Here is a 72,089-nt window from a genome sequence, read left to right on the forward strand (position 1 = left end):
AATTCTAAATGCCTACTTTTTCATTGGACTATTCAATGCACCATTCACTCTCAATTATTTGTTGCTTCTAGTGTAACAATTCTTGTCTCTCTGAACTAATATTTCGTTATTCCATATATGTAAATAAAATAATAAAAGTTTAACATACACATCATATCACATTAGGAGCATTAAAAAATATAAAATTGGAACATATATATGGTTTTCTCCATTATTGAATAAATAATCCGAAATAATAATACATACATTTTTGCAAGGAAATTTTGAAAGAATAAGTAAAGAACGCAAATTATATTATAAATTATAAATATTATTATAAATATAATTAAGGTCCACTCCAGCCTTTTAAAAATGGCATGGTTGTGGACATGTGAATTCGATGGCTCTCCCTTTCCAGCTAGTGATAAGATTCAAGAGAACTGGTTTCTTGATGAAAACGTCTGTCCAAACCTCCAACTAGAAGGAACAACATTGAGGAACAGCAGTGTCTTCCCATCTGCCAATGTAAGCTTGAATGAGAGCCTCTGGTTCCGGAGATCCACACTGCTTTGCCAGTTGGCTCCCCAGTTGCGGTGCATGGGCAGCCAAGACGAGCGGCCTCTCGATCCTTTGATCGAGACGGCCTTCACGTCCCCGCTGCCTCCCACGTTGGATATCATCACCATGTTGAAATTGGATTGCCCCCTCAACGTGAATCTCACTCCACCTCTTCTTTTGCATGGCACCCTATTTTCATGTGATGTACGGACATGCATGAAATAGAGATTAACTATATAGCTCGTAGACATTAGGGCACTAATTAAGATCGTATTAGCTTAGTATTGCTCTAGATATATTATTATCAATGAAAAGGTCACTTTTCGAAATTAAAATAAAATATAATAAATGGAATTTATGAAATTTATTTAAATGTACATACTTTTTATTTTTAGTTAGATTTAAGTTTATGGAATATTAATTTTGTAATATAGTATTAGTACTTGACCAAAAAGTGTGAAATAACATATTAGATATATAATTTTTTATATATTTCTACTGAACAATTTAAATTTTTAAAATAAATTTTTAGATATATATGTTGTTAGACTATTATATTAAAAAAACTAAATTAAAAATATTAAATTGATAGCTAAATATAATAAAAAAAAAATACATTATAATGGTCCTTAATATTTCTCAAATTTTATATATCCACAACTAATGTTTCAAGTAAATCTACAAATGCCATTATTAGGCTCATTTTTTTTGATATGGCAGTAGCGTGTGTGTTGTGTATGGATGTGGAGAATATAAGTGCTAAATATGAATGTGGGATAATTTGTTTTGAAACAATAGAAAGAGAAATCGGACTATCCGATTTTTTTGTTAAAAAAATTGCCTTCTAATCGGACAGTCTGAATTGTGTGGGAGAAAAAATTTGAATTTTGGCTAAACTAATCGGACCGTCCGATTTGTACATTTTAAACTTTTTTAATTATTTAAACACAAATCGAACGGTCCAATTTTTATTCCTGATATTACAATTGCATAAAATACCATACACTTTATAACTGCGTCCTACATTATTTTTCTCTCCATATCTATAAAAAATGTGCCATTATTAAGCCCTGCCTCGTCCACCCTTTATCGTTTTTTTATTATTATTTTAATTTAATTATTGTTACCTTGTATAGAGAACGGGAACAATGCCTTCACTGCCTTGTCTTGCAATGCGAAAGAAAGACGGAGCGGACATATCAAAGTGATGGTGAGGTGGATCACACCACCCTCCCTGGTTGTTCGGAGGGCAAAAATTGGTGGCAGTTACGGTGACACTTCGTCGCCGGAGGCACCATTTTGGGTCGACCTGGTAGTCGCAAATCACTTGGTAGCATGCTCCACAAGCCTCACCACCTCTGAAGAGCATGGTGCTCACTGCCGCAGTGTTCACACCAAACCCAGCATGAAAGGTGTTGTCATAACCACAAGCTCCCCCTTCAAATGCAATAAATAAGCTTCAATGCTAATTGAATTCAATAAAATATCATGAACAACAATATTGCTTCTCAATTCTCATGGTAAAATATAATAATAAAGAAGGAAGAAAAGGCAGATATCTTTTGTTTTGGTATCTTAAATATTTACATCCCTTGTTAACTGTCAACAGTATTTTTCACTATACACTGAGCATACATCTTTTCTTTTTTGTTTTCATCCCCCCCATCCCCCTTTTCTTCATCTTTGGGTGATATTCTAGTGTAATTGGATTTATTTTTTCGGTTTAATTACTATTATATATGAAAACAACAAAAAGTTCGGTATGATAGATAATTACTTGTTTTCTAATAATTAACTTTGTTACTTAATTAAAAATCACCTAAAACTTAAATTGAATAAGCATAAAATAATTAGATCTCACTTTTTTTAATACAAAAGAGTGCTTATTCAAAAAAAAATTAAATTATTAGATAAAAATATATAAATACACATATACATATAAATAGATATATATCTTATACACTCATGCAATAAGGTCATTTTTTGTTTGCGTAAATTATATATATATATATATATATATATATATATATATATATTACTTGTATTATGTTAAAATCTTTATTTTACAAAATTAATAAGAATCGAATTCTAAAATTTTATGATATAAAAATTATTTGTTTTACAAGCTTAAGTTATTAGATAAAAACACAGTTATATTTAATATATATTTTTTATTTTCTAAAGTCATAATATTTGTAATAAAAAAGTAAATAAATGTTTTGATTAAAATAGAAAAATCAAAATTTTACATAAAATTTAAAAAATAAATTAAATTTGTAAAACATAAAATTTTAATAAAATTTAAATCGTCAAATCATTAGACTTAATATAAATTTCGTAAAATTAATTAATTCATTTAAAATCGTAATACTCAAAAATTTTAAAAGTTAAATAGAAATTCTATCTGCTATTGTTTATATCTTGTTTTGCTCACTTATCAGACTGCAAGAATAGGTTAGATCAACTCACAAGAATAACGTCTATAGAAGGATTTTTCTATATATTTGATGAGCACTACGCCCGAAATATTGCAACTCACAAGAATAACGTCTATACAAGGATTTTTCTATATTTGGTGAGCACTATGCCCGAAATATTTATCATGTAGGTATATATAACGAGAAATACTATATAATTAATTAACTGTTAATAAAAAATAATAAATTTTAATTATCCTCTAATATTCCATGTATATAATTTATGACACTATGTAGCGTGTGTTAAAAAGAAACATACCGAGGCTGATGGGACTTTGATTGGCCCCATAGAAAGTTGCATGAGCTTTAAGCCAAGATTTAGCTTCAACAGAGACACTAACACTTACTCCGATAAGAACCATACAGAGATTCCAAACGAAACATGATGAAATCATAATAAGAGGCGCCATTTTCATTTTCACTAGACAAACTGCTTTTCTTGCTGATTCGCTTTTTTTTTTTTTTTATTACCACCTCAAAACAGAAGATACTAAGTATGGTGTTATGGATATAATCCTTGGAGAAAGTGCCCCCGGTTTTATAAGATTTGAAAACGCGGTTGTCGGTGATTATATATAAAATTAATTGGATCTGATATTTAACTAAACTTTGATGGAATATCGAGGAATTATGATGAAGGAATTGAAAACGCGTTTTTCCTTTGTACATTCTGTGAAGTACGGAAGACATGTACGGCTGGCTGGACTGCTGAATTTCCGGACAAGATGATATGCAAGCACATGCAATGGCTTCTTGCCACCGCAAAGTTTTCAATACCCTCCTCTTCTAACTAAAATCAACGAACAAATTTATAGTAAAACTAATATTTTTATCCGTAACAATATTACGAGAATATAAATTTTTTAAATTATAGTCTATTTTATTTTAAGAGTATAGATTATGCATGGTATAAAAAATTTATAAAATTAAATTATTTTTACAAAAGAAAATCGTAAGTTGATAAAAGTCTCTGACTAAGAAGATCAAAATTTTTGTAAATAAAAAATTAAATAACAAAATTTTCGATTATTATTTTTATATAAAAAATTTAATTTTTTATTTGAATTATATTATTTTGTTAATTTATTTTCCGTAAAATAAAAAGGTAAAAAAAAGAAAATGAAAAAAAAGAGAGAGAAAGATAAAGATGAATAATGAGAATAAAAATGAGAGTTTGTTAATTTTGGAAGAAAAAATTTTATTTTGATTGTCATAAAAAAATATCGAAAGATATATTTTAATTTGTCAAATTAATAATATAAAATATAAATTATATATAGAGTGAAAATGGTCGAGAGAAATAGAAAAATGGAGAGAGGTAGATGAGAGAATTTAGGAATGAAGTTTATTAATTTTGGAGAAAAATATTTTTTTTCAATTTTAATAAGAGAGTGTTATGTGACACATTTGATTATTAAATTAGATAGTAATATATGATACATAATATAGGTATATTTCAATTTTAACTTTAATTTTAATGCAATTAAAGAATGTCATGTTACACATTTTAATTGTCAAATTAATAATTAGTCATCGATATTGATAATGATATATAAAATAGATAGAGTAGTTGAAGGAATGAGAGAGATAGAGAAAGGAAGAAGGAGGAGGGGAGAACTCTTTAATTTTGGAGGGAAAGATTTGATTTCAATTGCAATCAGAGAGTGACATGTGACACATTTTGGTTGTAAAATTAGTATGGAAGAGGAAAGAATTCTCCTTAATTTTGGAGGAAAAGACTTAATTTCAATTACAATGAGGAAATGACATGTTGTATATTTTGGTTGTAAAATTAGTAAGTAGAGGAGAATTCTTTAATTTTGGAGGAAAAAATTTGATTCCAATTGTAACGAAAAAATGACATGTGATACATTTTGTTTATAAAATCAGAAATATATAATAAATAAAGATTTACGTCTAATTATCTTTATATAAAATTAATAGTTAAAAATTATTATATAATAATTTAATTAAACGTATTAAATTATTCTAATGATTCTCAAATATTAACTTCACATGATGACATACAAATTTTCGCTTTATCATAAGATAACTAGTGAACATAGCATTATTATATTATTATATTTGAATTTGTAAACGAAAAAAGGTAGAAAAATAATATTTATAAATAATAATTAAATTTTTATAATATATAAAATTTATATTTTTAAATATAATAAATCTTTTAAAATATATAGCTTTTTTTAATATATATCACTTATCAAAAATAACAAATTCACTTGATTAAGTATTAAAATTACTGATTTTATTTTCAGTCAATTAGTAAAGTAATAATAATAAAAACAATTCAAACTAACTTATCATCTGAATAAATTATGTTCAACACTTTTAAGGAGAGAAAAAAGAGATTTTAGATGTTAGATATACTGATGATAAATTTATAAAACTCATATTTCAACTAAAATAAAAATATAGACATATATTTCTAAAAGTATAGTTAATTTTAAGTTAAAAATATGTTATACGTTCTTGAAAATTTCGCAATAAATTATATTCATAGTGTATCCCTTTTTCAAAATCAGTCAAGATTTTTCAATATATTCTCAAAGAAAAAATACATTAATAATGAAGGATATATATATATATATATATATATATATATATATATATATATATATGAGAATGAATTATCAATTCGATTTTTGTCTATTTTTAAAAATAATAACGTGATTCAGTAAAATAAAAATGATCCATTTTGATTTCTGTCCTCTAATTCAGTCACACAACATGATTTTTGTGCATTATTTTTCAGTAAGAATTGATGAAAAACGCTGAGCTATCACGTTTAAAGCGTGGCCTATTACATGAGCTGGTTGATGTGTTCATTTAGTGTCTAATTGGACAAGTTCAAATTAACAGGGACTAAATTGTCCAACTCCTTTACCTTAAAAATGACGTCGTTCACGCGGAAAGTAACGTCTCAGTTGCTTCTCAAACGTCGTGTTTTCATAAAATCCCATCAACAAACCTTCACATTTACAAGAAAACGTAATAAAGACATGAGCAGTACTAAGGAGCATGTTTCGAGTTCCATTGGTGGAAGTGGAAGAAAAGCTTTTAAAGAAGAAGGAAGAAGTGCTATAGGCGTATCTATAGGAAGTGTTGATGGGACGAAGAAGAAGAAGATGTTCATTGCTCCACGATGCCATTGTGAGGCACATGCAATACTATTTCTCTCTTCAACAAAACTAAACCCTAACAGGTTATTTTATGGATGTCTATATTTAAGATAATTTCAAATTTAATTTAAGAAGATGTCACAAGGAGTTAAAATCAAAGAAACTTAAATTAAATTTGAAATTACCCCCCTCTCTCTCTCTCAGCGTGTTTCCCTTTCTTCTGGGGAAAGGCTGATCCTTGGATTATATACTTGGACCTTGGGCCCAATATGGGTCTGGTCCAACCGATTTGGTCCGTTCGACTTAATCTGGGTCAAATTCTTTAAAATTAGTGTCAAAATTTCTATTTTAATTTTCTCTACTCCATTAAACTATACAATTTAATTTTTTAATTTCTTTAATTAATAATTAATTTATTAGTTAATTATTTAGTAATTACTCGAAATTTACATGGGAGAGGCTTTAAAACAGGACAAATTAAACCCATAGATCGATATGTCCAGATTTTGAAAAAGTTAGGGACTTAAATGTATTTTCAAATATTCAAAAATATAAATGTCCGCGAGCTAAAAAGTCAAGGACGTATTTGTCTTTTTCTCTAGTATTAAATATATTTTTTAATTTAAGTTATTTAAATATGAATTTAAATATATACTTAAATTTTAATTCAAATATATTTTGAATTTAAATATAATTTGAATTTAAATATATATTAAACATATTTTGAATTTAAATATATATAATTTTGAATTTAAATATATTTTAATTTAAATATATATATTTAAATCTGAAAATATTTTTAGTTGTGAATTTAAATATATTTTAAATTTAAATATATATTTAAAATTCAAATATTTTTTAATTTAAAAATATATTTAAATCTGAACTTAAATATATTTAAATTTTATTTAAATATATTTTTAACTTAAATATATATTTAAACATGAAATATTTTTAATTGTGAATTTAAATATGTTTTGAATTTAGATATATATTTAATTCTGAATTTAAATATAGTTTATATAATATACATTTATGTAATATATTAAATGTGTTTTATAGAAAATATTATGTAGTAAGTACGTCGTAGAGGTTACAGAAATAATTTTTTAAATATGTTTTGAATATATTAAATTTTAATAACTAGGCAATAGGGAATTGAAAAATTTAATCTATAAAATAGTTTAAATATATTTTTTAATGTTAGGAATATATTAAATAAAAGTTATATAATATAAATTTTTTTTAGAAAAAAATAAAGAAGATGATTCATGACATTATGCGTCTTAAAAATTACATTATTAAATACTTTGAGTATCACCGTATGTAATTATTTTTTTATATTTGTTCATTTATTATTATTATTAGGGTTCTCCATCTAATTTTCGATTTAGAATCGTTCTAAACGTTTTTCGTATTAAAATCGTTTTTTTATTTAAATTTTTAATTTTATTCCTAAACTACCCCTACTTTAAAAAAAATTATAAAATTTAAAAAAATAAAAAATAAAACAACGCGTTTGGGGGGGAGGGAAAGCGGAGACGGGGCGGGGGTGGGGGGAAAGCGGAGACGGGGCGGGGGTGGGGGGAAGGGGGAGACGGGGTGGAGGTGGGGGAAAGGGGAAAGGGGAGGGTATTTTTGTCCAAAAAAATAAAAAAATGATTTTAATAAGAAAAAAAAACGTTAAGAACGATTCTAAATCGAAAATTAGATGAGGGACGGTTTCGATTTTTCAACCTCAATTTTAGGGACTTACCCCCTTATTATTATTATTATTATTATTATTATTATTATTATTATTATTATTATTATTATTATTATTAAATTTGTTTTAGAGTTTAAGAAATTTGGAATCAAGATATCCTCAAGATGCGTACGTTTCCCGAGTTGAAATCTGAGTTATAGGATAGTGGATTCTATCACGTATCTTAAATTGGGAGATTTACTTTACACAACGCGCTTATGAATGTCTTGATTGAACGGTGGCATCCAGAAATCCATATGTTTCACCTTTCACAGGTGAATGCATGATTACCTTGGAAGATGTTATAATGATATTTGGACTCGCAAAATATAGTATACCGATATCAGAATTTACAGATAACAGTACTACTAGCCTCAAAAATAAATTTATGGTACAATATTTGACGCTATACCTACTGCAATTGATCACAAAGGAAGTGGTGTCAACTTGCAGGGCCCTACACCTTAAAGCGGCGCATGCAGTTGGATACTGCACTTGGCAGATAGGTGTATGTAAAAATTCATATATTGTTGTTGTTTGGGACAATTTTTTTTGTGTCAAGTTAGAATTGACAATCTACTGGAAGTTATTGTCTCTGCTGCGAAATTTTGCTGAGATTTAGGACTTTTAGTTGGGATTTCACTTGCTTGGCACATTTGTATAGGATATTATATCGAGTATCACGTTATGATTGTAAAGATGTGAATGGTCCATTGACACTATTTTGTGTATGGGCTTAGGAACGGTTACCGTTCCTAGCACCAATACAGTCGCAGCAAAACTTTCCGCTTGCGTGCAGGTAAAATTACTTAATATAGTATGTTATATATATATATATATATAATTTAATATGTATTGTTTAAAGATATTATTTAAATATATTAGTTCGAAATAATAGGGTTTTATTTTATTTCAACTAGATTGATTGGCGCTCGCAATTTCATAGATACAAAAAATAGACTATCTCTCAATTTATTTTATTATTGTGTATTGTTTTGTATTTATATTTATACATTTGTTTTGTTATGTTTTTATAGTTTGTATGAAACTCATACAGCCAATGATTGTATAAAAAATATTGTAGTTCCAAATGACTTCTTGCAGCATCGTTTAATATAGAGAACAACCATGCTACTGATATCATTTGAGTGCATTAAATAACATGCATTAGATAAGATGAAGAGGCAGTTCAGTTTGCAGCAGAAGTTCTTGGAAAAGTTGCTAGTCTTGCAGAAGCTTACAACGTGGTCTTGACTAGACGAAAGAACAAAGATTGGAGACTTGAGCATTCTGTATTCATTATGAGATGGACAAATTGTTTGACCTCCGTTCTGGTTGGTAATCCTATATTGCACTACCAAGCATCTGAAGGGTATATGCAATGACATAATGAGGCATATGAGGCTCACTTGCGATTGATTGGTTATATTCCATAGCCACAGCCATAACCATAGCCACAACTACAAACACAGTCCATCATGCACCCATATCAGTACCATTACACACAACCATACACTGAGCCTGGAGCCTCATTCTTCAGTCAGTTATTCCACGACTCACATTCATTACACGTGCTGCCCTACTAAGCATATTATCAACTCTCTATGTCATAGTAGGGGAACATAGCTGAGCAATCTTCAAATCATCAATTGTATCGGTGGGTACCTGAAACAAACACGTTGCAATGGGTAAATGAGTTATTGTTGGACCCTCACTTGCAAGTGCAGCAATCCGAGCTGCAACCTCCTGAATTTAACGAGAAGGTGCCACAGTCTAGTCGGCGATTGCCTTAAATTGCTCAGAGTCGGTCGTCTGTGGATTCGAGACCATAACGTCATAGTCCCTTTTCACACTCTGGAGCTAGAAGATCTATTGACTCAATACAGAGTGATTTGATCCTAAGTGTCGCTAGAGGTATTGGTCGTAGTGATGTTGTTGCTTTCCCTCAAGTGCAAGCGCTAACGACTGAGGCTGATAATGATGGCAAGTACGATAGTGACGATGATAGCGATGGTGATGACGATGCAGGTAATAATGTATTTACTATTGTGGTTGTTGATGTCATATAGGTGGTGCGAAAGGTGCAGAAAATGCGAAAGGTGCGGATAGGGCGAAAGGTGCAGAAAGTTCACATACTCCTGATATTCATGGAAAGGGATATAACTTGAATATTGTAGAAGCTCAAGTAGATATACCCTTTCCACAATAAAGAAGACCGTTAAAACATGTATTAAATTTGTGAAAAAGACATTTAGCAAGTAGTTTTTATAATTATTGTTCATCTATTATTATAAGATTGCTATTGTATTTTTTTTATAAATTTTCATCATTTCATATCAAAATCGAGTACTCAAGTAATTCATATAGTAGTATTTAATTCAATTCATGAAGTAATATTTAATTCAATTCATAATGTAGTACATAATCCAATACAACTAATAAGTAAACACCAAATTTACTAAGAATTAGGTGTAGAGGCACTAGCACTTGACTCGGCACAATGAGGGCATATCCATTTTATTCAAGATGCGAGTTATTTTGGGACACCCTTTGGACACCTGCTTTAAGTGCGAATTAGGTATGTCCGTATATATCTTGGTCCTTGATACATCAGCCATGTTGCTAGATTTTTTAATGGCTTAAACCATGCTCTATACACCATTTTATCTCATCCATCCTATATATCTCGTGAACATATTGTTGTCAATCAAGTCGTTTGTTCGGACAACACGCAAAGATATGGCGACAAGGAACTTGATCTGTCTAACTCACCATAATCACAATGCCGTTGACCAAGATTCACCGCATATTCCATACCACTGAGCATCTTGCACACCTCAAAGACCTCATTCTGCCTATCAAATAAATTAACTTGAATGTTTTCCACTGCTTACAGATTTAATTAAAGTTTGTTGGTGGCATATTCAGAGAATACATGTCCTGCATTCCTATGAGCCTTAGCCACAACCCTTTTCCTAGTGAATAACTTATTTAGTCTGTACAAAGTTGCGTTGACAAGTGATGTGATAAGAAAATTTTGCACTCCCTTCAATACTCCATTGATATACTCTACTAGGTTTGTGGTTATATGAACTCAGTGACATCCATTATCAAATGCCAAAGCATATTGCTGTCGCAGGATTCAATCGAGTCACTGAGTGTAAATCTCGTCACGCTCACTCTCCAAAATACCCAGGTTAATATCCTAATATCCTAGACCACCTCATCCCCTTAGTATGCTGGTGCAATTTTAATCTCGACTACTGTTGATGGATCTTTTTGTACCATTGTTTCAAACCATGACAACAAAGCTTCATAAAAAGCTTCCCAACCAAAAAAAATTTTTGCAATTGCCTTTCACTTAGCGAGCCATGCTTTGCGATAACTTGTCGTATAATTGAATTTTGACTGCACTTCAGCAATAACAGATTTCACCTTCAAAGACATATCAATTTCAACCAATGACTTTATCACCTCTACAATCATGTATGAGTTTAGCTTGACATGATCATGATAAATTATAGTTATGGTGCATGTGTGATTACCATTGTACTGTCTTATAGCCCAATAAAACTTTTTCTTAATAAGACTATCCCTGATAAGCTAATCGCAACTTGTTCCGTATTGTACATACTTAGCATAAAACATGGCAGGCTCAGATTCACACATCCGGTAATCCACACCCTAACGATGGTATAGTCTTTAATTGTTGCAATAAGAGTCTCTCTAGAATTGAACTCTATGTCGACGACAAATTCACCTCCATAACAACAACAGGATTTACACCAATAATAATAAGAAATAATTCTGACTATTACTATATGATTCAATAATAATAAAAAAAAGACTACTTACTTGAATTGACATACTCAACTATTATATCATCTTCACCAACTTCTTCAGTTGGACCAACAATATGATAAGTGCTCTCAAATTCCTCTTCGCTTTTAGTGTTATAAACTGTCCAATCGATGTTAGGCTCCGGTAAATCAACCTCAACTAATTCTTCAAACTCAACATATAACTTGATAACGGACACTTGTGCCCATGTTTGTTGGTAGATAAAAAATATTCCTTGCATATTTGCTTCGTCTACCACATACATTATTTAAAATTGAACGAAACTACCAAATACTAACATAGGCTATCTATAAGAATATAATATTTGTAACTCTGATATCTTTAATAATTGATTATCAACACATTGACAAAATATACTCTTAAATTTCTCATATGTTATTGCAAAAGAAATAACATCACATAAATAAAACATACAAAATTCACATCCTCATATGTTTGGAAAAATATTTAACCATTATAATATATTTTTAAACTAATACCTTTCTCTATTTTTATACTTACACTCAAAAAAATAAAATATTCTCACACTCCCAATCAATCTAAGAGATCCATTTCTCCTTTTATAATATTCTAGTTATATCTTTTTAATAAAAAATTACAATATATTTCTGTGTATTATTAATACTCCTTTCGTATATTGTAACTTTAATATTAAAATAATACAATACATCCTTCGCATATTATATTTATAAATATTTAAAAAAATAATCCGTCTTCCTGACACAACAAAAAATATCGTTAAAATCGACGGCTAGCCGTCGATAATATTAAAATTTGACGGCAAAATGGACGGTGATGGTGGTCGCTATTAAACTTGTCAATTTTTTAAAATTCTAATAAAATCGATGGCTTGCCTAACCGTCGATAATAATTTAATAAAAGCGACAATATTTCCGTCTATAATATGAGTTTGAGAATTTTCCCTTCTTACTAAAATCGACAACTTTGCCGTCGATATTATTATATAAAATCGACAACTTTTCTGTCGATATTTGTTTTAATAAAATCGACAATATTTCCGTTTATAATATGAGTTTGTGAATTTTACTTGATTAATAAAATCAACAACATTACCGTCGATTTAATTGGGCTATTTTAAATTTAAAAAGCGACAACAGTACCGTCGATTTTAATAGCTATATTTTTTTAATTTTTTTTATTTAAAAAATAGTAAACAATGCAAATAAACTTTTAAATATAGAAATAAAATGTATACAAAATATTAGATAACAACACAAATAAACTTTTAAATATAAAAATAAATAAATAAACTTTCATCCTAACTTGATTTAAGAAAGAATAATGATAAATCTCTGTCACTCTATTTCCTTTTAATAATCACCGTCCTATTTTGTGCAATGTGTTAATCCTTGTATAGCAATATCACAATGCTCTTTAACTTACGTTTTCTAAATTCTCTAACATAGTACAGGAATGTATGATTTGTTCATACTTCATAATTCATAAATTGTCATTCCAATCCAATCTATTATATGCTAAATAGTAGCTAAAGCGAGAAAAAAAAAAAGAAGCCCATACCGCAGGTGAAGGACCAGCTTCCACAGGATAGTGCAAATGTCACTAATGGCTCACACCATTACAGGCCAAATATGCTTCGTGCTTTTACCTCATTGTTTTTTCCCACTTTCGGGCATGTCTGTAACAAGCCAAGGTGAGAAAGTTATGGATTTAATTTCTATAGCATTGTCCTTTATATATCACATCAAAAAGCAGAAGAGAAGATATTAGATTAGTGCACTTACAAACTTCAGATGATATGGCAATCTCAATATAAAGTGTTCTATTTAGGCCTTGTTGATTTCTGAGAATGGCACTTCATGTATGATAAACTTCTCCAGTTCAAATACACATTATTTTAATCAGAAAATGTTTACATGGTAAATCAGAAGATAAAAACAAATTCCATATATATGAAATTAATATGGTGAACATTATATAGATTAATTCTCAACACTCCGATCGACACCACCATTAGTCATTTTAGCAATCACCTGAATTGAAAATTAATGGATTCAATTAAGTACAAGTAAGAGCAATGTGAAATTCCAATACATGTTATAGTTCATATGTAAGGTCACAAACCATTACAAAATAATGACATAAATTCAGATGAGTGTTCAATGCTCATACGAAAACACCATTCAAATCAGGCTTGCAAGTTGACTTGCACTAGTTCGCGAGCAAATACAATTTACTCATAATTTTTTAAACGAAAAAAAAGTGTTTGAATCGTTTCAACAAGTGAACAACAATCAATCCAGAGGTGTGCTTCAATTAGGGAAGAATGCGAAGAGCAGGATGAGTTAAACGATTTGTAATTATGTATGCACAGAGAAATGACAATTTCAACCAATGTCCTTACCCTTTGGCATTTCATATTGGAATACTTCCGCAACTTTTCATCCTGATCCATCGCATATTCTACTGAATATTATAAAATGTCAACATGCATCAGTTTTATCTTCTAACTCATTCATATTCAAAGAAAAATAAATGTTTGTAGAAAACAAAAGCTAGCATTCGCCCTTAACATTACTACAATGTATACAGATATAATCAATTTGACTTGACTGCCCTTTTATCATTGTTTTTCTATCAGCATATCAACACAAAAATAAATACCATTGTAATTCAAAATCAGAGATTTCTTCAAAACTCAGAACAAACGGGAAGATAGAAGTGCTCCAAGCAAGTGAAAAAGAAAAAAAAAAGCGCCTGCAAAAGTGCCACCAACACAGATTCCATTGATATCGGGGAAAAATCATTGGAAAACCAAAATGATTGCTCATGCATAACACACACAAGCCTCTAACTCAATTATACACAAATCAATCAAAAGCACAACATTATGCAGCTAAAAAAAGACACAATTTCAGCTACCATTTCCTATGCTCATTCTTTTATACTCAGTAAAATTGAGCTAATTCACAAAAATCGAAGTAGTGAAAATTACAAGAAAAAAAATCCACAATCTCTAATTTTTTCAGCAAGCAAAGCAATCAACAGAGAAATAACCAATCTTAAAAGCTCATGCATAGAAACAAAAAATTAGCACCAGAATCAAATTGAGGTAGAAATCAAGATCTTACCAATGAATAGCAGAAAGTAGAGAAGAGTAGTAACAAGGATGAAGATCTAACCTCAGGATAGGAAAAAAAACTAATACTAATATGAAGATCTAACAGCAAATCAGAATTTCATGATGAAAATAGTAGATACAAAAATTACAAAAATAAATATAATAATCAGAGAGAGACAGAGACAAACTTACAAGAAGCTGCGATGGTGACGGGCTCACAGCGACGGAGACCGGCAAAGATGTTGCAATGAGGAGTCTGTGGAAGAAGAAGAAGAAGCATTGTGTACAAACGCGGGGGACTTACATGCAGATTCACAAATCACAAGAAGAAGCAGCTCTGCTCTAAGGCGGAGGACGGCGGGTTTTCTCAGGAGTCGGAGAAGAAGAAGCTTTGCTCTCTGCGTTTCTCCATGACCGTGACTACTCTTAGGCGTTGGAGGAGAAGAAGAAGAGTCACTCTAGACTCTTATTTTCTGAAGTTTTGGAGTTAAATTTTGGGAAGATGAGTGAAACGTGCAAGGACGCGGGAAACAAACACGGGGAGGTTTTTGTTGATAAAAATTAACGGCTATTCTGTCGATTTTAATTAAAATAAAAATTAACATTTTATCATTCTATTTTATATAATAAATTTATACCATTCATTTAATTTAGAAAAAAAATTTCTATCATTTAAATTTATGGACGGCAAAAACTGTCGATATTTTAATTATTAATATAGACAATTAATTCGTCAATTTTTTTAAAAAAAATTTTTCACTCCTATTTCGTCGGTAATGTGACGGTAGAAAGAGTGTGTTAAAAATTGTTAAAATAATAGACGACATTGTCGTCGATTTTAATTTTTTTTTAGTCATTCCTTTTTCATTTTATCGACGATAATCCATCGAAAAATATCGACAAAAACTTAATCGTCGATTTTTGGTGTCGATAATTACACTATTTCTTGTAGTGTGATAAATTAAAAAAAAACTGTTATCGCAATCTGTTCGAGCAAATTCTACCGTTCTAAAATTTTGCAAAACAACGTAGCATCCAATATTAGAACACTACACCAATTTCTGCTCAGTATTTAAAATAGTGTTTAGAAGAGAGACAAAAACTGAAAGATTGAGATTGAGAGACAGAGATTGAGAGATTGAGATTGAAATAAGTCTCTGTATTAAATTTGGTGTAAAGTAAAAAATAGAAATTGAAATAAAAATAAAACTCTAATCTAATATGTTCAAAAAATAAAGTTAAAATTAATGAATTTTTTTTTTGTGACTGAAATAAATTAAATAAAGAAAAACAAAATAAAAAAAAACAAGAAACTGCCTAAATAGAAGGGCGGTCCTGTTTAAAACTACTCTTGAACTCCTCCCAAGGTGAAAGAAGCTCCACATGCGAAAGTTGTAACTTCATCGCCATCTTTGTCATAGTATCAGCCACCGTGTTTGCATCTCTCATAATCAAACGAAAGTCAACACGCCAATTCCAATGCATGATATCTCTTGTTTTGAGCACCAATGGATCAATAAACCCAAAACCATTTTGAGTAACAAGATTAAATACTTCCGCACAATCCGTCTCAATATTATAAGTATAAAATATTATTAAAATTTTAGTTTTTATTCTAAAAAATTTTAACTCCCTATTTTTTTTCTATTTTTTTAAAATACCAAAATATTAAAATTTTAAAAATAAAACCTAAGATTTTAAGACTAATCTTTTAGGGTGTGTTTGGGAAACCCGTTTGAAAGGAAGAATCACGTTTACATTTCTTGAAAGCTTCAACTTTTGGTTTGGCAAATTTTTTTCTCATGAACGCAGAAGTGATTTTGCTACCAAAACCACGTTTACAAGAAGCAACTATTTGTAGCTTCTGCGTTTTCTTAACTGACTTTTAGCCATAGATACTAACAATTTATTTATTTTTTACCAACTTTATCCTTTGTATATGTTATTGTATTAATTATAAAATTATTTATTTCCATTTATATGAATATATTTTCTATTATTATTATTTATTTTTTTCAACTATTATTTGACATTATACACTTTATAACTGTGATTTTTGTGTATTATGTTTGTTATTATTTTTTATAATATAATTTATTAATTCTATTAGATAAAGTAAATTAAACAAAAAATTAATTGTAATAATAATAATAATAAAAAATTATAACATACTAAAAAATGAGTACCAAAAATACTAAAAATATATTATATAAAAAGATTATCAAGAACTTTTAGATTGTTTCAATCACTATAAAGTAAATATTTTTTTTTTTATATTTTTAGTATTCTCTTTATAACTGTAATTCTCGTATACTATGTTTTAGTGTAATTTTTTATAATATAGATTATGATTTCATTAAAAAAGATAAATTAAATAAAAAATTAATAATAGATAATAATAAATCGGATTCCAAATTAATAATAATAAGATTATTGAGAGTTCTAAAACAAGAATACGATGTAAAAATACTAAAGTAACATTTAATACTTAGAAAAGTAACATATTGACTAATATTCTTTATATATATATATAATTTATATATTTTTATTTTATTAAAAATATTTTATCTATTTTTTATGTTATTTTTTTAGTAAGTAAATATTAATTTTATTATAAATTAACTAATAAGATGTATTTAAATATCTAAATAAAATAATAAGATAATATAAAAAAAATTTTAAGTTGATGTCTATTTTAGTAATTTTTTAGCTAAAAGTGATTTTGAATGGTACAAGCCAAACAACATTTATTTTACTATAATCCATTTTGATACAAAAATTACCAAACATAAATTACTTTAACACAAACTTACTTTTGATCAAAATCAAGTTTGCAAAATCAATTTTATACAAACTCCCGTTTACAAACTGTAATCCAAACACACACTTAACCAACAAACATAATAAAAGTATCCAATCTTCGTCCCAATATCTCAAAACCATCCCTTCCTAAAAAAATGAGCCGACGGTGGCATTGTTAAATTAATTTCTGAAATATTTATCGTTGAAATATTTTAATAAACCACTAAACGTTGCTCCCCAAAAGATCGGTCTTAGTCCGCCCTGGTAACGAAGCTCCAGTTCTCTAACCATTCCTCCTTCATCTGTGTGTGCGTAATTGTTGTGTCTCCAAATTGGTTTGTACAAACTGCACAGCAATCTTTCGGTTCAAGTTTAAAATAATTTCTCTTCTTCACTCACAACGAAACCGCTTCTCGTCCCCGGTGAGGCTTCTAGGATAGCCTGCGGCAGCACCACCGGGACCCCCGGCGCCACCTTGTCGTTCTCTGCCGGCAGTGACTCCGGTACAGGAAGACCGCCTGCCGTATCGGCACCCCACTCAGTCGTCATCTCATAGCCGGTAACTCCTCTCTTCTCCTCCTTCATTGATATCTCCGTTCTCTGATTTTCTTCTAGAAGTTGTTCTAAGTTTGATTCATTCTAAAGTGTCAATGCAGAAAATAGTCTGACATTCTTGAAATTTGAATTTATTACTTTATTGTATACTTTGTGCCTCTTGTCCTATGGTGCACTCAACGCAAAATTTTGTGTAAATGTCGTTCCAATTCATAAATTAGGGTTTAACGTTTTATTGTGTTTTTCCTTTTCGTTTTACTTTCGTTCGAAAATATGGATTGGTGTGTCTAACAGAATAGAATAAATATACTAGCAGGAGGAAGAAAATACGCAGAAACACCAAAATCAAGATTATAATCCAATTAGTTACAGCATTTGCGACACAATTAGCTTTATCCAACCCTGGCTTCATTTTGTTCTTGATCGCTGTTTGCCATGTCTTAAAATCATTGCCCTTTTTTGTTGCTTCTAAGAAGTAAAATTGTCATTTTGTCTTACTGCTAATGATGAAATTTTTCTGTAGCTATCTGTTGGTAACATAATTTACTGTTTTTCTTTTGAAGCTCTAGATTTAAATAACACATTTTTTCTGCTACTTTCATCTTGTGATAAATTTTATTTCCCTTTTTGAATTTTATTGTCATATAGGTATAGCCTTATTTTCTTTGCTTATAAAATGTCAATTCAATTCTTGTAAAACCAAAACTTGCATACCAGGATGGACGGCGTTGTTATCCACAAACTGATTTTTCACAAACTCTATGTAAGTTGATATATGGTGATGTTTGTTGTTTGGACTTACCTGCCAAATTACTATCAGAAGTGAAACATGAAACCAGAACTACTCTAATCTTTCTTGCTATTGGGATAAGATGTTATGTTTAACATAATACTGTAAGTAGTTATTATAATGTTATTTAGATTGAGATTGCCATATTTATGAATCATGTTTTCACATTCAGTTGCCATGGCTTTCATGTATTCACAATAAAGTGCTTTCTTCCTTTTGCTTACATTTGTCTGCATGAACTTGTAGTTATGGATGTTGAAGATGCACAGAGTGAGGTATCAATTTCTTCTGGTGTTTTCAATTCTGCATATTCACAACAGAATGAAGTTGTTTCTCCAGAAGATCTTGCTTGGATTGATTCCTGCCTAACTGAAGATCTTAATTTTCCCGAAAGTAGTTGGATCCATGTGAAAAATGCTTTATTAGAAATGATCAGTTCCCAACCTCAATCTTTTTACACTGGTATAGAAGACACTGAAATTCCCCCCTCTGCTGTTGAAATCAATCAGAAATCTTCAACTTATCATGTGAAGCATTCATTGGAGCCTTCTTCGACTTCTGATGTTAACCCACTTACTCTAGCTGCAGAAAGTAGTGCCAATGAGAATCTAGATAGTGAAGAGAGAGTGACTTCGCAATCTTTAAGTCTTTACGGAAATCCCTTTCGGCCAACTTATAATGAAGACTCAAAGGAGAATGAAACCTTTGATTTCAGAATTAATCTGGATTCTTCTGCTTATGATGTGGAGGACATGTCTGAGAATATTTTCAAGATATGGGATTTGGATGTCCAATCCGAAGAAGGTGAACTTGTTAAACAGTTGGAAAAAGCCCTTTCAGAGAGTCCCTTGCAAATGGTTCCATCATCTTCCGAAAATTCAGGGAAGTGGAAGGATTTCTCACTTGACGATCTTATTGGTGGTATGACTGATTTGTCTATAGATAATTAAGTATGATGTTAGATGATTTATGTTCGTGACAATTCTTCTGTGAAGTTATATTTATCCTACTCTTAATTACCAAAGTTAAAAGTTTAAAACGTCTCTTGCTTCTAATGTTGTTATTGTTGGTAACCGTGATCATGCCTTGAATTTTTCTTGAATCTAATGAAAACTTCATCTGATTGCAGTAGTATATAATGGAACCATTGAACTGTGAAGGCATAGTATGGTTGTTTTCGGAATTTTCAATTTGTTTGTGATATCACGACATGAAGTTGGACAACTTGAGCTTATTATTCATTCTTGACAAAAGCACACTGATTGAAAAACGTTAACTCGAGAGTAGTTAAAATGTTTAGGCTAATTTAAGTATTTAACTTGAGAGTTATTAAATGCTTAGTGCATAAGTTAGTATACTATAATCAAAGAATACGGGTATAAGTTAAGCAAGATTTAAACATTCCCAAACTAATTTTGCATGGTTAGACAAAGTGTTGAATACAAAACGACATATATTATTGGACCATAAGTGTATAATGGAGCTGTATTTGAATAAAAGGTACTAAGTTAATGTTAAAATTGATTCAATTATGTTATGATTTGAATTTTGATGTTTGTAATGAATTAGTTTCTTTTTCCCTTTTTCTTTCTTAATGTGGTTGTACTTTGTAGTTATAGACTTGAAATCAATTGCATAGCTTGGAATGAGTATAAAAATAAGTAAATACGTTTACAACTGATAACTACGATCTAGAAGCACAATAATTAAATAGAGAAACTGGTACAGAGAATGCGCAAGAGTAAAAAAGTCTATTTTACCCGTACAAATCACTTCCTAACCAATTTTGGATGCTTAATTTCAGTTTGTCAAACTTTTACTACAAAGGGTACATAATGTTCCAAAAATCCAAAGAAAGGATTTACTCAATCTCAGAATTTTGGGCGTGCTAGCTAATACACGTACAGTGACTTGTTGCACAAGTAATCTCACCGGCACGTCTGAATTCTGAATACCTTAATTAAGCACTTGAATCTCATCTGATCTCATCCTAGTTAGCTAATGAGCAGTAAATTTCAAGCTAATTCAAACCCTAACTTGGTTTTGAACCTCAATCCCTCAATTTACCAAAGATAAGCTTAAATAGCATCAAGCTCCACCAAAATCAGCAACAACAATATCCGATTCTTTATATATCATTAAGGATTAGCCACATGCAATATGTTCATATTATGACCCAAAGGTTTTAAGCCATGTCCCAAAAAAGATTGACCTCCTTGTTGGACCTACCAATATCAACCCAAAACCAAAGAAGATTGATCCAAGAAAACCACGAGTTAGTCTATCCGACCTACTCGGGGCATGGGTACCAAGCCCTGAACCTGACCTGACTTGTAGGAGCAAGTCATATCTCCCTTTCCACTACTTCGGCTATTATCTACATGGGAATATCTATGCAACGTGGTTTAACATCCCATGTAGTAAGGGAATAAACCACTAATTAACTCCAAAATTGATCTCTATAAATAATAACCAAGTCATCACATCCTTTATAAATACCCATCAAATTTAAGTATTTCTCAACTCATTCTAAACACAACCTATTTAAACCTTGCTGACTTTGACATTGGAGTCTTTTATAAGTATCTCCACCTATTGTGTTAGAGTTGACATAAAATCATCCCAAACAAATTCACCACCATCTCTAACCTCTTTCACAAAGATTAATTACTTACAATCCATTTCAGGTACGTCTTAGAACATTGGTGTCATTGCCAAGGACTTGGAGCTTAACCCTTAATAATGGTGGATGATAAACATCAAGATGGATGCACCGCGTCCGACTCTAGATAAAGAAGTGACCACTGCAATGACGATTAGGCGCAATCTGTTCCCCATAATTCCTCAAGAAATAAAAGGAATGAGGTGGATACAGAGTGAATTCCCAAGTGCACATCCCAGAAGGAGTAGGGAATCAAAATTCTACCGAGAGCTATGTAGAAGAGACATAGAGGACAAAATAAGAAGATTAAAAGTCGAGCTGAAAGGAAGAGGAGCTCGGGATGATGGACACATGACCTACTTTGGATGTGATGACCTATTTTTCGTGGAGATCATGTGTGCAAAGGTCCTCATGAACTTCAATAGACTGGACATGGATCTCTATAACGCATTGACAGACCCACGGAATCATTTTAGTAATTTTAGAAGTTATATGTACTTGGTCGAGGCTTTTGACGCGACTCAATGCAAGGCCTTCCCTAGAACCCTAACTAGGGCAATGGCAAGGTGGTTTGACAACCTTCTCCCAAGGTCGATAACTTGTTTCGATGACTTAGCTAAATCTTTTTACTCGCTTTTCAATCCAAAAAGACGAGACAAAGCATGCCCCGAATTTACTTTAGGTAAAGCAAGAAACATGAGAATATTTGAGGGCATACATGAAAAGATTTAACAAAGCACGCCTAGAAATTTAGAGTCTGCTAATGGATGCAGGCATCATGTGGTTAGTCAATGACTTTAGAAATGACCTATTCTCATAGTCAATCTCAAAGAGGAACCCAACTTCTTTAGCTGAGATATAGGAAAAAAGTTAAGAAGTATATCAATATAGAAAAGATTGCTTAAAACAGGAGGCCCAAACAAGGTCGGGAGAATATTATCAATTCAGAGACAAAGATAAAGACCAAAACAAAAAGGACAAAATTTCGATCAACCTCAAAGGTATCACTCTCACACACCACTACGTGTATCCCTGGTAGATGTCTACAGAAAAATATACAACATCGAAAAGATACCACCGCCTTGGTCAATTAGAAATAAGAAGGGAGGAAGTCAGATAGAGTATTACAAATACTATTGGATTTATGACTATTCTACCAATGAGTGCTATGATATGAAGAATGTGATTAAAAATTGGCTAGAGAAGGCAAGTTAGAAAAGTACCTTGCTATAAAATTGTCAAACATTAAGAGGAAAGGAGAGCCTGAGGCAAAGAAAGATCGACTGATCACATAAGGACCCTAGAATGACATGTTCGCATCATTGCAGGAAGATTTATTGGAGGTGGCACAACTAAGTTGTCTAAAAATATTTTTCAAAGAAGTATACCAAATTGGGAAAACTAGTACAAAACAAAATCTCTCCATTATAACTTTCACCTGAAAAGATGTCAAAGGAGTACCTTGTAGTGATGACAATAGTCCTGGCCAACGTCAACCTCCACAAGACATTAGTTGAACAAGGGTGATTTGTAGACATCCTCTTCAAACCTACCTTTGACAAGTTTAGGTTAGAAGAAAAAGACTTAAAAGCGTACCCAGACATCCTATTTAGACTAGGAAAAACTCCTATTGAACCTCTTAGGTACATAATCCTTTGTACCACCTTCAAAAAAAGTCCCAAATCTTACACAATCAACGTTGACCACATCATGGTAGAAACACTATCTCCCTACATTGCATTAATAGGTCGAACAACATTGAATCAAGTAGCTGCAGTGGTATCTGATGAAGAAGAAATTGTCGTTAGTTATAGAATTTCACAAATAAAATCTTGTTGCAAGTATAGTTCTAAACCAACAAACAATTCTCGCAATAAAAAATTTGGTTGTCACAAGTAACAAATCCCAAATGAAAATTTACCGAAGTATTCAAACCTCAGGTCGTCTCACAAGGAATTGCAATGAAGTGCTCAATTATTGACTATGAAGATCAAAGGGGGTTTGATTTATAATTGGCAAGGAAATATAAAAGCAAGAAAGTAAACAACAAGAACTAATAAAATAAAGGACGGAACTATTGGCTAGACATAGGTAATTGAGATCACCATCATTGTCTACGAACTATATATTGACAATTATGAGGAACCAAACTCATTTAATCTACCTCCAAAAGCTTTAAGTACATAATATCTACTCCTAAGCTTGAGGTACGACAAATGGCTTGATCAACATCAATCCATAAGTCCTACCCTAGCTACTAATTGACTTAGTAGTAGGCTAGTGTCAATAGTTATCAAATTGACCACATAGAGTTCTCAAATCGCCAATTCAATGAGACCCAATGACTCAAGGTCACTCAATTTCCTTAGCCTAGGCCAAGAGTAAAGGAAGCTACTCAAAAACTAGAAAAAATATTTCATCAAACACCTAGAGTGCAATAGAAGTAAACATCACAAAATGCAAGAATTAACAAGATTCATAACCATCATGAGAAAGAAATCAGCAATAGCAATGAAGATAAACATAAAAAAAGACATAGAAATATAAAATTGCATTAGAAGAAATCAAGACCAACAATGGTTCATCAACATAAAAGAGAGCAAAATGAGAAATTAACAAGTAAAACTAGAAGATCAAAGATGTAATAACAAGAAATTAAAAGGGAAAGCTAAATTAAAACAAGACTCAAAAGTTGGATCCAAGAGAATTTGACCTAAACTACCCTAAATTCTAGAGAGAAAGGATAGCTTCTCTCTCTAGAATTCTACCTACAACATGATGCAAAACTAAATTATGGCTACTTGGTTCATTCCCCTTCAATCCTTGGGTTTAATTGCATCAGAAATGAGTTGGATTGGGCCCAAAATGCTTCAAAAATCACTGGCCACAAGTTGTCTTTAATGAGTCATGCTGATCCACCCACACGTGCGCATGGAGGACGCATACGCCTCTCTGAACGCCAGGAAACTATGATAAATTTTATAACATTTTGAATCCCCGGATGTTAGCTTTCCAACACAACTGAAATTGCCTCATTTGGACCTCTGTAGCTCAAGTTATGATCGATTGAGTAGGAAGATGTCAGGCTTGACAGCTTTGCGATTCCTTCATTTCTTCATGAGTTCTCCCACTTTGCATGCTTTTCTTCATTCCTTCAACCCAATCTTTGCCTTCTAATCCTGAAATCACTTAACAAATATATCAAGGCATCAAATGGAATTAAAGTGAATTAAATTTAGCTATTTTAAAGCCTAAAAAGTATGTTTTCATACTTAAGCACAAATTAAGGGAGAATCACAAAACCATGCTATTTCATTGAATAAATGTGGGGAAAGTTGATAAAATCTCCTAAATTACGCACAAGATAAACCACAAAATTGGGGTTTATCAAACCTCCCCACACTTAAACTAACCATGTCCTTATGCTAAGAATAAAGAAGGACAAGAAAAGGGGTATGAACATTTATTCAATGCAATGAAACTATATGCACCTATCTATATGAATGCAACTAAATGCAAAGTGATTCTACCTACTTGGTTAAAAATGAATCAATCTCCAAGAACATATATAAGCAAGAAGGGCAAAGATAGTATGATGATTCATGAATCCCACCAATTCAAATATCAAAATGAAGTTCAAATAGACTTGTAAGAAGAAAGCTCATGAAAGCCGAGAACAAGGAATTGAGCATCGAACCTTCACCGGAAGTGTATCCGCTCTAGTCGCTCTAGCGTATAGGGTCGATCACTCAATTCTCTTCTAATCATGCTTTCCATGATTTGTTTTTCATCTAACAATCAACAATTATTCAATGCATGCATACATTTATCATGAGGACTTATTCATAGGTTGTAATGGGGTTAGGGTAAAAGTAAGAATGTATATGGTCAAGTGAGCTTGAAATTTGAATCTTTGATTAACCTAAGATCTCACCAAACACATATAACAACCTATATAATTCTAATACAATTCCTAGGTACCCATGATTCCCACTTTTTCACATACTCATGCATTCCCTTTAATTCACATTCCATATGCATTGTTATTGTTACTTTACTTTGGGGCATTTTTGTCCCCTTTTTATTACATTTTTTTATATATAGTTTTGTTTCTTTTATTTTTCTATTTTTTTCTACATTTTTTTTCACATTTTTTTTTTTCACAACGAAGTACATACAAGCGTATCAATGCATATGGTTTACACATTTAATGCATGAATATGTACCCAATTTCCAAAATCTTCAACAAAATAAAAAATTACACTTTTACCTCAACCAATGTCCCAAGTTTCCCATATTCAAATGATAAACACTCTCATTAGTCTAAGATAATCAAAGATCCAAATTAAAGATATTTATTATTTTTCACTTAGGGGTAGTGATGTGCTATAATTAAGAACAAAAGGGATTCAATAGGCTCAAAATTGGCTAACAATGGTTGATGAAATATAGGTTATTTGGGTAAGTGAGCTAAATAAAATGATAGCCTCAATCATATAAATGAATGTATTCATGGAATAATAGACATATGGAATGAAACAAATCAAAGATTACAATTACAGAAGGAGAATAATGCACACAAGAATGGAAATAAGTGGTTATAAGATGTAATCACACAATTAGGCTCAAAACTTACAAGCTTGTGTTCTTAGCTCGAAAACCATATTCCAGAATAAATTCTTCAAGCAAGTCCAACAAAAAAAATTTCAAATTGGTAGGGTGCCCTATAGATAGTTTCTTGGAAAAGAAGTCATCACCCTAACCAAGTAGTCCTAACATAAAAAGAAGTGGTAAAATATGTACAAATTCTAACTAACATGTAACCTATCATGCAATGCAACAACTAACTAACAAAGAAAATTAAGAATTGGTGTTGAAAGAAAGAAATTGTTACCCATGGAAATCAGTCGGATGACCTCTCCACACTTAAAAATTTGCACCGTCCTCGGTGCGTGAAAAGAAGAGAAATGTGGACGGGTTGCTACAACTGTTGAGCTTCCACAAAGGATTGTGTGTATGAACTTATTTGTTGCCCCATTTAGAAGCCTTTCCATTCCTTTCCTTCTTGGTGGCCAACCTAAAAGGAAAGAAAAAGACAGAAAATTAAGCCTACAACAAAGATATCAAAGCAATAAAACATAGGCGGGAGCAATGCCAAATAAGAGTAAGATTCTCACTACATGTTAGCTACGCATGTCGGTGAGAAAACAATATGAGCAAAGGCATATTAACTAGTACTTGATGCAAGAACAAAGTTAAAGCATGAAGAACACTTAGGAGCATCAAGTTTAAATAGGAACTGACACAAACAAGATTAGTCGTAAGCATGAGAGCATTTGATCCTATCCTAACTCAATGATAATGAAACGTAAAAATAAAGAATAATGAGTTAGGAAGGACTAAAGCACTAAAACAAAGAAGAAATTATCATTGGTTATAGAATTTCACAAATAAAACCTCGTTGCAAGTATAGTTCTAAACCAACAAATAATCCTCCCAATAAAAAATTTGGTTGTCACAAGTAACAAACCCCAAATGAAAATTTACCAAAGTATTCAAACCTCGGGACCTCTTACAAGGAATTGCAATGAAATGCTCAATTGTTGGCTATGAAGATCAAAGGGGGTTTAATTTATAATTGGCAAGGAAATATAAAAGCAAGAAAGTAAACAATAAGAACTAATAAAATAAAGGACGGAACTCTTGGCTAGACATATGTAATTGAAATCACCATCCTTGTCTACGAACTATATATTGACAATTATGAGGAACCAAACTCATTCAGTCTACCTCCAAAAGCTTTAAGTACGTAATATCTACTCCTAAGCTTGAGGTACGTTAAATGGCTTGATCAACATCAATCTATAAGTCCTAACCTAGCTACTAATTGACTTAGTAGTAGGCTAGTGTTAATGGTTATCAAATTGACCACATAGGATTCTCAAATCACCAATTCAATGAGACCTAATAACTCAAGGTCACTCAATTCCCTTAGCCTAGGCCAAGAGTAAAGGAAACTACTAAAAAACTAGAGAAAATATTTCATCAAACACCTAGAGTGCAATAGAAGTAAACATCACAAAATTCAAGAATTAACAAGATCCATAACCATCATGAGCAAGAAATCAACAATAGCAATGAAGATAAATATAAAAGAAGACATGGATACATAAAATTGCATTAGAAGAAATCAAGATCCAACAATGGTTCATCAACATAAAAGAGAGCAAAATGAGAAATTAACAAGTAAAACTAGAAGATCAAAGATGTAATAATAATAAATTAAAAGGGAAAGCAAAATTAAAACAAGACTCAAAAGTTGGATTCAAGAAAATTTGACCTAAACTACCCTAAATTCTAGAGAGAAGGGATAGCTTTTCTCTCTAGAATTCTACCTACAAAATGATGCAAAACTAAACTATGGCTACTTGGTTCATTCCCCTTCAATCCTTGGGTTCAATAGCATCAGGAATGAGTTGGATTGGGCCCAAAATGCTTCAGAAATCGCTGGCCACGAGTTGTCTTTAATGAGTCACGCTGATCCACCCACGCGTGCGCGTGGAGGACGCGTACGCCTCTCTGAATGCCAGGGAACTATGGCAAATTTTATATCATTTTGAAGCCCCAGATGTTAGCTTTCCAACACAACTGAAATAGCCTCATTTAGACCCTTGTAGCCCAAGTTATGATCGATTGAGTAGGAAGAGGCCAGACTTGACAACTTTGCGATTCCTTCATTTCTTCATGAGTTCTCCCACTTTGCATGCTTTTTTTCATTCATTTAACCCAATCTTTGCCTTCTAATTCTGAAATCACTTAACAAATATATCAAGGCATCGAATGGAATTAAGGTGAATTAAATTTAGTTATTTTAAAGTCTAAAAAGCATATTTTCACACTTAAGCACAAATTAAGGGAGAATCACAAAACCATGCTATTTCATTGAATAAATGTGAAAAAAGTTGATAAAATTTCCTAAATTACGCACATGATAAATCACAAAATTGGGGTTTATCAGTATCCACTCTCCACCTATGCATGAAGTTTCTGATGAAGGTAGGATAGCCACCATTTATGGATACTAGAAGCTGGGATGTAAATGCTATAATGAAAGTTTTAACTTAAAAAGCAGTCCTGCAAGTAAAAAAGTCAACACCATAGAACTTTAAAGTCTCTGAGTTAAGGAAGAGTAGGAGCCACAACCAGAAGGAAAATTGAAAGAAGTTCAGATAGGCAATGGAGTTGGAAAAATAACCAACATTAGAGAAAAAATTGAGGAAAAATTGAATAAGGATCTCATCAGCCTACTAAAAAAGGACACCTGCCTTTTTTTCCTAGAAGACATTCAATATGCAAGGTATTTAGCCCAACCTCATGAGCCATAAATTAGATGTGTATTCAAGATCTTGACTAATACAACAAATATGACAAAAGTTCAATCTAGAAAGAGCCCAAGTCATGTAAGAGTGAGTCCAAAAATTATTAGAGGATGGGTTCATCAAGGAAGTCAAGTACCTATTATGGTTGGCCAACATGGTACTAGTAAAGAAGGAGAATGGTAAGTGGAGGATGTGTATCGACTATACTAACTTCAATAAAACTTTTCATAAAGATCCCTACCCGTTACCAAACATTAATGCCTTGGTGGATTTAGTGCCAGGATACTAATTTCTATCTTTTATAGATGCTTACCCGAGATACAATCAAATTTTAATGTATGATTTTGAGCAAGATAAGACTTCGTTCATCACCCCAAGTGAAAACTATTATTACATATTATACCCTTTGGATTAAAGAATGTGGTAGCCACCTACCAATAACTAATGCCTCATCTCAGAAATCTCAAGAAACTTTCTGTAGATGACATGTCAGTAAAAAAGAAGGGATGAATGACCTCTAATGTCCAACCTTAATGAAGGTTTTCAAACCATATAATAGCATGGGATGAGACTCAACCCAGCCAAATGCACCTTCATAGTGAAAGTTGAAAAATTTCTCAAATTCATGCTAACCCACGAGGAATCGAGGCTAATCCCAACAAGTGTCATGCAATCAAAACGCGAAGAGTGTGACCTACTTGAAGGAGGTCCAACGATTAAATATAAGATTGACAATACTTTCATTCTTTTTTGTTGGATCAATACTGAAGTTGTTACCCCTATTTTCAATTCTTAGAAAGGAACATGACTTTGCATGGACGGAAGAATGTTAACGAGTTTTCCAGTAGTTTAAGAAATTTCTCTCTCAAACACCTATCCTTACCCGACTTGAGGTCGATGAGGAACTCGTCCTATACCTAGACATAGTAGAAAAGGTTGTAGCATCAGTCTTAATTTGTGAAGATGAAACATGTTAGCAACTAGTGTATTTCACAAGCAAAACACTTTATGGAGCTGAGTTAAACTATTAAAGAATTGAGAAGTTTGATTAATGCACTAGTTTTAGCTTCTAAAAAGCTGCAACTTACGTCCAAGCTCACACAATAAAGTTCAGAACTAACTAACCCATGAAAAATACCATGTAGAAGACAGATGTAGCATGAAGCATTCTACAATGGGTTGTAGTACTTTTTGAGTTTAACTTAAAGTATGATTCAGGGACTACAATCAAATCCCAATAACTGACCAACTTTTTAGCAGAGTACAGAAGAGACCACGGTAGTGAAAGTCTAACCACTTAGAGCATTTGCGTCAAAGAATCATCTAACAATGTCGACAATAATATAGGGATAATATTGTAGAATGAGGAGAAAATTGGTTGGAACTGTCATTCAAGTCAACTTCAAAGTCTTGAATAACCAAGAAGAGTACGAGGCCATGCTCATCGGACTCTGGCTTGCAGGAGAAACAGGAACTTTGAAAGTAATAGCTTTTAGTAACTCGCAGGTAGTGACTTCACAAATAAATAGTGATTACTAGGCCAAGGATCCCAAAATATAGCACTACCTAGAGAAGACTCTAGCTATGTTTGCCAAATTTCAAGAAGTCTTTGACATATGACCTGGGAAGAGAACAATCAAGTTAATACACTGTCAAAACTTGCAAGCATCAAAGTAGGTGACAACAATAAAAATCTAATTCAAGAGACTTTATAGGCTCCCTCAGTAATAAAGGAATCTAACAACTAGGAAGTGCTTCCTGCATCCAGGATAAACCCTGGATGAATGAATCCCTACATTGAATATCTCAAATTTGACATACTTTCCAAAGAGGAGAAAGAGGCAAGAAGATTAATAAAGGAGTTCCGACACTATACTTTAATTCGAGGCATTCTGCACAAAAGAGGGATATCAACTCCTCTACTCAAATGTGTCCCAACTTCCAAGATAGATAAGATACTAGATAAAATTCAAAATGGTACCTGAGGAAGTCATCTAGGAGCAAGGTCACTTGCGGAGAAGGTGCTTCGAGTTGGTTTTTGTTAGCCGACCTTACAAAAAGCAAAAATATGCCACCAACTTTGTCAGGAGATGTCCGCCTTACCAGATGCACGCAAATTTTCACGTCGCACCACCCAAGGAGCTCATTATTGTCATCTCGCCTCAGCCCTTTGAAAAGAGAGGTTGATCCTACTCAGACCATTTTCATAAGCATAAAATGAGGGAGAGGGAAAGAGGCAGTGCTGCTGCGTGAATTAGAGTTAGGGGAATAGGGAATGGGGAATAAGGGTTTTGTTATTTTTGGCTAAAGAGCATAACTTAAATTTACCATTACTGCATCCTCACTCTCAGTCACAAAAGTATTTTGAAGAAAAATGGTAGAAAATTTAAATTTTTTAGTAAAAATTTTATGGCCACACTTTTTAAGAGTACTGAAAGAGTTAAAAGAAATGGGCACGCTTTAAAAATGTAACGATAACAAAAATATTTTGTTATACTTTAAAAATGTACATGTTTTTATCTATGACCACGCTTTTAAAGCGTGACAAGAAAAAATGTACCCAAATCTTTAATCAATCTTCACCTTCATAAAAGTGTGGCCATTGACCTATTTCGACCACGTTTTTAAAACGTGGCAAGAAAAAATGTGGTAACGGAAATTTTTTTCTTGTAGTGAGTTTACTTAAAAATTATAACATTAGATGCTTATCTCATTAATGACTTGAAAGTATTAAGCCATTGGTATTTAAAATTAAATAGACCAAATAGATAACATGAAAATATAAAGATGCTTTATTATAAAGGGGTTCACTTAAAAGTAAGGCATTAGATAGAAGGAGACTTTCCTTTTAGTTTTATAGAAAAGACTCATTTAGGATCATAATAATACTGATGATATATTTTGATCTTGAGTTACTGTAGATGAATATGAGGAATTATTTCTTAGTAATAATGTTGATGAGATTGGTATGCAAAAAATTGTGTCACATGATTCAAATAAGAATTATATCTATAGACTCAAGAAAATTTTTTGTCATTAGTACTTTATATTTCGTCAAATTATTATCTTATATGATTTTGGATAAATGTAATTGGAGATTGTGTACTATTTCAATAGGAATAAGTATATTTTCACTAATGTTGTGTGTCAGTGACATGCAAAATTACAAATAAATTTATATGTCTTTAATTTTAAAGGAGACAAGTATAATCTCATTAGATGACTCAAAAAAATTATAAATTTCAAAATACATAAGCTTTTCTTTGCTTCAGTAGTAATTTGATGGATATCAAATTTGTACACTTCCTACTATTGTGTATATTTTGGAATATTTGAACAAGTTAAGAATGGATTATTAAATAGTATTCAAACAAATTTTGTTAGAATAAAACATTATATATTCACATATATGAAGTCAAAAATAAAATTAAAGATCATTTGGTATTTAGGTTGCGATGACTTTGTTGGATGTCAAGGCAATTTAAATCCATTTCATGTATATTCATGAGCTAATTTAAAGAGCTCTCTTAAATAGATGTTAAGAAGACACTTATTATTCCTTTCACTGAAGCATTTGAATATAAACAACCTTTTGATAGCATCTAATTAGGTAACTACAAACACTTGTCACTAATTATGAAAACAGATTTAAAAGACCACTTGATTTATTTTGTACTAGTGTGTCAAATTATAATATTTTAAATTGTTAAATAAAAGAGTTCAAAATGTTTAAGTGTCTATTGATCATATTAGTACAAACTTAATAGTCAATAGATACATGTATATTTGTTTAGTAAGGAACAAATATCTAAGATCTTTCATGTGAATACTATTCAAGTGGGTGTGATATCATTTTGTGATATATTATTTCAATAAGAGTGTGCATTCGGATATGCTTATATGGTTTAGTTATGAACATAATTGTTTCTACAGAAATAAAGTATTTGGTTTAATTTTATTTTCACTTTAATTTATGACCTCATAAAATTTATTAAAGTTGGACCATTTAAAAGTTAAACAAGTATGCATGAGATTAATTTTGCATGTAATTTTTAAATTTTCTCATTCAAACTTGATCTATGTCATTAAATATATTGATATGGTGACTAGGGGTGTAAGTTACCAAATCGGACCGAGAATTATCACAAAATTGAACTGAAATTTACAACAACCGAATGAAAAACCGAAAAAATCGATTTTTTAATTAAACCGATCAGTTCGGTTTGGTTTTTGGTTGACTTGGTAGAAATCAAATCGAACCAAGGGAGCTGTTCAGTAGTTGCTTCTTTTTACATGTTTACCCTTTAACCTAGTAATAAAAGAGTCTATCAGTCCAAATCCCTAACTTTCTTTCCCTTTCACGCGCAGTCACCCACTCACCTACAACTCACTTTCATCTTCCATTCTTCCTCCTCTGACCTCCATGGTTGAGAGAATGAGAGCCTGACAGAGCTAGAGAGCGTCGTCTACCATCAAGAAAGTTGTCCATCGTCACTCAAAGTCGTCGCAAGTTGTCTATTCATCTCCGTCGTAGGCGTAGCAAAGAGCTGGAGAGCGAGCACCATCGTCTAGCCCGCAGCGTCGTCCAGTTTGCGCTGTCATCCAGTCCGTGTCGTCGTCTAGTCCGTGCCATCACAACAAACCCTAAGCCAAGCAATCTAGTTCAGTCTGTCGCCGAGCAGTCCAATCTGAGCCCTCTCTTACAAGCTGCAAGTCAACATTCAACAATGTCTTCTTCGGAGGTTAGAATTTGAATTTTAATTTTTTTATGGTTGATTAAAGGCACATATATTGTTGAGTGTCGACAAACGCTTTCTGTATTCTGTACATTGAAAGTGTCTCTTACATTTTTAAAATAAATCAACTTTAAATAAATTAACTAATTTAATTTGTTATCAAGTTATCAATTGTCAAAGTTTATCAAATTCGGCAGCCTAAACAAGTATATTATCCTGCAGAACTTGCATCCTAAGCAATTAGTTACATTGAATAAAATTTTTGAATAAAATGATTATTCCTAATTTTTGTTGCTAGTCTCTCCTTAATTAGAAAAATGAGTTTGACTAAATTTATTGTTCCTAATTATTGTTACTGGTATGTTCTTAATTAGGAAGATGAGTTTGACTAAAATTATTATCCCTGAATGTTGTTGCTAGTCTGTTCTTGATTACGTTGATGATTTTGAATATAATTGTTCAATAAATTGCTGTATTTTGTTGTTAATTGTTATGTTTATATGCAGCCAACAAGTAATGAACAACCCAATGAACCAACGCCTAAATTTGGAGGTAAAAATATTGAGTCTGTGGCACGTTCTTCAACGGACAGCAGTGTGCTTACCAAAATCCCACCTCATTCTAGATCAAAGGAGAGGAAGGTTGATTCAACTAACGTGGCTGCAACTCCGAAAGCGACTCCTACAAATCCAGCTCCAAGCACTGTAGAAACCGATGAAGAGGATGACAAGGATGATCCTAATGAAGGTAACCAAAAACCTTCTAGACCTAGGTCTTGGACTTGGAAACACTTTACAAAGGATCCTAAGTTCAAGCCATCACATCCTAGGGCTAAATGTAATTGGTGTGGTGCATCATATGCATGTGACTCTCATAGAAATGGTACAACTAATATGCGATATCATTTGTTGAACCAATATAAAAAATTTCCTAGGGACTCAGGTGACCCTAGTCAAACAATCCTTACCTTTTAACAAAAAAAAAAACGGGGATGGGGTATTTACTTCAGTTATCTTTGATGCTGAAATGTGTAAAAAAGTCTTTGCTAGGATGATAATTGTTGATGAGCTACCGTTCAAGTTTGTTGAGGGAGAAGGATTCAGATTCTATGAGTATTGTACAACCTAGGTTTTCACTTTCGAGAAGGATCACTGTTGCTAAGGATTGTTGGAATCTTTATATTAGTGAGAAGAATAGGTTCAAAATTGTGTTCAAACAACCAAATTAATCTGTTTATGTAACTATTAATTGTTGGACTTCTATGTAAAATTTGAATTATATGTGTCTCACTGCTCATTATTATAATTGAAAATTGCAAAAGAGGATTATTAACTTTTATCTTATTAAAAACCACAAAGAAGAAACAATTGGTAGAAAAATTGAGATGTTTTTTGGATGGGAGATATCTAGAGTGTTTATAATTACTGTTGATAATGCTAGTTCTAATGATACTACAATATCTTATCTAAGAACTAGAATAGAAGATTGGAATTGACATCCTTTGAAAGGAGAGCATTTACATGTTAGGTGTTTTGCACATATTTTTAATCTTGTTGTTGATGATAGATTGAAAGAGATGCATGAATCTATTAGCAAGATGAGAAATGTTATTAGATATGTCTGTGCTTCACCTAGTCGTATGAATAGGTTTAAAAATTTTATTAAGGAAGTTAGGATACAAGACAAGTATACTGATCAACTCGATATTCCCACTAGATGAAACTCTACATACACTATGCTTGAAAGTGGTTTGAAGTTTCAAAATGCGTTCAAGAAATTAGGGGGGAGAGATACAGAATATGCTCTAATACAAGGTGGTATTCTGAGGAATCCTGTTTGGGATAATGCAAAATACTTTATGAAATTCTTGAAAACTTTTCATGATGTTACAAAGAGTGTGTCTGGTAGTTTGTTTGTGACTTTTTCTCAATATTTTCATGAGTTTTGTAAGATCTTGCGAGTGTTCAAGGCTTCTTGTAATAGTCGAGATCCATTACTTGAGAGTATGGCTGAGAGGATGAAGTTTAAGTATGACAGGTAACATAAAAAATATCAATATGATAATTTTTGTTGTGGTGGTTCTTGATCCTAGATACAAGTTGAAGTTTGTGAACTTTAGCTTTGAAAAGCTTTATGATAAAGAGGATGCTGATTTTTTGGGTGCAAAAGTGAAAGAGACTTTCTCCAAGATGTTTGAGTGCTATATGTGGATGTAAATAATGTAAGACCCAGAATTTTCAAATAAATATTGTTATGAATTAATTTCAATTCATTTAATTTATTAGAAATTTTATCTTTAGAAATTATTTTATTAAAGCTAATTAAATCAAAAATTAAATCAAAGTTTTGATAATTAATTAGAATTTTACCTAATATCATCATTTTTGAATTAGTATCTATATTTAAATTATAAAATTAGTAGTTACGAAATGACAAGAATATTTATGTGACTTAAATCAAATAATTGATATTTTTATGATTTAATACCTCAAATTTTAAGAATAAAGAAAATTAATTTTATTATCTTATAAATTCAATTAGAGATTTTGATTTTAAACCAATTAGTATTTTAATACAACAAATAATATTTTAAAATAATTTTAAAGATTAAATTAGATTCCAAATTAACACTCTATACCCTAATTTGATTAAAAATAACCAAAATTTCCAAACTCACTCTCCTAACCCTTATGTTATTACATTTTTCCCCTTCCTCCTTATCTCAGCGCCGCCATACCCTTTCCTCAGCTTCACAAAATCAGGAAAAAGAAAGAAAGGGAAAGAGAGATGGGATCGGAGGAAGAGAAGAGAGAAAGGGAGAAGGGAGAGAGAGGGAGACAGCGTCGTCGCTGTGCCGAGGAGAAGGAGAGGAAGAGGAAGGGAAGCTGGCCGCGCCGCCGTCGAGCCCACTGAGCAGAAGCCCATCGCCGCGCACCACCGCCACGTCGCCGACGAAGAGGAGAGAGCGAGCAGCGCCGAGGAGGCTTCGAAGATCCGCTGCTGTCCAGCCCGTGCCGTCCTCACCGTCGCGGTCGCGGGTCAGATCTGAGGCGAGAGAGCAGGTCACGAAGGAGGAGGGAAACGGCGCCGTCGTCGCCGGAGAACCACCGTTGAAGCCGTTACTGTTCTGGTGAGCCTTACCCTTGTTTCTGATCTCCTTTTGTACGTTTAAGTTGTTCTGTTGCTGCTGTGAGGGAGTGTTTATGTTGAATGAAATTGTTATTGAGTTATTCAGCTGCCACCGCCACTAGAGGTAGCTACTGGGGCTGCCGCCGAAACCCGTCTTCTTGGTAAGCACTTTGTTTTCGAAACTTCTTAAAATTAGTGTTCTATTGTAATCTGTTGGAGATTCTGGGATGTTGGTACTGTAGGTTTGGGTTCCGGTATTTGCGCGTTAAAATTAAGGTTGCTACAGAACCATCAGAGCTTCTGGCCGCTATTAGAGCTACTGTCCGGTCAATTTGGAAGCTGCTACTGTGTCGTTTTATTCTGTTTATCGTGGTGAGATTATTCGGTTCCGTTCTTGTTTATCGCAATAATCTATTATCAATTATGTTCTAATATCGCTCGATATCCATTCCATGTTAATGCTAAATTATGACAGACATGTGGTTGTTGGAATTTCTGCGGTTGCTGCCGATTAACATGAGAATAAGGATTCAATGGGTTTAATTATGCAACTTGTGACTAATTGAGGTAGGGGTTTTTCTTAAAATCTAATTTACATTACAGAGTTGTGATAAATAGATATTGATGCAAAAAGATATATTTCTGTGATTATATTTGTCTTGTGGATGTAATGGATTGTTGGACTGGATTATTGGGTGCCTGATTGCTTGAGTGAAGTACGGTTGTTGATAACAAATGGATTTGGAAAGTTATTTACTTGATTATTATGAAAAGTGGTTTTTCTTGGTTTGAAGTTAAACCGGTTTGATTTTGAGTTGGTCTGATTTTATAAATAATTTAATACTCGAGCTGGTTTGACTTTACAAAGAGTTTCATTATTGGGATTGGTCTGATTTGAAAATACTTTGATAATGGAATTGGTTGAATTTTGGAAAGTGTTGAGATTTGGAAATGGTTGAGAAAGGATTTGAGAAATGTTTGGATAGGACCCGAAAAGGGTGGCAGTGTCCGAGTTTTAAAGGAAATGCTGCCGAAATTTTATAAAATTGGAAGCTTTATTTGAAGTAGTTAATTAAAAAGATTTGTTTTTTAAACGTTCTATGCTTCAAGATTGATTTATTTATCAAAGAAAGAATTATGTTTTGAATTAGGACTGTTAATGAAGAGGATGGAAAGAAGGGTGATGAGGATTGATGAGGATTTTCCTTGAAATATGGTTTTTGAATGAAGTTGGAAATGAGATTTGGATTGATGAATGATTATGATGTTAAGAATGTTGAGATATGATCTTTGAATTATTTATATGACTTATGAATTTAAAATATCTGAGATACGAGGTTCCCTGGATTAAGTACCGTGGCTTGCCACCACGTGTACCAGGTTGAAAACTCGATACTCTGTTGACCCTACGATGTAAGTGTGTGACCGGGCACTATATAAATTCCCGGGAATGTTACCCCCATTGAGTAATATTGATTATTTGAGAAAAAGCTATGCATAGACTCTTGGGGATGCACGTCGGGGGACAGTCTAAGTACAATTCAGACTTGTCGGGTTGGCTGGATAATCGACAGATGAGCCTCATCAGCCATAGGACAGGCATGCATCATATGCATTTGTATGCTTTGCTTGAGTTTGAACTTGTTTTGGTTTGCCTAATTGCTAAACTGTTCATAACTGCTACTTGGACTATTTGCTGTAACTGCTGCCTACTTGTGCTTTCCTTGTCTGCCTTGCCCGTGTTTGTCCTGGCGTGCTACATTCGAGATTGAACTTTGGTGCTATATTAATGATTGTGTTGTTTGATTGCGTGGTTGGTTTCTTATTGAAAGTTTCTTATAAGAAAGGAAAGGTTTCGGATTTCTGAAAGATTAAACATTGTTTCTTTGAAAAGGTTTTGGACAATTACTTATTGGTTTTAAAAGGTTCATAAGGCAATGATAATCACTGAGCTTGAAAACAGTTTTTCTTATAAAATATCTTCTTATGACAACTTTAAAACTCCGTGGTGAGACCGTGTGGTTAGGTTCTCACCCCCCTACAGCTTTACCTTTTCAGGAACCAGATGAAGAGGCATTAAGGAGTGTTATACTGCGTTTGGTTTATATATTGTTGTATTAATTAGATTATTTTTTTTCCCTCGTCTTTGTTATTATAAATTTATAAGAGGGATAGGAGTTGTATGTTTTATATGTATATTATATTAAGAGTTATTATGTAAGGAGTTTTGTATATGAATCTATGCCTGCTTGTATTTTTTTGCTAAGATAAAGTATTTATTTCCGGTTTTCGAAGAAATCAGCGATACAGTGTCGAGTCACAGGCTCCTATTTTAATATTTAGTATGTAAAGTAGTCGTAATACTTCTTGCTATCAGAGTGGCGCAGCCGGAAGTGTGACTTCTGATAGTGAGGGTGTTACATTATGGTATCAGAGCAGTCTTTCCTGTAGAGCCTTGGGAATGGACTGATTATGCTTCAATTGCATACTCTGAGAGTATGTCATGTAGTAGGTCTTGTTTGAATAATGAGAATTAGAGCTTTATGCACATGACGGTCTATTGATTAATGCCATTAGTCTTGCATTGCATAATTCCTGGTATTAAGTTTGGCCGGCTTAACACTAGTGAATTATGTATATGGAAGTACCAATGGGTTATCATAGACAATATGCGAGTCATAAGTAATGCGAATTGCGGGTTTTGGGAACGTTAAGAGTTAATTCTTGAGGTTACTCGGTTAGGTGTCTTGAACTCTGCGAATATCATGTATCTTATTCCTGTTTGGTATGCTCTAAGCTTCTTGTCTACGATACTTTTCTTGGAAAGTGAACATATTATCTTTCAATCCTACTCTCTTGTTCACGTACGCTTTTGTTTGATCCTAACTACATATGCTTGTTTAAAACCCTTGGTGTATTTACCTTCTTTATTTAGGCACTTCTTTTTGAATCATGTATTTTTCTGTTATACATTTGAATCTGTTTTGATGTTGGAAACCTTTTTAAGTTCATATTTTGAGTCCTTTGTAAATAAATTGTAATTTAGTTTTCCTCTTATTTGATAATAATTACAGCCATTCTTTAAATCTTAACAAAACCGTTTCTGATTTGAAATATACAACCGCTTTTAATTTGATATGTACTTCTCTATATAAATGTTGAAAGTTTCTTATACAGTTTAAAACTAGTTGTTTCTAATACCTCGCCTGTCTCTTCATTGATTTATGGAAATGTATACATACTTCAAATACAATTTGATTTTCTAACAATTTTATTACAGTTTTTACGAATATCCTTATTTGACTATATATTTAGATATTTTTCAAAGAAAGGTTTTTGTCTCTTTTCAGTTGGTTTTGTTTGGTAAGCTTCACCTAATTTATTTTTATTGGAATTTGGTTTAGCATACTATATTATTTATGCAATTGTTGTTCTTACAAAAAAAAAATGTTGGACTCATGTCTTTATTCTTATGAATGGACCAATTTCTTTCTTAAACTTTTTATTTTTGTGGATGTAATATTTAACTCTGTTTTTAACTACTCTTTTATTTTTTTTAACGTTACCATTAGTCTTAGTTCTCCATTTCTTGTGAAACTCATTCTCATCCGAATCAACTTTAATTTGTTTCAATCTAATGCACCATTCGTCCTTTTATTTGTCTTTCTTTAGTCAAAGGTTCTTTCTTGAGAATTTTCTATTGATTGAGTTGTCCTCCTGGCGCGTTTTGTATTCCTTTAGACCAATTGGAAATTCATTTGATAATTCATACTCAGTGAGTTCTTGTTTGAATTCCCTTAATTTAAAGATCCTTTCTTTCATGGGCTGATTTCGTTTTAAGCACATCGTGATCTTCTTAAATGATACTTGCGAGGGGGTTATTTCAAGTATACTTTCAGAATTTTGTTTTGAACCATTTTTGAAAAGGTTTTGAATTCTTTTGAAGAAATTTAAGTTTTGAATTAACTTTTTAAGTTATTAAGTTTCTTCTTAAGCTTTTCGTTTCTATGAGTGACATGCTTTATGAATCCTAATTGAAATCCTTCAATTTAAGTTTCTTTCTTAAAATGAGTTAGTTTCCTTTTTAGCACATCTTAATATTATTGAACATCCTTGTAAAATTGTGACTTCAAGTATATTATTGAAGTTTTGATTTAAACCTTTTTAAACAAGTTTCGATTTATTTTTATGCAAAGTTGTCCCTGACTAGAATTGCTTTACTTGAGCAGTGCCTCTCTTTGGTGTGATTTGAACTTGTTTTGGGGCGATACATTTATTGAAATTTTAATAAAATCACTTTCAATTTAGTTTATAGTCCTTTACCTTATATTCTGAAAATTTCTATGTGATTTAAATCTGTTTGATTGCAATGCATCATCTTTTCTTTTATGAGTAAAATTTTATCTCAGATTTTCTTCCAACAAGATTATAGTTTTCATACATGCTTAAAAAAGAAGAGAAAATACAATTTTGCTCTTAGCCAAATTAATCTTTCCATTTACAAAGTTTGTGTAATCTATTTCCACTTAAATTTATATTAAAATAATGCCACATTTACATTTTTATTACTTTTTTGAAGGATGTTTGTTAACCATTTTCTCTTTTAGAACATGAAATGATTTCCCCTTAAGTTTTCATTCTTTACGAACAATGCATTTGAAAATATTTTTAACCATACTCTTGAGTTCTATAAACTTTGTCTTTGGTTTGGATATACTTCTTCTGCAAACCTCATATTTACTTGACTCAACTTGAATTCGTTTCAAAATGCTGCATTGTTTTTCATCTTATTGGTCTTATCAAATTCCTTCGATTCAAGAGTTACCCTTAAAGATATTAGTTGACTCTCTTTCCAGCACTCTTTATTACTTGATCATCCTTCTCTACTTGTGATTTCAACACTTCTTTCAAATTTTCGCGAACACAATCCTTGTCGCTTTTCTTCCTTTTCTATGGTCTACTATCCTTCTGAGTATACTCGAGATTAGTTTTGGCATTTTGTGCGACCATTAGACTTAATAAACGATACATTAGTCCTTTAGGACACGTTTGGTGAATGCAAAAGGTGAAACTCATAAGTGTACGACATCACAGGGAGTTGTGAAACCTTGTTTTACGTGAAAGAGTTTTGTTGATGTGGGACTTATAACCAGTAGTAAGGATTGGAAAGTGTTTAATGTAACACCCTACTACACAGTGTTTTACGCTTAAGTCATAGAACAGAGGTAGTGTGGTATTACAGACCTCTAATAGTAATGATATACGTATAATACTGAAAGAAATAATATACTAGGAGCCTTGAAACAAAGTGGGTAAACAAGAATCGCAAAATAAAAAAAAAACGCAACGCTCAAGGAATAGGATTATTTGCGTGCTAAGAAACCTAATCGGAATATGATAGAACAATAGACGAAGGGATAAAGAAAAACCAAGGAACAGCATAACTAGCCTCTGACTCAGCCTGCGAAGCTAAGGCTGGCCGGAGGGTACATATATACATATAAACATACATAAGTGTCCCCAAAATATACCAAAATACCAAAGTAAACTCCTATCTCTCCCTCAACCTCTAAGAGGAGCAGCATACATAAGTTACTTGGAGAGTAAGCTACACATATATATACATATATACAAATAGAACCCAAAATACACCCAAGAACCACTTCGCTTTCCAGAATCCAGACGCCTAGCAAGGAGCCTCTCGACCTGCATCTGAAAAACAACAATACAATATGGAATGAGAACCGGAGGTTCTCAGCATGGTAAAAGTGCCACGCGTATAAGAAATACGGTCCTGAGAATGCCATAGGCAATCCTAGAACTCCGTTATTCAATTATCCAACTTAAGCACTAAAATAGAAGCCATAAACAAGGGTAGGTATTCTAAATCTACCTAACTTACTCAAGTTCAAACTTAACCTAACAGCAAACCACTGAACCGAAAATCATACTTGTATCGAACCGAAATCACAATAGCCACCGAACCGAAATACGTTCATGTGGTAACTTAACCTAACAACAAACCACTGAACCGAAAATCATACTTGCATCGAACCAAAATCACAATAGCCACCGAACCGAAATACGTTCATGTGGTTAATCCTTCATTTTCAATTTTCAATCCTAATCTAACACCAAACCATTTCTCCTTTTCCTCCATCCCTCTATCATTCACAATGCAACAGAAACAAGCAACCAAACAAGGTCACACACAAGTAATTAGCAGATAGTACAAATAGCAAGTATAACAAATAACAGGTAATATATATCAATTAGGCATACCCAGGAAATGCATAGCAATCAAGGCAAATAAATGCATATGGTGCATGTCTGTCCTATGGCTGATGGGGCCCATCTGTCGGTTATCCAGCCAACCCGACAAGTCCGAAAACCTTAGACTGTCCCTCGTCGCGCATCCCCAAGAGTCTATGCATAGATTTCACATACATTCATCATATAATCACTCAATGGGGGTTATCCATACCCGGGAATTTATACGTGCCCGGTCACCCTTACGACGTAGGGTTAACAGAGTATCGAGAATCAACCTGGAACACGTGGTGGCAAGCCACGGTTTTTACCCAGGGAAACTCGTATCTCAGATATCATCATTCATAAGCCATGGCAATTATCATCAATACATCATCAAGTATCAAACCTTAACATTGAACTTCATTAACATCCTTATTTTCTTCATAAGAGCCACTATTTACAACTTTCTTACCTATAACACATACATTTGTTAACACCTCCATTTCTACCTCATCAACGGCCATTTCAAGCTATTTTTAACCAATCCAATAAGCTATAATCTCAGATTGCGTTTAGCATAAATCGTATGTGAATATATATGAACAACCCTTCACAATTACCATTCCACTTATGCAATATCAACCTTTGACACACAATATTCCTTCAATCTATTACCAATCCATCAATGCCATCATCAACTCTCATACATGCATTAAACCATCAATTCACATAACAACTTTTTTAAGAACAAACATCAACCATAATCATCAATCTATACCAACACCAACACAATCCATCATAAGCAAGTCCAAGGGCATAAAATTAATAACCTCAAGGCCTCCTATTCCCAATATATGATTACCAAAAATTATACTAACAACAATACCAAGCTACTCATTAAAGGCCATTAACAATTCAACTTATCCTATGGTTCTTCTAACCTAAGTTTTCACAACACCGTAAATATTAAACGTGCGAAACTTAAACCATACCTTGGCCGATCACTTAGTTCACCCAAGGCAGCCTCACAACTCAAAATTACAGCCCCTCCAAACTCAATCAAACAGCCCCAAACCAAGCTTGATCACCAACAAGCCTCCAACAAGCATCAACATTCACATACACACTACCTAAACCACAATTAACATATCCAACATAACAACTCAATACCCAAATGCCTAAATTCAGAAATTTTATTAGGGTTTGAGATCTCTTACCTTTACCCACTGATCCTTGGGCAATACCCACAAGAAATCAAGTCTAGTGAACCCCTAAAACATAAAAATCATAAAGGAATTGAGTTTCTCAAACCTTAAACTCGAAATTCATATACCAGCAGAAATGGAGCTAGGAAAAACCGATTCACTTACTGTTTTGTTTGGATATAATTGAAGAGCTCGACGAGCCCGACGCGTGGCCGCAAACGGCGCGGCGATCGGAGCCCGGATGAGGAAGTTATGGTAGTTGGAAGGAATGGTGAGGGTTTGTGAATCTCCTCTCCCTCCCTTGCTGTAATGGCGTCGCAGCAGCTTATGAGGAAGAAAAGAGCTGCTGCCTCATATAAGTGTTTGGGTCCGGTTGGACCCACGGGCCCGGTTTGGGCCCCAGTTTAACCGGTTTGCCCCTTTCGGTCCGTTTTTGGACCAAATTTTCGAAATTGGTATCAAAATTTTCGTTTCAACGAGCCCTATCCTATTTTGATATTAGTTTTGCATTTTTAGCATTCCTAACTAAAATTCAATTTATTAACTAACAATTTACCGATTTTAGCGGGGTTTACATCCTACCCACCTAATTAGGAATTTTGTCCTCAAAATTCAGAGGGAATTACCTGAAAAGAGGTGTGGGTAGTCCTTTCGCATCTCCGATTCAAGCTCCCAGGTATGTTCTTCAATACCAGCCCGACTCCAAGCTACTTTCACCAAATAAACTTCCTTTCTGCGGAGACGTTTGGTGCTGGTATCATCAATCCTAACCGGAGTTACTGGAAGCGTCAGGTCTTCTCTCACTTGGACTGATTCCGGCTCTAGGACATGACTAGGATCAAAAGTGTATTTACGAAGCTGCGATACGTGGAACACGTCATGCAGGTTCGAAAGATGTGGTGGTAACGCGATCTTATATGCCACTGGTCCAATTCTGTTCAGGATTTCGAATGGCCCAATGTAGCGGGGATTTAACTTCTTGGTTTTGATGGACCTCCCTATTCCAGTGGTCGGAGTAACTTTCAAGAAGACGTGTTCTCCTTCCTCGAATTCTAAGGGCTTTCGTCTTCGGTCAGCATAGCTCTTCTGACGGTTTTGAGCTTCAAGCATTCGACTCCGAATTCTCTTTATTTGCTCAGTGGTTTCACTTACCATTTCAGGTCCTATCAAGCTCTTTTCTCCTGCTTCGTACCAACATAATGGAGACTGGCATTTTCTCCCATACAAAGCTTCATATGGAGCCATTCCAATACTCGCATGATAGCTATTGTTATAAGCAAATTCTACTAGAGGCATATATCAATCCCAGCTCATCGGTTGATCCAAAACACAAGCTCTTAACATGTCTTCCAAGGTTTGTATTGTTCTTTCTGATTGGCCATCCGTCTGAGGATGATAGGCAGTGCTTAGGCTTAATTGGGTGCCAAAAGCTCGCTGAAAAGCACTCCAGAACCGTGATGTGAAGCGAGGATCTCTATCCGATACAATGGTGGAAGGTACGCCATGTAACCTCACAATCTCCTTTATATATAAGCGTGCTAACTCCTCCATAGAACAACTTATCCGAATAGGCAGAAAATGAGCTGACTTGGTCAGTCGGTCTATAACCACCCAAATAGCATCACAACCGGTCCGAGTTCTTGGTAAGCCCAATACAAAATCCATAGCAATGCTCTCCCATTTCCACTGTGGAACCTCCAAAGGTTGAAGGGTTCCTGCTGGCTTTTGGTGTTCAATCTTAACTTTCTGACAAGTTAGGCATTTAGAAACATGTAACGCCACATCATTTTTTATTCCTGGCCACCAGAACATCGTTTTTAAGTCTTGGTACATCTTAGTGCTTCCAGGATGAATGGAGAACCCGCTCTTATGTGCTTCCTCCAATATGTTCTGTCGCAAATCCCCGATATCTGGTACAATTATCCGGCCCTTGAACCTCCACAACCCATCTCTATCTTCTGACACTCTCCATTGCTTGCCTTTCTCAATCGCCGGCAAAATCTTATACATTTCTTGGTATTCTGATGAGCCTTTATCAGTTCAGCCTTGAAGTCACTTGAGATCTGTAACTGGCTTAGCATAAAGTCCCAAACTCCTCTCTGATTCCCAGTTTCAATCCTTGGAAGGCTCTCAACAACTCTTCCTCTCTTAGCATCATCCAAGCAGCACATAGGGATTTCCTACTCAAGGCATCCGCCACTACATTCGCCTTTCCCGGATGATAGTTTAGCTCGAAGTCATAATCCTTTAGAAGTTCCATCCACCTCCTCTGACGCATATTCAATTCTTTTTGCTCAAATAGGTACTTTAGACTCTTATGGTCCGAGAAGACTTGAAATTTCACTCCATAGAGATAATGCCTCCAAATTTTCAAGGCAAAGACAATGGCCGCAAGTTCCAGATCATGAGTTGGATAGTTTCTTTCATGAGGTCTTAATTGACGTGAGGCATAAGCTACAACCTTATGATGTTGCATCAACACGCATCCTAAACCTTTCAAGGACGCATCACAGTACACCTCGAATGGTTCTCTCGGGTCAGACAACACTAATACAGGGGTGGTAGTCAATCTCTGCTTTAAGGCAAGGAAACTCTCCTCGCACTCAGGAGTCCACACAAAAGGAACATCCTTCCTGGTTAGTTTAGTCAAGGGTAAAGCGAGCTGTGAAAACCCTTTAATGAACCTCCGATAATAACCCGCCAAGCCTAAGAAACTCCTGATTTCCGTCACTGAAGTTGGCCGCTCCCAATTCATCACCGCCTCAACCTTAGCAGGGTCTACTGCTATTCCATGCTTACTCACCACATGACCAAGAAACTTCACCTCAGACTTCCAGAACTCACACTTGGATATCTTGGCATACAACTTCCTATCCTTCAGAATTTGTAGCACTGTTCGCAAGTGTTCTGCATGCTCATCCTCGGTCTTAGAATAGATAAGAATGTCGTCAATAAACACCACAACAAACTTATCCAGATATGAATGGAAAATTCTGTTCATGTAATCCATGAATATCGCCGGAGCGTTAGTTAGTCCGAAGGACATAACGGTATATTCATAGTGACCATAGCGCGTTCTGAAGGCAGTTTTGGGAATGTCCTCATCTCTGACCCTTATCTGGTGGTATCCGGATCGTAGATCAATTTTTAGAGAACACACCGGCCCCCTGTAATTGGTCCATCAAGTCATCAATCCTTGGCAACGGATATTATCTCTGTAACTTTATTTAGCTGCCTATAGTCAACACATAACCGCATGCTTCCATCTTTCTTTTTCACTAATAATACTGGCGCACCCCACGGGGATACACTTGGTCGGATAAAATTTTTACCCAACAGATCCTCCAGTTGAGACTTTAATTCGGCCATCTCCAGAGGCGACATCCTGTAAGGAGCACTCGAGATTGGTCCGCCCCAGGTACTAAATCAATAGCAAACTCAACTTCCCGTTTCGGTGGAAATTCATCAATATCCAGGGAACACCTCCGGAAACTCACACAACTGGGATTTGTTCTAAGTCTTGATCATCACCCGAAACACCTGCAGCTAGAAACAATATCCCCTGACATTCAGCCCCAGAACAGTTTTCACCATCATGGAATTCAAGTAGTAGTTATTCACTATAACCGGCCAACTTGGGGGCACCCTATCTAGTCACCATAGCCTCGTGGGTAGCGTTATATACCTTTAAATCATACCCCAGTATTACTATTTTCAATCCTAGCTCATCAGCCTTCTCAAACGCAATAAAAGTATGTGAAGCTCCAGAATCAAACAAAGCATTCAAAGTTTTACCGCCATCTCACATTTACCTCGGATCAATGCCTCTGACCCTCAGCGCCTATAGAAGAAGTATACCCTTCCTGGTTGTGCACCCTGCCTGTCTCATACCCCTTCTTCGGGGCAACTACTAGCCAAGTGTCCCGGCTGCCCACAAGAGTAACAGACTCCAGTCCCAAACCTGCATGGTCCTGAGTGATACTTCCCACATCTGTGGCAACTCATATCCTGCTGTGGCTGCTTTCCCTGTCTCCTTCCCTGATTAGCACTGGTATTAGACCTCCTGGAGCTGTCTTGCCCCTGATTGTTCTGAGGAACAAAGCCACCACGCTTGAACTGTCTGCCTCTGGGTGCAAGTTTCTCCCTGTGGTCCTCTGAAATGGCGTCCTCAGACTCCCCCTGTGGTCCTCTGAAATGGCGTCCTCAGACTCCCTCTTTCTGCTGCAGCTCTTCTGACACAATCCTCCGCCACCCTGCTCCTATTCACCAGCTCAGAAAACACCCGAATCTGCATAGGCGCCACAAAGCTCTGAATGTCACTCCTAAGGCCTCCTTCATACTTTATACATTTCCACTCAGCAAAATCCTCAGGAGCTCCCTGACAGATGCGTGAGAAGCGGCACAATCCCTCAAATTTACTGGTATATTCAGTGATAGTCATCTGCCCCTGTTTAAGCTGAAGCAATTCAAGTTCTTTGGCATTTCTAACTGAAGTGGGGAAATATTTTTTATAGAATTCATCTCGGAACAACTCCCAAGATATCACAATCCCATCAGGTTGCAGAATGCGCCTCATGCCCTGCCACCAGTGCTGAGCTTCACCATGCAACTGGTAGGTCCCAAACTCAACCCATTGCTCATCCGGAACCTGTTGAGCCTGTAATGCTCGCTCAATGGCCTGTATCCAATTATCAGCATCGGTCGGATTCGAGGTCCCTCTGAAAGTTGGAGGGTGAACCTTCAGGAAGGAATGCAGTGACATTGGACCATTCTCGTCATTGTTACCATTGTTTCCATTATTAATTTGGTTTCCCAGGGCTTCAGCTGTCGCTTGCATTGCTGCTGCCATATTGCCTAATGCGGCCATGAAGTCTATAGGATTAGGAGCGTTTCCTGATGCCTCAGGCATGGCATTGCCTATTCGGCCTCTACCTCGCCCGCGTCCGCGTCCGCGAGTAGACATCTGGTCCCTATACACACCAAACAAGTGATATCAAGTTGATCAGTCTCGATATCCCAAGTTCAGTGCTTTAAGTCCCAAATGCATGCTCACGAACATTTATGCCACATATATCAATTAGATATCCTAATGGCACATAAACACATACACAGAGAATGCACAAAAGCACAATCAGTCTGTCCTCAGGCTCTACAGGAACGAACTGCTCTGATACCATAATGTAACACCCTACTACACAGTGTTTTACGCTTAAGTCATAGAACAGAGGTAGTGTGGTATTACAGACCTCTAATAGTAATGATATACGTATAATACTGAAAGAAATAATATACTAGGAGCCTTGAAACAAAGTGGGTAACAAGATCGCAAATAAAAAAAAACGCAACGCTCAAGGAATAGGATTATTTGCGTAAGAAACCTAATCGGAATATGATAGAACAATAGACGAAGGGATAAAGAAAAACCAAGGAACACATAACTAGCCTCTGACTCAGCCTGCGAAGCTAAGGCTGGCCGGAGGGTACATATACATATAACATACATAAGTGTCCCCAAAATATACCAAAATACCAAAGTAAACTCCTATCTCTCCTCAACCTCTAAGAGGAGCAGCTACATAAGTTACTTGGAGAGTAAGCTACACATATATATACATATATACAAATAGAACCCAAAATACACCCAAGAACCACTTCGCTTTCCAGAATCCAGCCGCCTAGCGAGGAGCCTCTCGACCTGCATCTGAAAAACAACAATACAATATGGAATGAGAACCGGAGGTTCTCAGCATGGTAAAGTGCCACGCGCATAAGAAATACGGTCCTGAGAATGCCATAGGCAATCTAGAACTCCGTTATTCAATTATCCAACTTAAGCACTAAAATAGAAGCCATAAACAAGGGTAGTATTCTAAATCTACTAACTTACTCAAGTTCAACTTAACCTAACAGCAAACCACTGAACCGAAAATCTACTTGTATCGAACCGAAATCACAATAGCCACCGAACCGAAAATACGTTCATGTGGTAACTTAACCTAACAACAAACCACTGAACCGAAAATCATACTTGCATCGAACCGAAATCACATAGCCACCGAACCGAAATACGTTCATGTGGTTAATCCTTCATTTTCAATTTTCAATCCTAATCTAACACCAAACCATTTCTCCTTTTCCTCCATCCCTCCATCATTCACAATGCAACAGAAACAGCAACCAAACAAGGTCACACACAAGTAATTAGCAGATAGTACAAATAGCAGTATAACAAATACAGGTAATATATATCAATTAGGCATACCCAGGAATGCATAGCAATCAAGGCAAACAATGCATATGGTGCATGTCTGTCCTATGGCTGATGGGCCCATCTGTCGGTTATCAGCCAACCCGACAAGTCCGAAAACCTTAGACTGTCCCTCGTCGCGCATCCCCAAGAGTCTATGCATAGATTTCACATACATCATCATATAATCACTCAATGGGGGTTATCCATACCCGGAAATTTATACGTGCCCGGTCACCCTTACGACGTAGGGTTAACAGAGTATCGAGAATCAACCTGGAACACGTGGTGGCAAGCCACGGTTTTTACCCAGGGAAACTCGTATCTCAGATATCATCATTCATAAGCCATGGCAATTATCATCAATACATCATCAAGTATCAAACCTTAACATTGAACTTCATTAACATCCTTATTTTCTTCATAAGAGCCACTATTTACAACTTTCTTACCTATAACACATACATTTGCTAACACCTCCATTTCTACCTCATCAACGGCCATTTCAAGCTATTTTTAACCAATCCAATAAGCTATAATCTCAGATTGCGTTTAGCATAAATCGTATGTGAATATATATGAACACCCTTCACAATTACCATTCCACTTATGCAATATCAACCTTTCACACACAATATTCCTTCAATCTATTACCAATCCATCAATGCCATCATCAACTCTCATACATGCATTAAACCATCATTCACAAACAACTTTTTAAGAACAAACATCAACCATAATCATCAATCTATACCAACACCAACAAATCCATCATAAGCAAGTCCAAGGGCATAAATTAATAACCTCAAGGCCTCCTATTCCCAATATGATTACCAAAAATTATACTAACAACAATACCAAGCTACTCATTAAAGGCCATTAACAATTCAACTTATCCTATGGTTCTTCTAACCTAAGTTTTCCTCATTAAAGGCCATTAACAATTCAACTTATCCTATGGTTCTTCTAACCTAAGTTTTCACAACACCGTAAATATTAAACGTGCGAAACTTAAACCATACCTTGGCCGATCACTTAGTTCACCCAAGGCAGCCTCACAACTCAAAATTACAGCCCCTCCAAACTCAATCAAACAGCCCCAAACCAAGCTTGATCACCAACAAGCCTCCAACAAGCATCAACATTCACATACACACTACCTAAACCACAATTAACACATCCAAACATAACAACTCAATACCCAAATTCCTAAATTCAGAAATTTATTAGGGTTTGAGATCTCTTACCTTTACCCACTGATCCTTGGGCAATACCCACAAGAAATCAAGTCTAGTGAACCCCTAAAACATAAAAATCATAAAGGAATTGAGTTTCTCAAACCTTAAACTCGAAATTCATATACCAGCAGAAATGGAGCTAGGAAAAACCGATTCACTTACTGTTTTATTTGGATATAATTGAAGAGCTCGACGAGCCCGACGCGTGGCCGCAAACGGCGCGGCGATCGGAGCCCGGATGAGGAAGTTATGGTAGTTGGAAGGAATGGTGAGGGTTTGTGAATCTCCTCTCCCTCCCTTGCTGTAATGGCGTCGCAGCAGCTTATGAGGAAGAAAAGAGCTGCTGCCTCATATAAGTGTTTGGGTCCGGTTGGACCCACGGGCCCGGTTTGGGCCCCGGTTCAACCGGTTTGCCCCTTTCGGTCCGTTTTTGGACCAAATTTTCGAAATTGGTATCAAAATTTTCGTTTCAACGAGCCCTATCCTATTTTGATATTAGTTTTGCATTTTTAGCATTCCTAACTAAAATTCAATTTATTAACTAACAATTTACCGATTTTAGCGGGGTTTACATTTAACAAAGTTGAGAACTTTCGGATGAGTTGCTCAATGAAGTACAGTTAAGAATGGTGGAGATAAATTATGTTGAGATTTGAATAATTGAATCCCTAAAGTTGATATAAGATCAGTATGTGGACGTTAAGCACATCATTTTAACCCCAGCTTGTGATATAACCTTTTGCCGCATTGCTTTACCATCACATGTTTGAAACATATCATCTTGTACATCAAGCCTATCTTGTAACTTCTGTTTCGCATCACCCTTATATCCTTTATAACTTTATGCCATACGAAAATTCTGGTATTTGAAACTATATGGGTATATATACTGAGAACTTTTTACCTTTCTTTAAATAAGTTCAAGAGTGAAGTAATATGAAATCTCTTTTATTTTGTATCAATTTTCGAGGACGAAAATTTTATAAGGTGGCTAGGATGTAAGACCCAGAATTTTCAAATAAATATTGTTATGAATTAATTTCAATTCATTTAATTTATTAGAAATTTTATCTTTAGAAATTATTTTATTAAAGCTAATTAAATCAAAAATTAAATCAAAGTTTTGATAATTAATTAGAATTTTACCTAATATCATCATTTTTGAATTAGTATCTATATTTAAATTATAAAATTAGTAGTTACGAAATGACAAGAATATTTATGTGACTTAAATCAAATAATTGATATTTTTATGATTTAATACCTCAAATTTTAAGAATAAAGAAAATTAATTTTATTATCTTATAAATTCAATTAGAGATTTTGATTTTAAACCAATTAGTATTTTAATACAACAAATAATATTTTAAAATAATTTTAAAGATTAAATTAGATTCCAAATTAACACTCTATACCCTAATTTGATTAAAAATAACCAAAATTTCCAAACTCACTCTCCTAACCCTTATGTTATTACATTTTTCCCCTTCCTCCTTATCTCAGCGCCGCCATACCCTTTCCTCAGCTTCACAAAATCAGGAAAAAGAAAGAAAGGAAAAGAGAGATGGGATCGGAGGAAGAGAAGAGAGAAAGGGAGAAGGGAGAGAGAGGGAGACAGCGTCGTCGCTGTGCCGAGGAGAAGGAGAGGAAGAGGAAGGGAAGCTGGCCGCGCCGCCGTCGAGCCCACTGAGCAGAAGCCCATCGCCGCGCACCACCGCCACGTCGCCGACGAAGAGGAGAGAGCGAGCAGCGCCGAGGAGGCTTCGAAGATCCGCTGCTGTCCAGCCCGTGCCGTCCTCACCGTTGCGGTCGCGGGTCAGATCTGAGGCGAGAGAGCAGGTCGCGAAGGAGGAGGGAAACGGCGCCGTCGTCGCCGGAGAACCACCGTTGAAGCCGTTACTGTTCTGGTGAGCCTTACCCTTGTTTCTGATCTCCTTTTGTACGTTTAAGTTGTTCTGTTGCTGCTGTGAGGGAGTGTTTATGTTGAATGAAATTGTTATTGAGTTATTCAGCTGCCGCCGCCACTAGAGGTAGCTACTGGGGCTGCCGCCGAAACCCGTCTTCTTGGTAAGCACTTTGTTTTCGAAACTTCTTAAAATTAGTGTTCTATTGTAATCTGTTGGAGATTCTGGGATGTTGGTACTGTAGGTTTGGGTTCCGGTATTTGCGCGTTAAAATTAAGGTTGCTACAGAACCATCAGAGCTTCCGGCCGCTATTAGAGCTACTGTCCGGTCAATTTGGAAGCTGCTACTGTGTCGTTTTATTCTGTTTATCGTGGTGAGATTATTCGGTTCCGTTCTTGTTTATCGCAATAATCTATTATCAATTATGTTCTAATATCACTCGATATCCATTCCATGTTAATGCTAAATTATGACAGACATGTGGTTGTTGGAATTTCTGCGGTTGCTGCCGATTAACATGAGAATAAGGATTCAATGGGTTTAATTATGCAACTTGTGACTAATTGAGGTAGGGGTTTTTCTTAAAATCTAATTTACATTACAGAGTTGTGATAAATAGATATTGATGCAAAAAGATATATTTCTGTGATTATATTTGTCTTGTGGATGTAATGGATTGTTGGACTGGATTATTGGGTGCCTGATTGCTTGAGTGAAGTACGGTTGTTGATAACAAATGGATTTGGAAAGTTATTTACTTGATTATTATGAAAAGTGGTTTTTCTTGGTTTGAAGTTAAACCGGTTTGATTTTGAGTTGGTCTGATTTTATAAATAATTTAATACTCGAGCTGGTTTGACTTTAAAAAGAGTTTCATTATTGGGATTGGTCTGATTTGAAAATACTTTGATAATGGAATTGGTTGAATTTTGGAAAGTGTTGAGATTTGGAAATGGTTGAGAAAGGATTTGAGAAATGTTTGGATAGGACCCGAAAAGGGTGGCAGTGTCCGAGTTTTAAAGGAAATGGTGCCGAAATTTTATAAAATTGGAAGCTTTATTTGAAGTAGTTAATTAAAAAGATTTGTTTTTTAAACGTTCTATGCTTCAAGATTGATTTATTTATCAAAGAAAGAATTATGTTTTGAATTAGGACTGTTAATGAAGAGGATGGAAAGAAGGGTGATGAGGATTGATGAGGATTTTCCTTGAAATATGGTTTTTGAATGAAATTGGAAATGAGATTTGGATTGATGAATGATTATGATGTTAAGAATGTTGAGATATGATCTTTGAATTATTTATATGACTTATGAATTTAAAATATCTGAGATACGAGGTTTCCTGGATTAAGTACCGTGGCTTGCCACCACGTGTACCAGGTTGAAAACTCGATACTCTGTTGACCCTACGATGTAAGTGTGTGACCGGGCACTATATAAATTCCCGGGAATGTTACCCCCATTGAGTAATATTGATTATTTGAGAAAAAGCTATGCATAGACTCTTGGGGATGCACGTCGGGGGACAGTCTAAGTACAATTCAGACTTGTCGGGTTGGCTGGATAACCGACAGATGAGCCTCATCAGCCATAGGACAGGCATGCATCATATGCATTTGTATGCTTTGCTTGAGTTTGAACTTGTTTTGGTTTGCCTAATTGCTAAACTGTTCATAACTGCTACTTGGACTATTTGCTGTAACTGCTGCCTACTTGTGCTTTCCTTGTCTGCCTTGCCCGTGTTTGTCCTGGCGTGCTACATTCGAGATTGAACTTTGGTGCTATATTAATGATTGTGTTGTTTGATTGCGTGGTTGGTTTCTTATTGAAAGTTTCTTATAAGAAAGGAAATGTTTCGGATTTCTGAAAGATTAAACATTGTTTCTTTGAAAAGGTTTTGGACAATTACTTATTGGTTTTTAAAAGGTTCATAAGGCAATGATAATCACTGAGCTTGAAAACAGTTTTTCTTATAAAATATCTTCTTATGACAACTTTGAAACTCCGTGGTGAGACCGTGTGGTTAGGTTCTCACCCCCCTACAGCTTTACCTTTTCAGGAACCAGATGAAGAGGCATTAAGGAGTGTTATACTGCGTTTGGTTTATATATTGTTGTATTAATTAGATTATTTTTTTTCCCTCGTCTTTGTTATTATAAATTTATAAGAGGGATAGGAGTTGTATGTTTTATATGTATATTATATTAAGAGTTATTATGTAAGGAGTTTTGTATATGAATCTATGCCTGCTTGTATTTTTTTGCTAAGATAAAGTATTTATTTCCGGTTTTCGAAGAAATCAGCGATATAGTGTCGAGTCACAGGCTCCTATTTTAATATTTAGTATGTAAAGTAGTCGTAATACTTCTTGCTATCAGAGTGGCGCAGCCGGAAGCGTGACTTCTGATAGCGAGGGTGTTACAAATAATGGGGTAGATCTTTTACTTCAACAACAATGGATGGTGCATCAGATGTGGGAGTTTCTGATAGCGACATGGCTGGTGTTTTTTTTACGGAGGTATATTTTTATGAGATCATCAACAAGAATGAGATGGATTTATATTTGATGGATGGTTTAGAGAAGTCTCGTAATCAAAATACTTTTGACATAATGAATTGGTGGAAGGTGAATTTCAATAAGTATCCTATCTTATCCCAAATAGCTAGAGATGTCTTAGCAATGCCGGTCTCGACTGTTGCTTTAGAATCAGCTTTTAACACTGGTGGAAGAGTGCTTAACAACTATAGGAGTTCTTTAACTCCAAAGATAGTTGAGGCACTGATTTGCACACAAAATTGGCTTCGTGCTTTTTCAATAACAACTTAATTTGAGGAGCTTATTGAGGAGTTTGAGAAATCTGAATTAGGTATGCAAAAAAGAAATTTGAGGTTTCTTTCATAGTTTATGTTTATAATTTATAATCTATACTGATTTTTTTTATTTTATTTTTGTAGAAATTGCACCACGGAAAAGATGATGATGTATCAGGTGTGGATTCAGATTAAGTATAGTGGTTGTTTTGGCTTTTCTTTAGTTTTAAAGTGGCCGTTTCAGTCTTTATTTAGTTTTAAAGTGTATCTATTTTTATTGTTTGTTAGACATTTTTAATTTTTTTAATTTTTATATTTGATTGTTGGAACAAATTAAAATTATATTGAATTTGGATGTGATGTACTTTTATTATTTTAGTTTATTGATCATTCTAAACTTTATTTTATGGTGTTTTAAATTCTGTTTATTAACTTTAAATAAATCGAAAAAATTGACTAAATTAAATCGTTATTGATTTAATTTGGTTTAATTTGGTTGTGTCACAAACAATAAACTGAACGATTGATGTCATTAAAAAACTGAACCGATTACACCCCTAATAGTGACTATTATGATTTAGTCGTAACTTTAACATCGCGAAAATTGTGGTAGTTCCATAAATAGCAAATATATGATATGCATCAAATTACTAAAGTAATAAAAAAAGGCATTGAGGATGTGTACATAAAGTTTGGAATATGACTATTTTATGATAATATATATGTATAGTGCAAACAGAAGATTGTCAGAAAATTTTATTTTCTTATTTTATTTGGTAGGTTATATACATATATATAAATAAGTATAATCATGTTAGCTATTTTATATTTTGACTTATATCAGGTGATTTTACTATTGGTTTAAATAAAAAAGAAGTCCAATTTATTTACTGATTTAGGTCAATAAAATAAAGCTAATACTATTTTATTTTATTTGGAGTTTTAGAGTTTAATAAAAACTAATAGTTAAATATAAATAAAATTATAAAATTTTAATCTCTAACACATCAAAATTTTGTAATCTTTGTCCTATAAATTATTATTTAGTCTAAAATAAGAATTAAGTATATTTTAGTTAAGAAAAATTAAAAAAATACAAAAATCAATTTTTTTAATTATACTCACTAATTAAGATACGATTTCACTTTTAAATATCTCATTCTTAATGATTTAATAGAGATGATTAAAATTAAGAAATCTAAGAATTTTTTAATACATCTTTTTCAATCGTACGGTTGCTCAGCTAAGAGCTTATTTAAAAATCATTTAACATGAGAAAAGAATTCTATTTCTTTTAAGAAAAGAATTTATTTCTATTTGAAATTCAATTTCATGATTTAGAATAACTATAATATATTAATGGAATAGAATTTAAGTTTAAAGAGTGTGAGAGTTGATTTAGAAATCGGACCCTTTTTTGTCTGATTTACAAATGAAGGAAAAATGGGAATTGAAATTCTCAAAAGAATTCAAATCATTCATTTTTAGTTGTTCCAAAGTAAGAACCAGAATTCAACTCTTGAGTGAATTTTAATTCCTAGCATTCCAAACAATTACAGAAAATACTTAAACCAACATTTTTGTGGATTACTCAAACGAACATATATGGTGAAATTGGTTAAAATTAAGCCGGGAATACTCATTCATTTTTCATATAAAACTTTATTTAAAGGCAACTATTCATATGAAGATACCAAAAATATCTTTTTATGATGATTCTTGTTTAAAAAATATAACTTATTTGTTTAGCAATATTTTAAATAAAAATAATATTTTTACTTTAAATAAAAATCAAGTCCTATAATTTATTATTCAATAATTAAAATAATATATCTTCATAACATGACAATCATTAAATCTTCATTAAAGTAGCTATCTTATTTAAATATATATGCATAGGCATCTATTCTATCTATTCTATTATATAAAAATCGGATGTCTGCATTTAATGATGAAGCTGACGTGGCATACTTCGGAGAGTGTTTCCCGATTTAATTGTTTTAACTCATTCAATACAATTTATTACACTGACTTAATTATATCAACTAATTGATTTGATTAGATATTTAAATATTTCTTTTCTTAATATAATTTATTATAATTTATATTACTTAATTAATTATACTACATTAATTATAATTCGTTATATTAGTGAATTAATCTTTTCATTTATAAAGTCTAAAATAAATAAAAATTGTTATTTATTCTAATTAAATTTGTTTATATACTATATGAATTAACGTCCATTCTATATAAAAATCGAATTTCTACACTTAATGGTGGAGTTGACGTAACATGCTTCGAAGAGTGTTTTTCGATTTATTTCTTTTAACTCATTAAATATAATCTATTATGAGATTAATTATATCAACTAATTGATTTGATTAGATATTAAATATTACATAATTATTATAATTTATATCAATTTATTTTAATAGTATTTCCTAATTTATTTCTTTTAATATTCTGGTAGTATTTTTAATTTATTAAATTAAATTAGGTATAAATTATGTATATTAATTAATTGATTTGATTAAATTATTAATAATTAAATAATAAATCTATAAATAAAATACGCAAATGAGATATTTTTAACTAATAATTAAATCAAATTAAATTATATGTATTGAGTCAAATTCAAATCAGTGAATCAAATACTAAACTAAATATGATCATTTCTTGCTTATTCAAATTAATGCAATAAATAAAAATTAATTTTATTAGATAATTATGATTTTCTGGTCTTCTATATATAGACAACCAAACAAAGTGATAAGAATCATCATTTTTATCGCTCTTGCTATTTCAACTCTTCTTTTCTTTTTTTTTTATGTAAAATTTCTTTTATGGATAAATGAAAAGGTATAGATGAATAATATTTCGTTGATTGTTTGTTTATAACTCAAAAATATCTCAATTTAAGCCTTATCGTTGCTGATGGAATTGGATGACAATGTGCTCGGCATACTTGCGGCTTAAGAAATCAAGTCATGTGCTCGAGGTGCACCGATGCAAACTTTTGGAGCACTGCCGTTGAATTCATTGTATAGCTACAGCAAATTATGTATAGTTAAAAACGTTTATGCATACATGCTATTCTTCTTTATATATGTATTCCTCTATTTTTACAATTCACATCTTTATATATAGATTCTTTTTGACATCTTTATAATAAATAATTATTTATTTTTATAATTACTTTATAAAATTTATTACATAATTTTTCCTCTTAATATCAATATTTAATGAATATAAGATACAAAATATTATTTATATTATTTAACATACAAAACAAATATCTTAAGTCATTATGTAGAACAAGAAGTATAATAGTGCAAATACTTACTTACTTATTTATTTTATTTATCTATTCTATTATATAAAAATTGAGTTTCTACTTAATGATGGAGTTGACATAGCATGCTCCACAGAGTGTTTTCCGATTTAATTATTTTAACTCATTCAATACAATTTATTACAATGACTTAATTTATCAACTAATTGATTTGATTGGATATTTAAATATTAATATAATTTATTATAATTTATATTACTTAATTAATTAGACTACGTTAATTGTAATTCATTGTATCAGTGAATTAATTTTTTCATTTATGAAGTCTAAAATAAAATAAATAATTTATTGTTTATTCTAATTAAATTCATTAAATTGGATGACGCATAGCAACGCATACGGTGGCGGAATAGACACAACAATGGTAGTGACTGGGCAGGTGGAATAACGGCGACGAGATGGAAGTTGCATGTTCTTCTCTACTGCATTCGAAAGCAAGTCAAGCAATATTCTATTCTTCTGGGTTTTGGGGAGTAAAGTCACAGAATTGAGGGCAAGAAAAGTTAGGTGGCTATTTAGTTTTTCAAGGCTTTTTTTTTTGTTCTAGATTTCTAAATACCTAAAAGAGCACCGTGTTAAAGATTGTATATCCTTTATTTCTTTCTTTTTTTTAATGTAGATGAATATAAAATAGATTAAAAATTGTGTACGAAAAAGTTAAATTAAGTTAGACAAATATATTATTATTATTATTATTATTATTATTATTGTAATTGAATAAATTAAAAAAATTAATTAAAAAACATCGTTATCCTTGAATTTAACTCTATCTATTATGCAAAATCTCTATTTATATGATTTATTTCTCATTATATCTAGATTACATCTCATTAATAATTATAGATAAAAAAATTTTATTAATTGCATTTTAAATTTTCAATTATATGTCAGAATTAATTTTTTTAATCTAAAGTTAATGTAAAAAATAAAAAGAAATTCACATCAAATTATTTAGACTCTAGAGTCATTAATAAGTTTTTTGACCAATAAGATGTCATTCATAATTTTCTCTAAAAGTTTAAGTTGTATAAATATAATTAGAATTTTAATAAGAATAATATTATACATTTAAATTTATCTATCTATCTATATAAAAATTGGATTTTTGTACTTAATGATGAAGCTGACATAGCATGTTTCTGAGAATGTTTTTCGATTTATTTCTTTTAACTCATTAACTATAAGTTATTACGATAAATTAACTATCAACTAATTAATTTGATTAAATATTTAAATATTTATAATTTATTATAATTTATATCAATTTGATTTGGTAGTATTTTTTAATTTTTATTTTAATATTTTGTTAGTATTTTTAATTTATTTCTTTTAATTATTAATCCAAATTTATTGTGTGTACTAATTAATTAATTTGATTAATTTATTAGTCATTAAAATAATAAATCTATGAATAAAATAGGCAACTGAGATATTTTCAACTAATTATTAAATCAAATCAAATCAAATCATATATATTGAACTAAATTCGAATCATGTGAATTATGGACCAAATTAAAATAAAATAATTTCTTACTTATTCAATACACTTTTTGTATTTATAAATAAATTGTTGTCTACTTCAATATATGAAATTTTATGAATTTTTTATTACGCAATTCACTTTAACACAAATAAATTAATTTATAAAAATTTAAACTTGAACGCTTGCTATGATTAAACTCAAACTTTAATTTATTTTGTCATATTATTATATAAATATTAAATTCTTTGATTAAACACTTATTTGATTACGAAATGATTATATATTATTTTTTATTGACAATTAAATTTCAGTTACTACACAAATATTATATTTTAGGTAATTGTATATTTTTGTTATATTAAAAATTATTATATAATTTTAAGATCTTTAGTTATGTTTATTTTTTTAAAAGTATTGTCATTATTGTAGAGTAACTAATGTTTGTGATAGTATAAAATTAAAAAATAAAATACAAAATATTAATAAATGTGTTTTTGAAGTATAAATCTTGAAGTAAATATGTAATTATAATTAATGATCATAATTAAAAGTCTTTATTTTATTTCAATTTGTTCAGGACATGTTTATCTTAAATTTTATTTTTTTATTAATTAGTTTTTTTGTATATTTAATTATCATTAATTTATATAAATCAAAATGTATAACTTAAAAAGATAGATACGTGTTTAAAAAATAAAAAAAATATTTTTTGTTCGTTAGTAAAAATGTATGTCATTTTATTTTTTTTTGGCATCAAATTTTACATTTTTACCATAAGTTAGAGTAAATTATTAATATAAATTAGATTTACTACTTATTATCCTAATTCGAATTCATTATATTCGATTTATATGGAAATGTAAATGGAGACAATTAGATAACGTTATTGGGTTTAGGGGATTCAGGTAATTTTAGGGTGACTTTGGTTTATCAACATAAATTAGCCTAATATGTGATATTAGTTATTGTTATATATAATAGAATAGATGACATATTTATGCATTGTTTAGATTAGAAGAATTTGTAGAGGAATAACATGCTGGAGAAGAAAATAGATGGAAAAATTAATTTTTCATTTTGGTTCAAAGAAATGAATGAAAAACACAAAAGTGTATATGGAGCTCACGTAAATTTTTTTCTTCAAAGTTGCAAAAAAAAACTGATTCAAAAGTGCAAACATGGATAAAAATACAGAGTTACCATTTGAATTATAATTTATATATAATATATAAAAACATTAATATAATTTTTCTTTATTATGATTTTTTCTCTTCTTACTTTTCTTCCATTCAAGCAAAAGAAATTTTTTCCTCTATTTTTTTCATTCATTTTTTTTCATCTAAACAACACACAAAAAATATACTTTCTTTTCATTTTCTTTCCTCTTATTTTTTTTATCTTATATCCAAACAATAGTTTAGTGTTTATCCATTTATCTTTTATTAATATTGTTATAATAAGGATACATGTAACTTTATAAAAATGATATAACCTAGACTTTGATTATCTGAGAATTTATTGAGTGGTTAGAATAGCTCCACGTCATGAACCAATGAATGCTAGCAATAAGGATGATCACAAAAACAGTCGAAACGGGTATTTGCAGGACTTACTCGCGTTTTGGAGCTAGATGGGGACTCCCGAAATTCTCACGACCTGCCATGCAAAAATGGATGGGGACTAGGAGTGGCAAACGGGTCGAAACCTGTCGAGCTGGTCGCATAACCCGCCAAAAAATGCGAGTTGGGCTGAAATTTTATGACCACCAAACTTAAAAATCCCGCCTACCCTGCACCGCCTAATCCACGGGATTTGGCGGACTTCGACGGGACGGGGCAGGCTTTCCCGCTGGGCCAAGCTTTTATTTTGGTAGAGACATTTTTTTACAAATTTTTATAATGTTATTGATCTACAAGAGGATGAAGATGATAATTGAAGAAGTTTTAAGTTATATTTTGGATTATGTTTATGTTTGATTGATATAAACTTGAAGATGTTTAATTATATATTTTGGATAATATTTTTTTGCTTTGGACAATGCTGGTTTTATTATTTGTTTCAAAAAAATTGATTCATAAGTATATTTATTACATATTTATAATTATAAAGACGTTAATGTGCGTGAATTTAAAAATTATAATTTTTATGTTTTTAGAAATTATAAATTTATTGAAATTGTTGTGAAATTATATATATTGTTTAATATTTAATGGTTCATAAAAAAAGGAGATCCCGCTAGCCTACCATTAGGTAGGCGGAGAAAAAATTCAGAACCGTTTTACTAGGCGGGGCGGGCTTTTGGCAAGACAGGGCGGACTTTCCCATTTGCCACTCCTAATAGGGGCACGGACATAAGTACCCGCCCTATGAAACTTATTAAATATACGCGAATATAAAATTATTAATTTATCCTATTTTATATATATGTAAATTTTCTTGAATTTAGTAACCTTAATTTCTGCCTCCAATTGAATTTTTTCTTTTTCTTCCAGACTCATTCTCAGCCTTGATCCTCTCTCTCTCTAACTCACTTTCTCTACCTCTCATCAAGTCCGTCACTATGTCGCTCAGTATCGTCCTAAAAAATTATGTTATGTTATTATGTTGGATTTTTTTTATGTTTTCTCCTTTTGAAATGTTATTTTTCATAACGAATATGTTATAAATTGTGTTGAATTATATTGAATTGATTATTTTATGATTTATATATTATGTCTTTTTGTATTAATTTTTTAAAAAATTTTCAAAGAATATTAATAGATACCCGAAGAGATCTACGTTCTCTTAGGAGTAATTAAATAGGAACTTACAATGACGGAGAAAGAAACAGAGACATTTTTTTTAAATAGGAATGAAGGATGAAAAGTGGGTTTCTCACGCTCCCCTGAGTTCTCATTACCATATCTAACTAGCAACGGAGATCTAATTTGCGCCGATTTAAGAGGAAACGCATAGACTTCATCTGCATTGGGTGTTTAAGGTAACGAACTCAAGTCAGATTTGGGACCCTAACAATAGATTTTAGTTGATCTTGCTTGCATTGAGGTCTTACCAGGTTCAAATATATCTTAAATTAATATTTTGAGTCATTGTTATAGCAAATACCATACTATTTAATATTATAACACTTAGTATATATAAAAGTTAGATAGATTTACAAGACATTTTTTAATTCAAATTAAAAAAATTAATTATCTCTTTTTTAGTTTTAAATATTATTTTCTAATGTAACAAAAAAGTAAAAATAACAATAATCACTCACATAATTAAAATAGAAAATTTTAATATATACATGACACTATATATATCAAGGATTATTATATATGATATATAATTTTTTTCTTTTCTGTAATGACTATTATATAATTTATTGAACAATTTTAATTTTTTATCTTAATATTTAATAAATTTAACATACAAAATAAATAACTTAAGTTATCATCTAGCACAATAAGTATAATAGTGCAAATATTTATTTATTTATTAGTAGTAAAAAATATATAAATAGTATAAATTGATATTTTTTTAGTATAAAAGCAATAATAAAGATTATTAATTAAGTTAATTACATAATTAAAAATTAAGAAGAATTTATTAAATAATAATAAAAAATAAGATTACTATTTTTACATATTACAAAATTTATAAAAAAAATTGGATAATAAATCAATCCTCAATAGATTATATATTAATTCTGTCAAAAAAAATAATAATCAATACATTGGATATTATTATTTATATATATATATACATATATATATATATATATATATATATATATATATAATCGATTATTAAGTTTATAATTAATTTTAATCTAATTTTTGGTAATTAAAATTTAAATGATTGAAATTATTAAATGATGAATTTTGTATCTAACCAATTTATTTTTATTGAAATTAAAAAAATGATGAGTTGTTAATCAATTCTAAATTTAAATTTAAATTTGAGTAAGAAAATAAAAAAATATTTTACATTTTATCTCACTAACCAAAATTAATTTAAGATAAGAAATTACTTTGTACATCATATATATTGTAAGATAGTATGGTCATTTGTTATTTTTAATAGTAAATATTGGCAAATAAAATGGTGTAAGAAATTAGAAGAAAATGTATTTACAAGTTTAAAATATTAATTTATTTTTCAATAGAATAATTATATATTGAATAACAAAAGTTGTTATCGGTTTCTTTTCACACTAACTAATACTCAACGATGGTGTTTCGATACACCATATTACCAAAAAATATTAATCGATCTAATAACTTTTGTAATGACATAAGTTTATGAATTTGAAAATTTAAAAATTATTTCATAAAATGTGAAGTTTTAACAAGTAACAATGTTGATCATATTGTTTTGATTTCAAGAATGAATACGATAGTAATAAATAAAATTGTCCCAAGAAAATTTCAACAAAGACAAAAATTCATAAGTATTTCTATTAATGAAAAATTAATCTATTTTAAAGACAAATACAATTTTTTCTACAGATTTTTTAACTTGGCAAGTCGAGAATTAATCCACCACATATTGATATTCTATTTATTAAGGGTCTGTCGCTAACTAATGGATTGTGATACACAAGGCGAGATTCGAACTCCAAATACTTGCTTAAGCGGGCAAATGAGATGACCATTCAATAAATTTAAATGATTAAATAAATATTAATTATTTTTAATATTTTTAAGTTGTAAAATTTATAATAATAATTACTATGTATATTTTTTATTTAAATTTTAATAAAAAATTTTATATAATTTATATTATCCCGTGTAAAACACGGGAACATACACTAGGGATAAAAATCGGATGTCTGCACAAAATTTAGATCTTGAATTACTGAATAGCATAAATTGCTCTGGTTTGCCTCCATATAAATTAATACTCAAGGTTGGTGATCCGGTGATGTTACTGAGGAATATTGACAAATCCAGTGGTATTTGTAATGGTACATGGCTACAAGTTAGGAAGTTTGGAAATCATGTCATAGAATGTGAAGTCTTAACGGATAACAATGTTGGTCATATTGCTTTGACTCCAAAATGAATATGGTACCAACAAATGAAACCGTCCCAGTTAGATTCCAACGAAGACAGTTTTTCATAATAGTATCGTTTGCCATGATAATTAATAAGTCTCAGGGACAAACTTTATCTCATGTTAGATTGTACTTGCCCAAACCAGTTTTTACACATGGCCAACTATATGTGGCACTTTCAAGAATTAAGAGTAAGAGATATTTAAAAGTTTTACTTATGAATTACGTAGGAATGTCTATAAATTTAACTATCAATGTTGTTTATGGAGAAGTTTTTGAAAAAATAAGATTTTAATATAAATATTTTAATTTTATTTTAAATTCTGTACCAATGTATAATTATTTTACTTAAAAAAAGTGTAAAATAATTATTACTCACTATTTTTAAGTTAAACTTTAATTTTGAGAATAATTTTATAAATTTCTTAACATAATAATTATTTTATGTTTTTTTTAAAATATCTAAACATATAATTTTTTTTTACTTTTATAAATTTTTCCGTGCTGAGCACGGGTTCATACACTAGTGTATATTAACAATCTCATCATCAAGTATGACACTCGAATGAGCATACACAATGGAAAGCGGCGCAGTTTCCTTTAGCTGTTTGGCTGTGCTTGTTCTTACATTTTGTGTCACATACATCTACTTTGCAACCTATTTCTATCCAAGAATCAATACACGAGTTTCCCTCATGTTCTCTGTGGCTTACTGTTGCTGATGTCAAACCTGTGAAACATCAAAATAAACGGATTTTTTTATTTAAACTAATTAAATATATTATTTATCAAAATTACTAATACACTAAATATTCATTAATATATATATCTTTACACATTTTAGATACTGTAATCCAAGGCATATTAAATACATATCCCGAATATTCAGTCATTGGATTATGGTTTAACAAAAATTGAATGTAATCATTTTTGTTAAATTATAACTAACCCAATAATTGAGTATCTAAAATATATATTTAATGTGTATCTTTAGATCACAATATTCAAAATATGTAAAATAAAATTGTATATATTAATAAATGCAAAATAAAATTGTATATATTTAATTAATTTAAATAAAAAAAATCCCGAAACAAACTAAGCGTTAAGTGAGAAACATTGAAACAATAAAATAGAGAATATATGAATAGTTGAATACATCAGACGATATCGATATTTCAAAATAAATAAAAAATAATAATATGAATACAATTATGCTTTGGACTAGTTCATCTTTTACCATTTTAAATTTTTTTTCTCTGTTTGGCACAATATTACCATAGGAATTTAAAATGAAAAATTCAGAGAATTTTTTCCTCTTACTGAACAAGATCTTCCCTAACTATTAGACAAAATGAACATCTTATTCCACTTCTTGAATATACCGAAAAAGATTTATTTAAATAAAAAAGGTAAATTTGTCAGTTTAAATTTTGATAAAGAATTCAAGTGAAATAAAAAAAATGATTAGAGACAATCAGTGGCGGAACTTGAAGTAAAATTTTGGGGGGCCACATAGAAGATAATTGTAAAAATACTTTTGATATGAACTTCATTTAAGATAAGCTCGTCTAATCTCATTTCTCTGGTTTTGGTGATATTGCCAAATTTAAAGCCGTTTTTCAGGGTCTCGTTCCAAAAAATTAAGGTCAAACTTATCAGATGTAACTTTTTGAACTTTTTAAAGTTGTATCTCACTTTTTTCACGATTCATTAAAGTAGAAAAACTATCTACATATGTTGATATTGTAAAAATTATATGTTCTCCTTCTTAAATATTAGTCTTCCTCTTAAAAAATGCATCAATTCTTTAATTTTTCATTATTATTTTATAATAAAATTTGAATATATATCCTGTAGAATATGTAAAGAAGAAGTTAGAAGAACAAATATTAAAATTTATAATATTTATTGAATTTTTTTTATCAATTTATACAAATACAATAATATTAATACTTATTGAATATTCGATTATTTTTTATTATATAAAAAATTAAAAATAAATAATAAAATATAAATAATATTAAATTAAATAAATAAAAATATCTAATTTTTTATATTTAAATTTAAAGGTAGAAAGAGTGTTGCTTATTAAATTTATTGGATACTTTAAGTCATAGTAAAGTATTTAAACCAATTGAATTATTTTTTATCTTTTAAAAAAGTACTACTAATTTTTTTATAAAAAGTTTGGGGGGGCCGTGGCCCCCCCTTGTCTGAACTAAGCTCCACCACTGGAGACAATATTGTGAGACATAAAAATTGTTAAAAGATAAAAGAAATTTGAAGTTTACTCGAACAAAAGATATAAATTAAATATCAAGTGTGAAGCAATATATACCTAAAACCAGAAGGGCAACTAAGAACATGTTCGTGAAAGTTAACTTCACCATCTTTCCCACAAGCAGAGAGGATCAATAAACTCAGCTTTGATATATATATAACTGTGAAGCGGTATATATCGAATTGTGCGTATATATATAGATTTCAAAGTTTAACTCATAAAAAATGTGTGCTCAGTCTTCACCACTAAATTATTTGATAAATTTAATTAAAAAAAATAGTTATATGACTAATAAAATTTATCATTTTTATTAATATTTGATAAGTTTTAAATACTAAAATTTTAATTCTAAATTCTAGATACTAAATTGTAAATTCTAATAGTATAAAAGTAAGGTATTCATTTATTAAAGCATTGACTAAAAAAATATGAAAAAGTTATTAGAGTTTATTATTTTTTATTATTACTTTTAGTTATATAAATCTTTTTTTTTAGTTTAGTAATTTAATAGTATAATTTAGTTTATATTTTTGAATATTAATGACCAAAAATAATAAGTTTTGATGATATTTTAACTTTTTTTATTGGCTAATATTTGCTAAATAATATTACCCTCTTATATTTTTTTTTAAATATAAATTCGATTATTACTAATAATTATATTTTGTCTATATGCCAACTCGCTTTGAAGGGAAAATATTTAAGAGTTTGAATCGCCAATAAATTAGTGTATCATATTTCAAATTATTAACTATATATATACATCTACCGTGAAATCGCATATCATATTTTATTCAATTGTTCGTATTGTTAAGAGAATAATTAGAATTAAATTAGATTAAATAATATTATTTATATTTATATAATGTATTTGTATATTAATTGTAGGATTTTATGTTTTTATTATTTTAATTTTTTTAATAGCTATATATACCTTTTGTATATTATATTTTTCTTCAGATTAAATAATACACAAAACACTTTTTTTAAATTGGTCTCTTGTTTCTAGGTATCAAGAGCTTAGTTTTTTTTTTTTTTTCAGTAACAATTGGTTTCTAGCTCTTTTATTTTGTCTCCTTCAACATTACTTTATCCTCACTTTTCGACTCCTTCCCGACACTTTGGTTCATCACCGCCACCACTATCGCCTTCTCCTCGTCGTAACGTTCCTAACACTATTGGAATCACCGCCGGACTCCGCCGGATGCGCCGCCACGTGTAAGGTCCCACATCGGTTGGGGAGGGGAACGAAGCATGCCTTATAAGGGTGTGGATACATCTCATTAGCATGACGCGTTTTGACGAGTGAGTGTGGGGGGTTTCGGCTATCATCCCTATCGTCAAAGGCAAAACCGTGAGGCCTTGTGTGCCAAAGCGGACAATATCATGTCAGCGGGTGGTCTGTGCTGTTACAGATGATATCAGAGCCAGAGCTCGCATCGATGTGCCAGTGAGGGCGCTGGGCTCCCTTAAGGGGGTGGATTGTAAGGTTCCATATCAGTTGGGGAGGGGAACGAAGCATGCCTTATAAGGGTGTGGATACCTCTCTCTAGCATGATGCGTTTTGACGAGTGAGTGTGGCGGGCTTCGACTATCATCCCTATCGTCAAAGGCATAACTGTGAGGCATTGTATGCCAAAGCGGACAATATCGTGCTAGCGGATGGTCTGTGCTGTTACAGATGGTATCAGAGCTGGAGCCCGGATCGATGTGCCAGTGAGGGCGCTGGACTCCCTTAGGGGGTGGATTATAAGGTCCCACATCGGTTGGGGAGGGGAACGAAGCATGCCTTATAAGGGTGTGGATACCTCTCCCTAGCATGACGCATTTTGACGAGTGAGTGTGGGGGGTTTCGGCTATCATCGCTATCATCAAAGACAAAACCGTGAGGCCTTATGTGCCAAAGCGGACAATATCGTGCTAGCGGGTAGTTTGGGCTGTTACACCACGCGCCGCTTGAAGTTGCTTGTCCACTTGAAGAAGTTCTCCTTCCAGACGCCTCCAACGCTGTTGCATTAGCGTCCTAAACCAACGGCTCTATGTCGTGCCATGTGTCAGGCAGACGTTCTACGGACCCGTGCTCGACCCGCACACACCGACCTGATCTGCTTCGCAACCCGTGTCCCTCCCCACACCCCGTCAGCGCTGACGTGTTCTCTGCCTCCAATCACACAGTGCCACGTGTCCTTTCCTGCTGACGTGGTAGGCATTGGGACCCTCTTTAAGGTTTTTTAGTGAGCTCTTTCTGATTTTTCCATCCATTTTTTCATTTTATGTCCCGAATTTGCAGTTTCTTCTCTTTTTCGCCTTTGTTTCTCCTACTGTCATGCCTCCTTCCTCCACTCATTCTTCTAGGATAAGAAATCCACCTCCTTATCTTCTTGATTATCATTGTTTTTCTACTATTCTTCATCATCATTATTAATGTTGCAAGTGTAATGAGTGTATGATGTTAGTCCCACATCAAAGAAAGCAAGGAAGAGTGAGGAGTTTATAAGATGAGAGACCCATTAACTTACTACTTTAAGGTTTGAGTGGAGTAGCAGGAAGAAATTTAAGCACTTGAAAAAGCATACACTTGGGATTTTATTGATCATCATTCTGATCAAGAAGTTGTGGGTAGTAGATGGGTATACAAGATCAAGACTCGCTCTGATAGTTCTATTGATCGTTATAAGGCACGATTGGCTACTCAAGGTTGTACACAAGAGTATGGTATTAATTATGAAGAGACTTTTGCTCTTGTCACTCGTCTTATATCTGTTCGAGCTCTCCTTACCATTGCTGCGGTTAAAACGTGGTCTCTCAGTCAGATGGATGTGAATAATGCATTTCTTAATGGGAATTTGAAAAAGAAAGTCTATATGAAACCACCTCTGGGATATCCTTGTCCTTCTAGTATGGTCTGTCTCCTTCGCAAGGCACTTTATGGACTTAAGCAAGCTCCTCGTGAATGATTTGACAACTTCAGCACTAGCATATGCAATCTTGGTTTTACTTGTAGCCCTCATGAGAATGCTCTCTTCATTCGTAAAGGCGAACGTGGGTTGTTCTTCTACTTTTGTATGTTGATGACATGATCATTACTAAAGATGATGTTGATGGTATCTCTGATCTCAAGGCAGACCGTACTTTTGAGATGAAAGATCTTAGTTCTCTCAGCTATTTTCTTGGTCTAGAAGTCATATCCACCGATGATGGCATCTATCTCTTTCAAGCTAAATATGCTTCAGATCTTCCTGCTCGAGCTGGAATTACAGATAGTCGTACTAAGTTTACTCCTCTTGAGTCTAATGTTCGATTTACTCATATGGATGGTACTGTTTTGGATAATCATACTCTTTATCAACAG

The 72,089-nt window shown here is 32.5% G+C and overlaps 4 protein-coding genes across 4 annotated transcripts in view; 2 read left to right on the forward strand and 2 right to left on the reverse strand.

Annotated features, from left to right (window-relative positions):
• Positions 1 to 275: 275 nt before the first annotated feature.
• LOC130970314 (expansin-A12) lies at positions 276 to 3,447 on the reverse strand. Its single transcript, XM_057896366.1, has 3 exons — positions 3,274 to 3,447; positions 1,665 to 1,974; positions 276 to 726 (listed from the first exon to the last, which is right to left on the reverse strand). Exons 1-3 carry the CDS (start codon positions 3,428 to 3,430, stop codon positions 411 to 413), a joined length of 783 nt encoding a protein of 260 aa, XP_057752349.1. The 5' UTR covers positions 3,431 to 3,447; the 3' UTR covers positions 276 to 410.
• A 14,417-nt stretch (positions 3,448 to 17,864) lies between these two features.
• Positions 17,865 to 20,274, forward strand: LOC130967821 (uncharacterized). Its single transcript, XM_057892842.1, has 2 exons — positions 17,865 to 18,220; positions 19,253 to 20,274. The coding sequence occupies exon 2, from the start codon at positions 19,255 to 19,257 to the stop codon at positions 19,954 to 19,956; it is 702 nt and encodes a 233-aa protein (XP_057748825.1). The 5' UTR covers positions 17,865 to 18,220; positions 19,253 to 19,254; the 3' UTR covers positions 19,957 to 20,274.
• A 23,949-nt stretch (positions 20,275 to 44,223) lies between these two features.
• Positions 44,224 to 45,614, reverse strand: LOC130965880 (uncharacterized). The gene is made up of 2 exons (XM_057890639.1): positions 44,996 to 45,614; positions 44,224 to 44,294 (listed from the first exon to the last, which is right to left on the reverse strand). The coding sequence occupies exons 1-2, from the start codon at positions 45,612 to 45,614 to the stop codon at positions 44,224 to 44,226; spliced, it is 690 nt and encodes a 229-aa protein (XP_057746622.1).
• A 26,199-nt stretch (positions 45,615 to 71,813) lies between these two features.
• Positions 71,814 to 72,089, forward strand: part of LOC130965881 (uncharacterized mitochondrial protein AtMg00810-like) — a 690-nt gene continuing 414 nt past the window's right edge. Inside the window, exon 1 of the mRNA XM_057890640.1 lies at positions 71,814 to 72,054. Coding sequence (XP_057746623.1) covers positions 71,814 to 72,054 — 241 coding nt within the window. The remainder of the gene's footprint in view (positions 72,055 to 72,089) is intronic.

This window comes from Arachis stenosperma, chromosome 3 (assembly GCF_014773155.1).
Source record: "Arachis stenosperma cultivar V10309 chromosome 3, arast.V10309.gnm1.PFL2, whole genome shotgun sequence".
Lineage (NCBI taxonomy): Eukaryota > Viridiplantae > Streptophyta > Magnoliopsida > Fabales > Fabaceae > Arachis > Arachis stenosperma.

Excerpts from the sequence above, each read along its gene's own strand:
- LOC130970314 (XM_057896366.1), bottom strand. The coding sequence starts at position 3,430 with ATGAAAATGGCGCCTCTTATTATGATTTCATCATGTTTCGTTTGGAAT. Across the intron at positions 1,975-3,273 it reads TCAAAGTCCCATCAGCCTCG|GGGGAGCTTGTGGTTATGAC; the intron begins GTATGTTTCTTT and ends TTGCATTTGAAG. Across the intron at positions 727-1,664 it reads GTTCCCGTTCTCTATACAAG|GGTGCCATGCAAAAGAAGAG; the intron begins GTAACAATAATT and ends ACATGAAAATAG.
- LOC130967821 (XM_057892842.1), top strand. The coding sequence starts at position 19,255 with ATGGATGTTGAAGATGCACAGAGTGAGGTATCAATTTCTTCTGGTGTT.
- LOC130965880 (XM_057890639.1), bottom strand. The coding sequence starts at position 45,614 with ATGGCTCCATATGAAGCTTTGTATGGGAGAAAATGCCAGTCTCCATTA. Across the intron at positions 44,295-44,995 it reads CTACCCACACCTCTTTTCAG|GTAGTGTGTATGTGAATGTT; the intron begins GTAATTCCCTCT and ends ATTGTGGTTTAG.